Raw genomic sequence first — 72,089 nt, forward strand, 5'->3', positions numbered from 1 at the left:
TTTTACTAACCAAAGCAGAAGTCGAGTTAGGTATAAATATGCACTGACGAAGTTTACAAAAACAAGCTAAATATAGAAAACGATCCAAAAACAGATTTAAATAATAAAATATGGTACAATGAACCCAAACCAGAATGCACGAGAACTACCTACGAAAGCAACTAAAATTAGTGTATAAATGTATTAACCCACAGACGCGATTCATCTCATCACGCACAAATGGTTGCAGAGGAAAGGGCGACAAACCGTTACACAACCGTTGTGCACTTTCTAGCCGAATTTTTCCTCGTATTTTCCTGCAAATTTTAAGGTTGAGGTCATCGAGGAGCGGTGCGTGATGGATTTCAGCTCCATTGACACGGATAATGCGGCAAGCGAGTGTTTTTCTGGAGCTTCTTCTGCATTGTGTCTGAATCGGCGAGGATTGAAAGTGGACGCTCGAGAAAATGTAGGTCGATAAGAAGATCGAACCTTGTGCTAAAAACCGGCGCTGGTTTACCTCTTAGGACGGATTTGGTGAGCGATTAGCGTGTTCGTGTGTTTTACGAGGTGATAATTCGAAGAGCAAAATGGGAAAATTAGAGGTGTGTGGGGAGTGATGATGTAGGAAACCGTTAATAAAAAATACACAAAAGGAGTTGGACGATATTTTAACTCGTGGGTCAAAAGTTCCAAATTGATGTAATTTAAGTGTTCATTAGAAAAAAAAAAACTCCAATTTTACATTCAAATTGTCTTTCTCCTAATAAACAGTATATTGGTTCTGTTTGTTAATTAGACTCGACAAATTGCAAAATAATGTAACACACTTTTGTATTCCCACTTTTCATCTTCTCTTATGATGTTCATTGCTGCACCATAGGACACACTTTTTATTCAGGTAATATTTATTTCCGCGTTTTGAATAAAAGAACGTCCTCAATTTTTCAGATAGGAAAATAAATCGTTTTTGTGAAAAAAACTAAACACCTACTATTTTAAAATATTAGTCACTAAAAACTTCAAGCGGTAAGAACTGGTTATTCTTATTATTCGACATACAACGTGCTAAATATTGCGTTTATTTGCTGTTCTGATTAACATTTTACCTCATTTACGGAAAACCAAATTTCAAAATAGTTGATTCCTTAATTTGGAACACAGAATGTATAAACGGAAATAAAAAATTATATCGAAGAATGTTTTTCACTTTACTCTTACTACTACTTATTTATATTTTATGTTTACATTTTAAACCCATTATTTATAGAAACGTGCTTATTTGTCGACTTAATTAATTTATACCAAACAATGCAATTTTGATTGGATCACTAGATAGACATTATTCATATTAAATTGGTTTCCAAATAAAACTCGATTTATCTAGTGCATTCATAGTATAATAAAGAGATCAAGATCTCTAATGCAATACTGATTAACTCATTCACATTTTATCAGCTTGCTCTTATCTAGTGCAGGAATCAACGTATCCAGAGTTGCGACATTATGTTTACAAACACTATTACTCCATCTTTTTTTATTATTTATGTAGCTTTGTCATACCTGCTGTTTTATTTTCGTTGTTATTTTTTTTTTCGCTAAGCAATATCTCCACAGTTCTCTATATCTTTTTTTCAAAATGTTTAAATATTTTATCTTGTATATTTTTATCATCGTTGAAGTGTCTACAGACAGATTCTTTTGTATTATTAATGATATCACTAGTGAACCAAATTAGAGATTTGGAAGAGCTGACAAAGGCTTTTGGCACCTTGTACAACTTATGACAAAAGTCCACAGCTTGACTGGCTAATTTGGCACATTTTGTTATTTTTGTTTTCTTGTAAACAATTTGATTTAGCCGCAAGATTTTATTTTAGCCTGTAGCTGATGGCAGGAAATAAAACCCGAGTTATTGTAAGAAATTTCCGCCGATTCAGTCAACCATCTCTCCTTTCATTTATTCTCTAAAAGGTTACAATAGAATTCATGGGCTTTGGAAAATTTAGACCACCGGTATTTTGATAAAATGCATTATAGAATTAACTCTATAAATATTGATTTCATGCGGTTTTTCATTTTCAAAATGCTATTTCATAATATTTTGCTATTCCATTTAGGTATTTAAATTTAATATCGTGTTCACCATAATTTTTTCTCGACTTACATTTTTTCTAAGTTCTTGAATTGACGTTTTCCCGTTAAATATATACAAATAACTTTTTTGTCAGTTTTGACTTTTCGGAATACACTACGGACTTCTTTAAGAGTTCAAAGAATTGCTCGAACAAGTCTTTTTTATTATTATTGTCCAATTCGATAATATTCGACGTTCAATGATTCGTTTACTCCAGTTGGAAAAATTTGTGTCTTCTGTTTGTGTTAATCCAGACATCTTAAAAGCTATCAAGTTTGAGGACGATTCTCAAATTTTCCGAACAATTAAGTATTCTTCGTTATCACAGAGTTTTCCGTTACCTTTAACTGTTACAGATTCTGGTTGAGTTTTGTTTACTGGTATTTGTTAAAAGTTGTAATTTTTCTACTGACTGATCCTGAACTTTAAATTTTATTCAAGACTGACAACAGTCCAACGTATTGCAAACACGTTTGTTTATAGACTGGTAAATACTTAGTTTCGGCGATTTCTATTTTGATGTTTTTTGTATATTCCTTAACTGTATGCATGCCCTTCATTCTTCTAAACCAATAAAATTATCTATATTGAATTGAACTTATTTAATACTTTCTGTCCAATAGTAATAATAATTGTATCATACATGACTCCTTCTTTTCACATTTTATTATAAATTAATCGTTTCCATTGAAAATAAAAGTGGATCTTTTTTGTTAAGTGGAGATACTAAACTGAAACAGTTTAATTATTATTTATGGAATCATACTTCGAAAATATTAATCTTCTCAACAAAGAGCAAAGAGTTGGTACTTTTTAAAAGACACAGATTAGCTTGTTTTAAAATCCACAACTTGCCAATTAATGTTGCTAAGGCACCTAACAATTTAATCTCTCGCTCAGTTGTCATGTTATGGAGGCGTATAAAAACAAGGCTAAACACATACAATGTTGAATAAACAATAAAATTTGCTGTATCATCTTTGAATCTTCATTATAACAGAACACGACGAAATACATTACAACTTTGAACTTTAGCCGGTTCTGAAAGAAACAAAATCTAATTTGCCCCTCGCTTCAATGAAAATTCTACAGTTTTATCAGGTTTACTTTCCAGGTAAACAGCAGTGTTGGAGAACTTGTAAATCTGTAGCTGTATCTGGCATTTGTTAGATCTATTGCTTAAAATCGATTGTCATTATAAGTTTGTGAAAAGTGATAACCTTCCGACTTTCTCTTCCAAATTTTGTATGCAAGAATAACTGAAATGACTTAGTTTTCATCCTTACGTGTGCATAATTGTATAGTTTTTTCTTTAAAGTGAAATTTTTCCATTATTCAAACTTATTCCCAAGTCGTTTTTGAGGGTTTCTCTTTTACTTTAAAATACGTTTTCATTTCTTTTTTCAGACCTTCAGTTTACCTTCTTTTCGTTTTTTGCATGCTTTATACATTGAATTAGATTCTCACAACTTCACAGCGCTGGTTCACACAACTGAAGTTTAGACCTTGAACCCTCGCAACATCTCTGCTCGACAGCCGTTATAATAAATAGCACTGCTAACTTCATTTCCAACATGAATGAAACGGAATCCTGAGTGGATTTGAAATGCTTTGCTGTATTTTTGTTCCTTTTATAATACTACTCGTCTTGTAATGGTTGTAATGTTCGCAGAGATTAGATTGGAATTTTGATTGGAGAGAAGAGCGAGCGTGTGAGGTCTACAAGCATTTGCACGTGAGAAATATACATGGTGGTCTATACACTCGTTCCATTGTTCCGTTGAAAGTAAGTTCACTTTTACAACCAACAACCCTTAAACAAACATCCCTCAGTTTATACTCTTTATTGCGATTATATACATGTCTATGTCGACTATAATATATACACACTAATTAAAAATATACAAACAAACAACAAAAAAAGATCAGTACTATAGGGCTTTTCAGACAACCTGCACCGTCGTGTAGGCGCTAAAAGTAACCTTTTTCTCATTTTTCTTCCTCCCTTCTTCTTTTTTAATCACGCTCTTCAAATTTCCCTCCTTGTAGCTCAAATCCCCACCACTGTTCCACCGACACTCCCTCCCCTCCCCGAAATCCTTCAGCTTTGAGGAGAGCCCAAATAGTCGCTCTCCCATTGGCGAATACGAGGGTGCCGTGTCTATATACCGATACGCCATTGGCGTAAAACACCTAGTCTCGCTCCTACTCCTATGTTTCTTGAGTAGCCGTGGCACAGAATTCGTCCATGCCTCCGATTTCACCGGCTTGGGGATAAACAGCGTTGCCAAATTCGCCTTGGGCTTCTTCTCCTTCAACTGACTCTTCGCAATAAAATCCTTATTGATAGCATCCGTGTTAACATTCACTCGCACGTACTCTCCTCGCATCACGTCAGCCGAAGGCGGCGACCCAGGCGGAGCTTGTTGCGGAGGAGGCGGAGCCTTCCCCTTCACTTTCTTCTTTCGATCCGGCCGTTTCGGCGTCGCCAGCAGATCATCAGCCGATGACCACACCTTCCGTAGCGGCGATTGGTTCCTGACTAGCACGGGCGGAGCCAATTTCGCCAGCTCTGGCTCCCTCGTAATCTCTATGTGCGTCACCCCGTTGTTGTCCGTCCTCTGTAACAAATTGAATTTCCCGCCACTTTTGTTGTACGCCTTCTGATTGGTCACCGCTTTCAGCGCCGTGAAGTTCAAATAGAAGTTCTTCAAGTTGTTCAACTCGTCGAATCTGAAGACGAGAGCTTCGCCCTTTATGACGAATAAGAGGACGTCTGGGTAAGTAACGTCGTTATAGCAGACGCAGTCGACTAGATTGTACGATTCAGCGACAGTTCGGGCGGGTTCGGGCGTCTCCGTGTCGCTGTCGGAACTCGCCGAGCCGTTGGCGCTGTCAGTTTCGGCCGTTTTCGTTTCGTAGCTGCCATTAGAGACGATGGAGAGGCTGTCGATGTCGGATTCGAAGCCCTCATCGGGGGTTTCCGGCTTTAGCGGCGTGAATGAAAAGTGGGTGGGGCTTAACTGCAGGTCGTAGGACGGGTGGGGCGGAGGGAGGTGCTGCGAACGCGAGACGAGGGTGGCGAGCGACGAGGGCGTGGCTTCACGGAGGAGTAGGGCGGCGAGGGGCATCTTGCGATGGCATTATCTGAAATAAGAAGAAAAAACTCACTATTGTATGTAATTAACGTAATAATACATCTAATAATATTATTATATATTCTTGTATTGAACATCTTGACAATAATCATAACGTATGAGTAAACTTTTTTTTTTGGTTCTGTAGTTTTGAACACCATCTATTTGATACACTTTCACAAAAAATGTACAATTAGACATATGTACATCAAAATTTTGTTTTGAGTTAGTCTCCTTAGGTCCTTAGGTATCGTTCAGGAAACTAAATCTGGGAAAAACACACAGGTGGGTGATTACTCTGTCATCGCAAAAATTCCAACCCGCTAATCACGCACCTCGTAAAAGCGAAAGCCTTAATTCAATTAGTTCAAGCTGACTTAACTCCCTGATTATGCAAATAATCCGAGCCAATTATCCAAATAATTGCACCGGAAGACTTGCACATATCAAAGTCAATGCTTGCATGTTCACTTCCCTACGACTAGCGAAACTATTAAATAACGCCGCACAAAGCACGCGAAGATTGTTCTTCAGCGGAAGTGTTCGCGAGATTAACATTCAAAGCGCGCTTTCATTCATCTTTTCGTTCGCGACAAGACCGTCGAACAACCAGAGGAAGAGAATGCGGTCGCACGGATCGGCACATCGCCCTGGCGCAAAAATTATGTGCTGTATACAACATAAAACTTGCATTTTTTAGGAAAAAATTGTAGTTGTTGCAGTGAAAATCATACAAGCCGCCGGAGGAGACGAGTATTTTCCAAAATCAACTGCTGTGAGTTGGGTGTTCAAAAAGTTAGTTCGCAAGTGATTTTTGGCTTAACAACCTAACCAAAGGATTGTTTTTGATTTTTGTAACCATGAACTCTGAAAAAATTTGGGAGTACCAAAATCCGAAAAGGAAGATAATATTTATAGAATTGCTCCAGAGAGTTCTTTATTTTCGAAATTAGAAATTTAACAGCTCATTATTTATTAACATTATCGTAAATGACACATTTTCACGATTGTTAAAGGATTCCTTCCTTCAGGTTCTGTCCTTTCTAACCATTTTTACTGTTTTTTAAGTTTGTTATTTATGCAAGTTTTGTCTGTCGTCATAAAGGTCAAGTTCATATACATATATTAATTTCTTATATTTCATGGAAAATACAGTGTTTTCTTTTGATGATGTCGAGAAGAATAGTTTATACGTTTCTGTAAAAGTTGCCATTTTTGCTTCGGTACTTTGTTTACACTTCAAGTGAGATTCTCCTCTCCATTGATGTGCAATTTATTGTACTAGTTCAATGCCATTTTTCGTAGGCGTTCGTAAAAAGTAGATAGGCTAATACACGTACACCTGTTGTTTTAACATTAAGAAATTTTGTCAGTGAAAAACTCAAGTGGTACTTGAAAATGCGCGATTTGATTAGCTTTTTGAGTTATACTCTTTCGTCCTTGTGAGTAATTTCCTTTAAACGGATAACCGATGGTCCCAATACATGCACTAATTTACAAAACTGCATTCTTTAAACCAGCTTTGCATTTCCAATTTTTTTCTTTGATTGCAGTTGTACACACAATAATATTATTTCCAGTGTCTTGTAGTGTTTTTTCTGTCTATTGAAAAAATCTGTTCACCTTGATTTCTAATCGCCAAACTATACTATAGCTGGGTCTACTCATATTAACGAACTTGGCCTGGAATTTACACCACATCGCAACAATTAGGAAAGAGTCCTTATGGTATTCAATTTATTCTGAGACTTATGGTATTCAATTTATTCTGAGACTTAATCTTCTAAATCCATTGTTATGCATCTTCATAACGTACGCACTCATCACGCGTAGAACTTAAATCTGTGATAAAAAACCCATCCACTCTTTTGATCTCTGTTTTGGTTCTTTCATCTGATTGACAATATGCTCTTCCATCCTCGGTATCATAATCATCAATTAATTTATTCTGTCCACGTGTGTTTCAGTATGGACTTTAGACGGGATAAAACGTTTCAGATGCTCTTAAAAAATCTCTTGTAATGTAAGGTTCCGAACAATCATGTACACTCTCCCATTTTCAATTACTAACAGAAATTTTCTATAAATCTTCTGTTTCTTCGACAAAATACTAAAGGTCGTAGTTGAAGATCCCTCTGACAGTATCCGTTCCTCTAGATGTTAACTCACTTTAGTCAAGTTTTTTGCGTTGTCTTTCCATCAAATTTGTGTACAGATCACAGTAACATATTTGTCAAATATAATGTTTCAGAACTTTCTAGATAATTCAGAACTGGTTATTCCTATTACCACTTCTTTAATGTTTTAATATTTTTTCTCAAATATACAGTTTCAAGTATTCTTATACTAACTCTTCTATCGACTAAACACTATCCCTTATATCTGTGATCGTTCTCAAATAGTCATTTTCAATTCTTCGAATGTTCTATAATTTTATAAGATTCCATCTTGTCAACCCTGTCTTGATAATAATCAGTCGGTTTGCTCCGAATGAAATACATATACTAAAGCTTTACCTAAACTTTATGGATTTTTTTTAACATTTCCTTATTAAAGCCAAAATTTGTTCTGAAACTGTAATCATTCCAAACTCATATTTACAAATTTTATCATCAAATTTGGTTGTGATAACGAGTCCCATAGATATTATATGCCCCTTATATTAGTGAAGCTATATTTAAACAAGAATTGTAAGTTTTGTCGGGATTTAAAACAAAAATTTATTTTGATTTTCACAAATTCCTTCAGGTTCCAAAATCACATTAACAAATTGTGTCGTCAAGCTAGGCAATGGTTTTACGTCATGTAGATATTATGTCCCCACTAATGAAACTATATTTAAAAAGGTATCATCGTCAGTATTTTTAAAATAACAAAATTTTACATTGCTTTTCAAAAAACGGTTTTTTCGACAAATCTTAAAGCATGTATACTAATTAGATAAAATCGTCAAAAAGAACTTCAACACGCTAAGGTAAATATTAAAGCAACAATTGACCATAAAACAGATAATCTGAACTTCTAAGATAAAACCAAAAAAAGTTACTGAAAAATGTGCACCACAATTACAATAACATGACATAATGTCTAAAAAACAGATTTCCTGAGAAGATGTTTCTTTATGTTATAGATACTCGTATGAACTGCAGTATTCACTTTCGATTCACAGCAAACTTTCGTGGCTGTGAATTTTAAGTAGTGTTTTATGTTCCTTATATAATGTACTATTATTTCCTATGAAAAGTGGCAAACAATTATAATTTTAATATTCACAGGCAGAGGAATGAAAAACTTTATATAAAAAAAGTAGTTGTGATGACAGTGCATTTTAGTGCAACCAAAATGTTTGCTTTTAAATTTATTTAAAATAGCACTCAAGTACAGAGAAGTTTAAGGCGTCAAAATTTAGAAACCAATATATTAATTTATAGCAAAAATAGTACATTAATTTAAATATAATAACTACAAATGTTTTAACTAAAATTACTAATGGATTAAACTGTTAAGTATGTTAAACAATTTTGAATCAATGTATATTATGTTTTGCAAAACAAAGTAAATGTCAATATCGACGTTAATGAAGTCATTTTTAAAAATGAAAAATCTAACCTAATCTAATGTAATCTTGGATTAGATAGTATGGTATCCCCTGAAATTGTAGTGTTACATAAAGCATAGCGAATATGTTTTTTTGTACTAATCTAATTATTATCCCCGCGACACCGCAAGAGTACTTTTGTGGGGATTAAGATCGGCAGCAGGCTTGGAGCTTATTAAAGACAAATAACATGATTGTATAAGGTGATTAGCTCTGTTCCAAATATTTCTAGAAATACTATAGCCTCACAAACATATACGTTTATCACGGGGATTACATAACGGACTTTTCAGAACCTTGACGCTGATTTAAAAATTAGTCTAAATTTATTTATTCCCTACTTTCTAGTTGTGCCTTGATGTTTTTTGTCTAGAATGCTCACCGAGACACCTAAAAAAATCTGGCAACACAACAATTTGTATACATAAGTAACTCTAACGAGTAAAAAATGATGACGTCATCTTAAAAACTTCTCATTATGCCTTCTTTCACATACATATTCTATACATGCCACTCTGCACGCGGAAATATTGACACGGTAAATGCAAGGTTAAATTCGGTATAGATAACTCCACTGATTATTTTATGTAACATGCTTCAGATTCAAGAGAGTTCGATAATATTTAAAATCCTTGAAAACTGTAAGAATACAGTTTGTCTGTATTTTAGTTTTCATTTTTTACAAAAGTATTTATCACTGATTGGGGTACATCGTTAAAATTTTCTTCTACGTCGCTTGATTTTAGTTCATACAATAAAAATATTTACCAATAGTAATAGTTTTAGGTAAATTCACAAAAATAAAAGAATAAAAAAAAATTACTGTTTTTTAAATTTTGTTCTTTTTTTTTTAATCTGCACATTACACCCATTTTCAGAAAATTTTTTGATGCCGAAACAAACGACGACGCTTGTGGGTCACATGGCATCGTGGGTATCTGGATGTCATCTAATAATATGATAGCAGCCACTGTGTCGGAGCCGCTCCGGTAAACCCGACCAGGAAGTAGGCTGAGACAATGCACAGCCGACTTTTACGCGGTTTGGAAAAAGAGCGGTTTTTGCGTGGCGCTGGTGCGCGAAAACGACGAATTTTGGGTTTCCAAGAGGTCCCAAACTCGACCAGAAATTGGAAATTGTGATCACGGATCAGAACAAAAAATCTTTGTTTCGGTGGAGTTTTCAGTTTTAACGTTGTCTAAGCAGTTTCTACGACAAAAAATGTTGTAATTAAATGCCCAAGACATGTGAGCGCAATTTTTGCCGACAATTTGGCAGAACTATGAACATCAGGATTTTGGTGGGACTTGAATTTGTCGGTTACTACTTTCACAATAACTTCGAAGAAATAGCGAGAAGAGCACTCTAGAAAAGAGGAAGAAAAGAAACAGGAACATTCTAGAAGGAGCAATTTTTTCAAAGGAGGTTACAGTTATTTAGACATTATCATACTCGTGTTATTGCAGAACTCGGTTAAGGTCTTGTGATGAACACATTTCACAGTCGTTTGGTAATATTTTTATCTCACTTTTAGCATAAATTTTATTAGACTATCGAAAAGTACGTAACAGTTTACATGATTTTATATTCTGTGTCCTACTTATAGATTCCTTTTTTCCATCACACTTAGTTTTTTTATCATTCAGTTTACTATTTAAAATTTTACATTTTTTCTGAGGAATAAAAATCGAACATTACATTTATACAAAAACAACAAATAACAATATTTGGACTGCATAACATTAGGTATCTTCAGCTGTGCAGACCACTGATTCTGAACAGTAAATACAAAAAATTTTTTCTAATAGCGGAACGCCGTATATATTGTTATAAATTCTGGTTATTTCTTCTTAGCCTTTACCACATATTTCATTTTTCAAATTCTATGCGAGATGTCGCTAAGTTATTTAAATTATCTTTAAATTTTTTAACAGTGAAAGCTTCACAAAAAACCAGTAAGGTTATTTTTGACATATGTGTTGCAGTATTCTACGGATTGATAAACAAAGAATTCGTTTTCTGCATTATTAATAAAACTGAACCTTGTTATAGAGAATGTTTGTAAAGCAATTCTAAAATACTTATTATAAATTTCAAATACTCATACCTATGTATAGGTATACATTTTTTCACATAGAACATCCTGTATTTGATTAGTGTATTTAATAGATATATGAAAATTTCCGGCCAAAAAAAATGCAGTAATGAGGTACAGAGTGATATATTTAAGAAAACTATTCCAAATTAACATATTTTAGAACATTTTATAACACTCTAATCCTGAATCATAAGATGTCAATAATAACCCTATTGGGATTTATTTCAACATTTGTTTTGTTAAATTCGAATCATTTGGCAAAATCGCACAGAATTTCAGATATAAAAAACTGGTCGAAGTTAAAATAAAGATACGTATATAATGCTAAAAAAGTATAAGTAAAGAAGACGTGTTTATTTCAACTGATTTTTACCATTACAAAATTTTACGATGAAATCATCAACATTTTTGCAAGGACACGTATATCAATTTGGATAAATGAATTGTACTAGAATAATAAAAGTACTGCATTCCCAAATTTTAGGAAGAGTGGGGTGAGTCATTCTTGATTTAATTAATAAAATAAATTACCCCATTCATTATTTTTTTTAGATCACCTGTATAAGTAATTCTAAAAGCTATGAGTGCAGTGTTAGCCAGTTTTAAGGTTTTTTCCAATGTCTAGTGCGACATTCAACATGAATTCATAGATCACAAGTGTCAGAGTATACTATTTTATAAAATAAAAAAATATATTTGAATGTAAATTTTGAAGATGACGAGAGGACATTATTCCTAAATAATATTCCCAATATACAACAAAATTTGACAACAATCGATGCAGTAGCTTCCGAGATTATTTATCTAATAAAAATTGATACAGACAACAGACAAACGGAAACGAAAGACCACTTTTTGCGTACTCGAGAGGTCATGAATGTGGAGAAAACATGTAAGTAGCAAGTCGCCCGATGGACTCGTTTACTGCACTTTATTAACTTACGCTCAGGAAGTCAAGATGTTGGTAAAACCCAAAAGGAAGGAAATTAGTAAGATACATGTAAAAATATATAGAATCTTCTACTTAAAAAAAATAAGTTGAGCTACAAAATAAAACACTTCTTAGAGATTAAATACAATTAGTTTATATTGCTTAGTCATACAACATTGGTTTTGTAACCATTTTAAATACGTTTGGTTATGAAAAGGAGAACGTATATTAAGAAAAAAAGGCAAAATATAAGCCCCGCCCACCCGCCCTATCTTAGTTGTGATGATTTTTTTATTCGTCGTGAGTCGTGGGGCGGAGTTAAAGGATTAAATTCCACCTATAACCATTCCGATCTCAATTGTGATGAATTTTGCGTCACCAGTATTGACAGATCTAAAAATTCGCTCTACAAATTTACGCCATTTGAGAGAATAAGAATATTCATTCCCTATTTTTTCTCAAAATAGTCTATTTTCTACAATACATCATGCCTCAAACATATGGACTTCGCAGTTAAGCTCTGGCCCCCGATCTCACAACGAATAAAAAATTAATCACGATTGAGATAGAAGCGGGTGGTTGGCGCTTAATTTTTGATTTATTTTCTTAACATGTGTAATTTTCTTTCAACAACACGATACTTAAAACATGCTCCACATGGTATATTTTTATAGAGAAATATGAACCGGGATTTAAGCTCTGCTCCCCGCCCTTATCACAACGAATAAAAAATTCATCACGATTGAGATCGGAGCAGGTGGGTGGGGCTTAATTTTTGGACTTGTTTTTCTTAACATGTGTAATTTTCTTTCAACAACACGATACTTAAAACATGCTCCACATGGTATATTTTTATAGAGAAATATGAACCGGGATTTAAGCTCCGCTCCCCGCCCTTATCACAACTGAGATAAGGCGGGTGGGCGGGGCTTATAATTTCCATTTTTTTTGGTTAATATACGTAGCTTTTTTTTCACAACAAGAATCATCAAACGTGTTTAAAATGGTAAATTTTGGTAAAAAAATATGGATTTTGCAATTAAACGACTCCGACCCTCTAGCTGACAACGAATTAAAAATTCATCACAACTGAGATCGGGGCGGGTGGGTGGTACTTAATTATTGGCTCTTTTTCTTAATGTATACCTATTTTCAGTATCACGATATTTAAAACATAATCCTAACCTCAAATTTACCATTATTGATATTTTAGTTATTTTTATTGTTGGAAGAAGTACTAAGAAAATGAAAGGATAAGCCCCACCCACCTGCCCCATCTCAATTGTGTTTAATCTTTTTATTCGTCGTGAGCCAAGAGGCGGAGCTTAATTGCAATCCTCACTTTTCTCTAAGAAATTATGTTCTAAGAATACTATATCATTAATTTTGATTTATTTTTCCGTGGAGGTGAGTATTACGTAAAAAGAAAGATGTTTTACATATAATTAATAAATAAAGAATAAAACCAAAGTTGAAGCCCACCCTAGACCCGCCCAGATCTCAAAATCGATATTTTTCTAGAAAAATTTACTCTTTTCAATACGTTTTGTTATGAAAAGAAGAACGTATATTACGAAAAAAAGTCAAAATATAAAAAATTAAGGATTTGGTAATTAATGACATTGAAGCCCGCGTCCATAAGTCTCATTAAATAAGTACATATATCCTAAAAGTTACCTAAATAATGATGTTTTTTTTTTTAATAATCTAAGGCAGAAATTGCTTTCACAAAAAAAGGTTTTTGATCAGCAATTTTCAACAATTACATAACTAGTATATGAAAATATTTAATTAATAATAACTGAACGGATGATTTAGCTCGGTTTCCTCATTTTTTTCAAAATCTCTTTTGTTTACAATATTTTCGACTTTTTTCTCCGGAAAAGCTTTCTGTTAATATCAGATTTATTGGAACTAATTCTAATAATTTTAAGGGTTTTTATTTAGTAGGATTAAGTCCGACAAATCTACTATTAGAGCTTACTTAGAAACAAGCTTAAAAATGTTATAAAACTATAAAACACAGCGTGTCTCATTTAAAGAACTGACAATTTGCAAATTTAATAACCAAGCGCAAAAATTATGTTGTTACACAGATATTAAATCAAGCTGACTAAAGTGTTTTGTGCAATATTTTTAAATGTAACGAAGCTGAAAATTTTGAAATGAGACGCTTTTTGCTTAAAATTCCGAATATGTGGAGAATATAAATCTTGCAAAATATATATGCTCCATAAAAAAAACAAATTTAATAAATGTACAACTGTTTTGACAATCTGTACGAAGACTGTACGTGATAACGTAACAATAAGATTCCTAAAAAAATATATTTATAAAAAATTTTGAAAAAAGAAAATTGTTTGTGATTCTACTCCATCCTATATATTTTGTCTGAACAAAGAAAAAATTATTCTATTTCTTTGGAACGGTTTATTCATTTTGACAGAAATCATGATATTGTCAGTGAACGTGATCTTATAACAAAAATTAATAAACCAAGAGTTGATAAACAACAATTTTGAAACAATTGTGTACCAAGTAAATCATATTTTCGAGGCCATATTTATCCATATTGTACTACTTAAGTATTAAGAAACACATTTTTACTTACAGTATACTTTGAGGTTTCTTTTTCTGAAGGAATCAGTTACATCAAAAAACTACTTTTTTTTCATTACTCCTGAGGGTAAGCTAACGAGTCCATCAGACGAATGGCCACTTTTACGTTTTCTCAACGTTTCATGACCCTGGAGTACGAAAAAATTAATCTCCTATCTGTCTGTGTGTTTCTCAGTCCGCCGTCTGTGTCGATTTTTATTAGACAAATAATCTCCGAAAGTACCAGACCACTTGTTGTTAAATTTTATGTGTGTATTATTAATATCATATAGATGGTAACACGCTAACCAAACTTTGTCTAATCATTTCCACTAACAATCTGATGATGTCACCTCAAAATTATGCATAGTAAGCGCGTATAAAAATGTATAAAATAACATATTCCTACACGTGTAGTTTATGAATCCATGTCGAGTTCTTACCCACGACGTCCAGATTTTTGGAAAAAAAAAAATAAAAAAAAAGCTATCGTAAGCATGGTAAATTTGTAATCAAAATATATTTGTTCATCCCCTTCAAAAATTTGAAGACGGTATTTCAAAATGTTGCAGATATTTCAAAGTTATGATAAGCATGACGAATTTTTAATCAAAATATATTTACTTATCCCCTCCAAAAAATTGATGATCAGCTCACAATTTTGCCGAATAATTTCATATCTAAATTGTATAACATATGATTAGTCTTTACTTGTGATTTAACACTGCATTCATATTTTTTAAAATTGCTTATACAGGGTGACTCAAAAAATTAATGAATTATGCCCAAAATTTTGGAAAATAAAAACTCATTTGAAACATACGCATAGCAACCTTCTTTACATCTACTTTAACATACCAAATGTACATATGTTTATTTCGACTTATAGGTGTTCTCATAATAAAAATAAACAATTTTTTTAATTTTTCGAAAATACTGAATATGTTTTATCGAACTTCAGAGGCGAGAGAACTTGTGTGTAAGCAACCTTCGACCATTTTTTTTACTTTGTGACTACAAGAAATCTAAAAGAGTAGTAGTATCTTCGTTATTTTGTATTCTAAACATGACAGTTAATTCTTCCATCTTTTTAGACCTTCCCCTGATTTTCCTCCTAGATATTTTTAGTACTTTTCGAAAATTCAAAAAGTAGAAAAGTTGAGATGAAATAATCTTAGTAGGGACACTTAGACTGTTACAACAGCCATATTCTCGGTATCATCGGCATTATTGGTTAAAGTTAAAGACAAATTTTCGAACATCACGTTTTGACACGTCGGTTACTGAGCTAGCCATTCTTCAGGTATTTACTTCCCAAGTTTCCAAATTTTATGAACCCACTGTTAAAATGTTTACCAACGTGATTCCCATCCATAGAAGTTTAACATCTGTTAAAAAAAAAAAGTATATACTTGGCGCAAACAAAGATCGCGATTGATAAACACAAATAACACCTTCCCAAAAGCTCCATCTAATTCAACACAGACAAAAAACCCAGCAAAAAACGAACACAAGAACACCGAAATAGAAAGCGACAATCGCCCCAAGCTACCATCAGTAGGTCGAATAATGGACGCAACGCTATTCTGGTCCAGCCAATGCAATTCCGACTGTCAAAAGTGATGGAATTCCCCTAAAGCCGACCATAATAACACCCATCTTCATGCACAGTCGTGAGAGTACTTTCTCCGGTGATTAGCCGGTGACTGGTAATTGGAGCGATCGAACAGAAAGAAACAATACCACAACGACCAATCCGAAAAAATACTACTCTCACATTTTCAATGTAAAGTGTGGGTCCCGAAGGCGCCCCTTGTGGGACCACTCCGAATTTTGGCTATGCGGGACGCGGAGGGCGGGGGCTGTGGCTTCAGGAAAAATCGATTTTCTTCTGTTAGAGTAACAGGCTTCGCCGCCTACATTCACTAGCGCCCGAGGGCATTAGAAACGCCAAATAACGGAGCCACTTTCGTCGAAGATGGCTGTGACTCCTACACGCCGCAGGAATTTGAGGAATCGGGAGTCGCCGCAGGATTTTGAACAGATGTTGCTTTGTGTGCGGTTTGCAAAGCTGGGTTTTGGGTGGAGGTAATGACATTAAAAGCGTGCCAGGCTGGAATTATAATGCGGTTTTGCAATGAGTTGCGTTAAAGTAGTTTCCGGCGCTGAATGGTTCGATTTTAGTAATTATGCGAGCAATTTTGCAACGCTGGCTTCTCGGAATTATTTTCAAAAATAACGAGTTGAGGAATGAGGTTACGCAGATTTTGAATATTTGGTGTTGGTCGGAATAGCAGTATTACAATGTTGTCAAACAGGTAATTATGACAAAATTTGATAAAAAAAAATAGTATGGAATGGTGTTAATCACCAAAATATCTCCACATGTCTGGAATGAGTTTGTCTGTTGAGAATAACTACTCTTCCGCCTGTCTGTCTTTCGGTCATCTGTTATTGTCCGAAACTATCAAATCGATTACCTTCATTTTTTATTATTTTAGAAAAACCGTGAAGATGATAACACATTAATATCTTTACCTGTTATTTTATAATCGACACCTATTTTCAACTTTATATATACGGATTGAACTTTATTTCAAAGACTGCATAGTAAACTTTTTCTAAATTTTGGTAATCTAAACACATTTAATTCATCCCTTTCAAAATTTGATAATAAAATTCTGGTATACAATATATGTAACCTATGCTCCAATAATATGGTTTGATTATTAAAATTAAAAGTATATGTAGTTTAAAAAATATGTATTGTTAATTTATTTATCATGTTTAGAATACAAAAAATTGCTAAATGAACTCGGAAAATATATCTTGCCTTCCATGTGGTATAGGATGCTTCAAAAGAAACATCATTTGTTTTTTTTCCAAACAAGAATAGTTTGCATTTCCATTACAATAAGCATTTTGTATAGTAATTTGTTCACATACTTTTCTTAAATCTTTTTTGGTAAGAAATGATCATTTCTTGAATCTTGACTTGCGATAGTTACCCTGGAAATGACAAATTTACTTGTTCTGTCGACATCAATTCACTCTGAACACCGATGTATGACATTTCATGATGGTTTAAAGTGATAGTATCATCAGACTTTTACACAAAACTGCTTTCAATACTAAATGATCCAACCTGTTAAATTTAAGCAATCAGTGACACGAACACTTCAAACACGCATATAATATATTTGTTTGATATTTTCTTTAAACTTTACCTGATCTCTGTCATAAAAATTCGTACAAAATTGCTTAACTGCCAGGTTTAGACTGTAATCACTTGTGTCATTCCAGAGACTCGCCTTTACTTTTCAATCCACTTTTGTAAAAGTGATCTGACAACGAAGTTAGCACACTTGAACTATTTCAGATGAATGCAATATTATAATCGTATAATTAAGATTAACGTAACATTAATTATCATATTATAAATTTCCAATCCTGCAACTGTTCCAATTAAATAAATGCTGAAGAAGCAGATTTGAGAATTAGTAGTCGAGCGATTAGCCAACTATTTGTAAAAAATCCTTGCTTTCGCCTTAAGCTATATAATGCTTAAATTATTCTGTAATTTGCCCAGTTGTCGTCCCTCTTTTAAAACATCATTAATCTCACGGATAAATTAAGTAAGTGGCTTGAGACTGCAAAACTAGCAGTTTTTAAATTGTAAATTTTAAATCACCGAAATTTGTAATTTGCGAAGAAATGTCAAATAATTATGTCAAGTGGATTGAGAACTATGACATTGATGATTTAAATAAAACACAATCATTATCCAATTTTGAAATTAACTATTTACTGAATTAGAGTTAATTTTATCAGCATTATACCCGTGATATTTGAACGACAGTAAAACCATTTATAATTCAAAAAATATTAATTACTTTTAATTAATTTAACGTAATAACAAGACACAACTCACTTATAACTTATCTTATAACATTATAGTTTCTGTTAAATTTACCAATAATTTGTCAGTTACAGGGAAAATCGTGTGGTGTCTACCAGTATTATTAATTATTATTAGCAAACATTAAAAAGACTCACACAAAATTCAAATAGTTATTAAGAAATCGTTGAATAATCGAAAAGTACGGTGTAAACTTAAAATAAAAAGAACTTACGGATACATTTTCTGATTTGCTTGTTTTCCATTTTTTTAAAACCTTCAACCTATCCATATTAATGAATTGGAAAAAATAGTCGCTTCTGCAAAAAAAAATAACTCAGAAAACAATAAAAATCTTAAAACTGGATCGTCATCTTACTAAATAAATATAGCACCTTTTTTAATCATAAATCTTGTTTACCTGGCAGATCTTCAGTATTTAAATTCATTTTGTCAACAACAGAGAACTTGTTTACTTCTTGAAACGAATAACACTAAAGGTGGACACATTCCTTTTATACGAAATTCGGATTTTATGCAAAGGAGAAACTGATGAAAGGATCCTCTTATAACGGACGTGAGTTAAATTGTCTTTTTATTTGCCAAAATATTGTCGCACCAACTAGCAACGAAACTCGATGAATATATAAGATAAAACACTTTCCTAACAGCAATTCTAAAAAACTGTAGGAATGAATCCTAGCGAATCTGGTAAGATTACCTACACACAAAATAATATAAAATATTGAGTGTCCCATTTGAAAGTAAGAAAAATTCAACCTTTCATCTGTAATAATGGCCAAAGTTAAAGTGTGCATTTCCAAATATAAAAATCATTAAAATATACATATCTTGGTAACTGTTGATCAAAAACTGTATGTGTCCGTCTTTGATAAAAAATCAAATACAAAAAGATAAAGGCTATTCCATTAAAAAACAAAAAAACTTTGGTACGTATACACTGTGTATATTTGAAATTAATTAAGTTAATTTTCATTCATTTTTGTCCCATTTTTGATAGGATTATGCGTCAAAATTTTGAGATGACGTCATTCAATTTTCTGGAGGGGATAAACAGATATATTTTGATTACAAATTTACATGTTTACGATAACTTTAGAACGTCTACAAGATTTCAAAGCATTCGGTTTTGCACTTCCTGAATAATTAATAAATAAAATAAACTGACACATTGATTAATTTTTTTGAGTCACCCTATATAACCAATTCTAAAAAATATTAATGGAATGATAAATCACAATTATTAATTTATTTGACAAAATTTTGAAATGACGACAGCAATTTTTGGGAGAGGCTAAAATAATAAATTTTGATTAACGATTTACCATCATTACGATAATATTAAAACCTCTGGAAAATTTCAGAGAATTTCATTTTGCAGTTTCAAAGTTAAATTGCAAAATGGTGTTATAAAATTTTTATTTTTTTTTTTTCAAAAAGACGTCATCCCATTGGTGGTGGGGATGATTATCCAAAATTTGGTGAACGTTTTACCATTTACATGATACTTGTAATGTACATACACAATTTGACAACAATCGGTCCAGTAGTTTCGGAGATTAACTGTCTAATAAATCCAGACAGACGGCAGCCAGACAGACGGATGGAAACCGAAGACTTATTTCTTCGTACTCTAGGGGTCATTTAATATTACCTCTTCATTCATTTGATTAAAAGGATACTTAATATTGATGTTTTTTAAAAACAGGCGATAATTTTAGCAGATGGTAATATTGAATTCAGCTGTTATTAAATCTTAATTATGAATAATTGAATATATTTGGGGAATAATATTCAAACTGACCTTTTTGTCAAATATAATTTAATGTTAAAAATGGAAATGCACGTCCATTTAAATCAACTAATTAATAAAATAATGTTTTTATAATTATTCGAGTCATAAATATAACATCAATGACAAGCAAATATATTTTTTTCAACGATACTTTCCCTATTCTGAAATTAATATATATCTACAGCAACTTTTATAACATGCAAGTCTGATAACTCGGAGGGAGCACTTAACCTGTAAAGTTATAAATTGCAGAACTATGTCTGATGGTTAGGGGTCCTCAAACGTCGAACAGGGACGTATCGACTCCACTCAGTGATCAGTCTAACTGCCGTGTCTGTAAGGATCCTGCGCAATGCTAGAACATGAACTTGTTGTTTATGTTTGTATATAAATTTCTCGTAGACCTTCAATATTGTAAAATATTTTGTCGCGTGTGAATCCCCCAAAAACAACTATTTTCCTTAACACAACCCTGAGATTTACGTAAATTTCTAAACGGCACACCTGCTTTCTTCGCAGATTAATGAGGATCTTTACTAAAGAGGTTGCTCGAGCATTGTTGGCCTAATTTCTCAAAATCGTCAACATGTCAACAAATAACATTCCCGTTTATCTGAAAAGAGCAACTTTTAACTCAAAGCGACACGAGAACGCAAAAAGTGACACATTAATATTTCGCAAAATTTGTTTTACGATCCGCCGAGTTCATAATTTACAAAATAAATGGCATTTTTAAAATATATATTTGATTGTCAAAACCACATCTCCTTCCCATTAATCCACCGATTTCACCAAATTTATGGTCAAACTCCACTCGAAAACATTCCAACACACCTCACAAACATCCAAACTCGCCAAACATGTGACATTTCATCGATGCGCTTCTGTTAATTAATTCAAATCATTCGACCATCGCCAACCTTGATCTTACCCAAATGCGGACCCGTCGAATCCATAAATAAATTTCTATTTTCGGTAATCTTTCCCGATCCTATTTGTTTATTAATCAAGCGCGCACACCCAAAAACAAATAAATTTCAATGCAATTAACCTGCGAGCCACTAAAATAGCAAAGTTGATGGTCAAAGGTTTCTAGCGAGAGAAACTCAATTGTTTGACGATTTTTCCAGCCAATCGCCGACTTTCTTAATAAATATTTGCGTTGGGTATTGAGACAAGACCGCGTGATCACAATTCTAGAATAAGCGACGAACCCACAAGTAACAGAATCACGGCCCGGATTACGCAAATTTGGCCCGATTCGAGGCACGTATGGACTGTTACACAGCAAAAGAGGTTTTGTGAAAATTAACAAAACCGCTAGGTGTTTGGAGTTGTAATACGTGCGACACATTATTTCAACTATTTGTGTGAAAAATTTTCGCCGACGTAGTTAAATTGTTGTTAGTGGAATTAACACTTTATGGTGTTAAACAGGTAACAAATTAGCATTATTTTTATGGTATCTTAGTGAATATGCAAAGCAAATCAGTAAGATTACGATAAATTTACGTAAAACTGGCAAATGTAAAAACATTAATAAAACGTATCTTACTATGAACTATCGGTGCTATTTTTTTTTGAGAGATGAGTAATACGCAACATTAAAAGTAACGGTTGAAAACAAATAAAGTGGCGTTTAAAAATATGCATTTTAAATAAATTTTAGTGGCTAACTTTTTCAAATTAGTCATGGATGGCAAAAAATGTGTTTACTTTGTTCCCAAACTTCGGTCTTCCAGTATCAAAAAAGTGAGACCGCTTTCAATAATAATAATTCATAATTAGATGAAGTATTCCGTACGACAGAAAACAATTCGAGAATAATTAATAAATAAATTTCTTAATAACAACAACTTAAGTCGTTAACATCATAAATAAATCGATGGACGTGTCTAAAATCATATTTTGGTTTCTCAAGGATGACTTCTGAACCACATTTGTTTTTTTTTCGTAACACAGATAATTAAAACACAAACCAATAGGTACTCTTTCACATTCTTTCTTAAAATCTTGTTTATTTTATAATTTAGAAAACAAATATGGAAAATGTCTAGGTGTTACTTGCGCTGGTACCTATTATGGCGTCATCGTGTCGATCATGTTATTGCTGAAATCGTTACGTAATCATCTTTCATTAAATATTTTTCTATCAACATATTGCGTATATGTTGACATAAAACTGATGAACGCCGCGTTAGTATAAAGCCTGCTAAAGGGTTGCTCTAAATTCAGTATCGCGTTGTTAGAATTTTTGCAATCTTCAATTTTCTGAAGATTGTAAGTATATTTTTCCAAATTACTCTTTATTTCACAAAAATATAGAATACTAGAAGAGGGAAAATTCTGCCCCCATTTTAAAAATTGTGTTGAAAATTTTTGAAAAAATTGCAGCAGTTATTGATAATTTTAAAAATTGTCTATTACGTCCACTTTTATCTAATTCTATCCGATCTTAGAAAAAAAAAGGGTACTAAAAATATCCCTCGCTATCTCTCCTTAGTTAATTTTATCTCAACGAGTTTTGATTATAAATGAAACGTAAATTACCAACAATAAAATAAAAAGTAACTGAGTATTTTTCAGAAAAATTAATCCTGTACAAATATACCTATACTCAAAATAGTGTTTTCTCTCATATTAGTAGAAGTAGATGTACAGGGTGAGTCAGCCAAAATGGAGAATAATAGTCCGCATGCATACGTAATTTCACTCCTTTAAACAGAGCAACAGAAAAAAGTATATTGCAGAAATACCATTCATTTTTTTTTTTATTTTTCATAGTTTGAATTTTTTTTATTTCAAAAAAATGTAAAAAAAATAGCTTTATTATCTTCACTATTTAATATTCGTAAATTATTGCAGTTTTATTAAACAAAATAGTAAAAATTTTATTAATATGTACCTAATTACATTTTAGGGTTATACGTAGCATAGATATTTCATTACAAACAAACATTTTTTTAGGTAATAGTTATTTGCAATAAATGTGTTCCATATTTTCTAAAAAGTCTGTAGTTGCATATATTTGTGCTAAAATTTATAAAAAAATATTATCGTTGAACGATGTTTATTTAAACAAAAATAAAAAGTCACGCACTTGCGACCATGTTCTTAAAAAGAAAAAGTGTCAAATCTAGCATTAAATTGTAAAATCTTGTAACCACATTAAATATCTGATAATAACCATTAACTCCGAAATCTCCATCTCGATAATCTCTTCACATATTTACATATCCAACCTGATGAGAGAAACCCAATCCAACTTTCTTCACCAATATTTAACTACTTTTACCTCGAATTCACGATTAGAAGGTAAACAAAAAGTATGACTCACAAATTAAAGGTGCAATGACCGTGATGCCTAATTGGTAGAAAAACTGGGCTAACTAAATTTTTATACTTATTTAATTCAGCGACATTTTTCTACAACTGCCGAAAATCTAGATCAGAGTGCATCATTCCACAAAAATTTTCACTTTTTCCTTCTATCTCGAAAAATTACCATAAACATCTCCAGCAAGTCACTATTTCGCAATGACAATAATTGTTCTCTTGCACGGAAGCCAACTTCCGTAATAATCAACAATTATAAAAATTCCTTGACCATTCAAGATGTTCATCGTGATTCATTGTTTTGTAATAGGCGAGATCCGGAGATACGCGTCTCGCAAAGTCCTGTCTTTACACAGGTATATATTTAAATTTTTACCGTCTCTTTTCTAAATTTTACATTTTTGAAACGTAGCCACCCGATTTTAACCTAAAGCTATATATCAGAAAGATATGGTGTCTTTTCAAAAAATAGAAAGTCTTAATATTGGCACCAATAACAAGTTTTTGAATTTGTTAATATATGCTATCTCGCTAATCGTTGTCATTATTACTTTCTTTCGATACGTAAATGTAAAAAAGCCATTAACAGCATGCTATTATTATTAGAGGAAGCAAAAGCCCTGCAAGGGCTCCAATTCTAAACATTCTAGTTATTATCGTAGGAGTATTATACTTTTGATTGTTTAAAATTAATTTGAGGCTTGAGAACTTTAGCTTTAATGTACCCAAAATTGACGTCAAGTTATTAAAATCCTAAAAATTCATAATTGCATCCCGACTCCTTGTAAATGTATTAATTGTGCTCATAATATTACAATTTTACAAATATGTACCTACACATATTTCTAAGTAATACTAATTATTATACTGTTATTACATACACACTTTAATTTTGCCATAGAAACTTTTTAATAATTTATTAGAGTAGTTAAGAATAAAATGATCAAATGATGTACCTCCACTTCAAAATTTTGGAAAAATCAATTCTACATTACTATGAATAAAATCTTTTTTTTATAATTTCAGTCGTTCGAATCATTTTTTTAATTATTATAGTTTATAAAATATTTTATACAATTTCGAATAAATTTGACGTTTCCTAGTCAAAAATCTATATGTACATATGAAAACTTTTAAAGTATTTTTGAAGTAACCAATGCTTCAACAAACCGAAAAATTTGGTAGTAGTGTGTGATGTGTGACGTGTCTTGTAACACTTCAAAGAGATTTTAAACTTTTTGTTGGCAAAATTTCAAAAAGGCTGCGAACTGTACTCAATTTTAAGTAATATTTTAAAATTTTCGAAAATTTCGATTCCTATTTATTTTTAAAGTGCGTGTTATGACATCTTCAACAGCCAAAAGTTGTTCTATTTTTTTTATTTTGTAGAGTTGCTATTTAATAAAAATCGATAACGTCATAATTCTCAAAAATGCGAGTTTAAAGTTTTTTTTTGTTATATTTTTATTATAACTTGTAAAGTGCTTATAATATATTTTATTAGATGGTTGAAAGAAGAATATTTTTTAAACTTTTATTTATTAATTTATTTATTTATTTATTTATTTATTTATTTATTTATGTTTTGGTGTTCCTGTATCTTCAAGCTGCCAGGATAGGATATAAAAAGCTATTGTAATAATAAGATAACAAGAATAAAATTATTACAAATATAACTCTAATCATAAGAATGATGAAATCTATAATTAATACACTACTGCAATTTAGAAAATGCCTTAAATACTTTTTTTATCAAATTTTCTTAATTGGAACAACGTAAAAAAATATTATCTGTCACTTGATATTAAGTGCTTTGAGCTAATTCAAAAAATAGTAATAACCAAAAATCTAGCTCAGTTAGCTGCGCAAAAAAAAACTATTATGATGATTTTTCATCAAGCGTTTATAAAATAATTCACTCAAGTCAAATACTAATTGCTGGAAGAAATGGAATCCAACTAAATATAAATATAACGATAGTTGTTTATGTAATAACCAATAAAATATTCAAATTGTAGAAACAAGTAAAATGTACAGCTGTCTGTTCTAATTAACGAGAATAAGAAAACTATTTCAAACATTGAATTCGTTGTTAGAAAAATATATTTAGTGGAACCCATTTGGATTTCAAAATTATTTCACAATTTTTTACAATTGTATACAACCATAAAATTTAACAAAATAAAAAACTAACAAATGATTTAAAAATACAATGTGAAGGGTGGCTCTAGAATTTCTTTTATTAATTATTTTGTTGCCTTGTTGTCAGAGTGAAGTACATTTTTTTGACATTTCAAAGTCACCCTTGATACCAGACTTATTTATAAGAACATTGGATAATTTAATTAATAATGACCTTATAATTTGATTGATAATCTATATTTGACATACAAATTCAACCATAAATAATATCTTACCTTATAATACTTTTTCAATTTTAACGTCACACGAAAAAAAAAACATGCCAAATCTCTGAATATAAAAACCTAGTTTTAAAATTGCCTATAGCTTTGGAAAATGTCAGTATTTCTCAGAGTATAATATTACTTCAAAGCAAAAACTTCAATTCCAATGCCTACTTTTTTTTAAGTTTAAGAATATATTAGGGGCAATCCTGTAAGAATTTGTTAAATTTAAAGGGAAATCTGATTGGTTGTTTATTTTTTAACAACCTTTAAATTTTAACAGGTCTGATTCAAAATTGCCCCTACTGCCACCCATTTCCATTTTTTTTAAGTCGAAAATCCAGTTTACTTTAAAAATAGTCCAACGAGAGCCTTAACAAAAATATCAAAATCTTCCAAAAACTGTTAAGTCACGTCAAAACTCACCTCAAACTTATCCAACCCAGCAAACATAATCCATAACGTCACACACACCACCCTCACATCACGCCTTCACCCTCCGTCACTACCATGTACCATGTACCAACAGAAAAACAAGGTGGAATCGCAAGCAACGGTCACACGGAGCGCACTGTCGCGTACCAAATCGATCAAAACACCTGTTGCTACTAAAAGTGGGAACCAACAAGTAGGCTGTGCACCACCACGAGGCAGGTGAATGGTAGGTAGTACCCGGACGTGATGGTAGTGTCGGGCAGTCTCGCATCGCCCGTGGATCCATACGCACGTATGTGGCATGTGGATGGATATGGGTCTGCAGGGGCAAGGTCAAGGTTCGATTTCGGGCTGGAAGAACCTTGGTGGTTGTTGATGGTTGCTGGATATGTCATGGTCGACGGGAGGCGATGGGCATCATGGTCGGACGGCTTGTTAACGGCTGATGACTCAATTCGGAGGAAAGGTTGAGGAAGAAGGTTGAATAATGAATGAATGCCGGGAAAATGTCGAGATTTGTGATTTTTGTCACGTTTGGAGTTCTTGGGTCAATTTAAATTAGATGTAACCTCGATGGAACTAAAAAGGCGTTAACTGCAGTGTGATGATGCGACTAGGCAGTGAACTCATTAAATTTGGCTTCTTTTGAGAGATGTTTTTGCTGACATATTTAGTATCGTCTTTGGAAGGTTAATTCTTTTTTTAATATTGCTTTCAAGGGCACCTTGTGCTTAAAAGGTTTCATTTCTTGTGTAATATTTGATTGAGATGAGTATGATGGATAATTGCTTTCATTAATCAGGTTATGATGGACAACAGCTATAGACCTTTGAGACGATAAGTTTAACACTACTGCCGGAACATTGCCTCAAAGTCAACATTACTACCATGTTGTCGTAAAAATCGACTCGTATTTCCAAGCAAGCCAGGCCAACTGACAGTATATAGGGTTATTCAAATTATTATAGGTTATGATATGATATATGAGAATTTTTTATATTTTGAATTTAAAAACAGTTTTAAAATAGTGACGGACAAAATTTTGTATGACATTCGTGAAGAAGAAATGTTTGTCCATTCCGGGAAATAGTGGAGATGGCAAGATGCTTCGTGGGTAGAATTTAAAATCTTAAGTTTTAATATTAAACATAAACATAATTAGCATTTTATACGTTTTTACTTCTTTAAATTAATTTTTCTTTGGGTTAATTTTAAATAGAATATATAAAAGGGATTTCAACAAGAGAAACCAACCATACGACGAATTCTAAAACACTTTTCAGTTATATCCTTAAAATACTAATTCATTTAATAATGTGTAATGTCTTTTTCATTAACGTGTATTTAATAAAAAACTACTTATTTCATCAAATGACTTAACTCTTGCAATTTGACTTTCTCTACTTATATTTTCTCCTGATAATTCTTTTAACAACATATAACAATATTAGGAGGCATATTTCGCATGTTACGAGCTTAATAAAAAAAGTCGTTATTTATAACTGGTAAAATGTCCAATTTCTTTTTTTTTTCTGTTTAGTGGGATGGATATAGATTATTTTTATTTTTATCATTTTTTTGAAAGAAAAACCAAATTTGTAGCTACATTTAAAAAAAAACCAAAGGAAGAAATAAAGTCAGTCCTCTAATATTTTATTATCTATTAACACATTTTTTTTAATTATTATTATTAATTCAACACCTCAATCTAATTTTAAAATTAATTTTATTTACATCTATTTATCATCCTGACACATACGAAACATAAAATTCATAACGTGGTACATTGAAAAAAAAAAAGATATTGAACTTATTAATACAAACTTCATTTTTTCTAATGAAATTAGTTATGTTTGCTAGATTCTTTAGAAAAACTACAGATGCAGATATATTCCGAAACGTTACTTGATGGCAACTCTCAAACATTTAATTATTTAACTTATTTATACAGGATGATGAATTCAATGCTATCAGTGGTCGCCTGAGAACTTGTTTGATCTACAGACCAGAGCGCACTCAGGCCAATATCGACTCTAAGCGATTTATCTATTAGTAGGCTTCTGTTAGAGCTGATCTGATACACATCCACTACAAAGAACTAACCTTTTTCGACCATCTGGTCGGACTTGACGACAAATAAGTCAATAAAATTCTTGAAAATGTTAACGATTTAATACATAATGTTCTCGAATGACAAAATTTACATTTCAAATTGTATTATCAAATGGTAAAACGCTCACCAAAATTTGTCACCAACAATGAAATAACGTAATCTCCAAATTTTACAATAGTAGTTGTAATTTAATTTTATATCCTCCGTTTACGGTTTATGAATCCGAATTGAGTTTTTACTTTAGACGTCAAGATTTTTGGAAAAAAAATTCAACAACATTTTCCAATTTTTACGTACTATTATTGGAAGCATGTTAAATTGTTAGTCAAGATTTATCCGTTGATGCCCCCCCAGAGTATATGTTGTCATCTTACAATTTTGTCGAATAAATGTTACTTAAATGTTAAAAAGTAACAGTCCTAAACTTGTGGTTTATAATAAATACTATACTCGATTGAGATTTTTCGGCTTTTCACTTTGTCGATTTTTCAACTTTTAATATTTCAATTTTTCAATATTTCAATTTTGGACTTTTTCAATTTTTCCATTCTTAAAATTTTCGATTCCTCGATTTTTTCATTTTTCGATTTCTCAATTTTCCGATATTTCAAGATACGACTTCTCAATTTTTGTCCTCTTCAATTTTACGATATCTAAATACATATTTCGATTTTCCAGTTTTTCAAATTTTGAAGTTTTTAAAATTTCAACTTTCCGATTTCTGAAGTAACCTTTTTTTTTATTTTCTTATTTCTCGACATCCTAGAGTTTCGATTTTTCACTTCTTCAATTCTTCAAGTTTCCAATTTTTTAATTTCTCAATTTTTTTGGATATTTCGCCAGTTGTGGAATTTTTGAATAATTCGTTTTTCCAACTTTTCGATTTTTGGTCTCTTGGATTTTTTTATTTCTCGATTTTTTGCTTTCTGGGTTTTCAGTTTTTGGTTAAACTTTAGAATTTTCAATTTTTCGACTATTTTATACTGCGATTTCTGAATTTTTCTACTTTTCGATGTTTTACTTTTTCAATTTTTAAAATTCTAGATTTTTCGATTTCTCGAGTTTTCAGTTCTTCTATATTTCACTTTTTCACTTTTCCGAATTTTTAAATTTCCGATTTTCCAATTTTTTGATTTCTCGATTTATCAAATCCAGATGTTTCGATGTTTTGATTATTCAATTTCTCGATTCATCAATTTTTCAATTATTAACTTTTCTTTCGATTTTTCAATTTTTCAGTTTTTTAAATTCTGAAGTTTCAGTTTCTCAATTTATCGATTTTTTAGTTTTTCGATTTTTAAATTTTAGATTTTCGAATTTTTATTTTTTGATTTTTTGATGTTTGGATTTCTCGATTTTTCAATTTTGCGATATTTTAATTGTTTAATGTTTTAAATTTTAGATTTTTCGATTTCTGGATTTTTTGATTGTTCAGTTTTTTAGTAGTTCTGATTTTCAATTTTTAAAATTTTGAAGTTGCTAAATTTTCAGTTTTCCGATTTCTCAATTAATCTATTCTTGATTTTCATATTCCTCGACTAGTCCAAGTTTCGATTTTTCAGTTCTTCAATTCTTCGATTTTTCGACTTTGTTTTTTTGGTTTTTCGATTTCTCAATTTTTCAGTTTTTTAATTTCTTAATTTTTGGAAATTTCTTTTAGTTTTTTTTTTCAATATTTCGTTTCTTCGACTTTTCGATCTTTCGACTTCTGGATTTTTCAATTTCGTTTTTTAAATTTTAGATTTTTCGATTTATCGAGTTTTCAGTTCTTCTATATTTTAATTTTTCGATTTTTCAATTTTTTGAGATCTCGATTTAGCGATATTCGCATGTTTCGTTGTTTTGATTATTCAATCTCTCGATTTATAAATTTTTCCATTTTTAACTTTTCGATTTTGGCCTATTTCGGTTCCTCAATTTTTCAATCTTTCGACTTCTCGACTTTTCAATTCCTCGATTTCTCGTTCTTTTGATTTTTTGATTTCTCGATATCTCAGTTTTTCGATTTTTTACTTTCCGGCTTTTCGATTTTTAAATTATCCCACTTATCAATTTTCTAATTTTTTTAATTGTCGAGTTTTGATTTCCCGATGTGTTGATTTTTCAGTTTTTGTATTTTAAAACTTTAGATTTTGGGATTCTTTCTGATTTTTATATTTTAGAATATTTCAATGTTTTCAATTTTAGGTTTTTCGACTTTTCGATTTTCAAATTCTTCAATATTTTTTAGTTTTTCAAATTTTGACGTTTCTGAATTTTCAGTTTTCCGAATTCTCAATAATTAATCATTTTTTTAATTTTCCCATTTCTCGACTTCCCAAAGTTTCGATCTTTCAGTTCTTCAATTTTTCGATTTTTCGGGGTTTAGATTTTTCAATTTCTCGACTTTTTAAGTTTGCGATTTTTCCTTTTTGTCATAAAGAATTTATATTTGTAGAAATACATAGATTGTTCTATTTAAAAAAAATACAACTTTAGTACACAATCTCGTCTAATAAAAAATTATTGTAAATTGTAGCCCTAAATGCAATCTATCAAACTTCTTCAAAAAAGTTTTTCATTGAGCCTTGACAAATGCCTAATCTTTCTTCACCGAACTATTAGAACATGCTGCACACATATTTTAAACATAAAATACATATATAAAAGATTTTCACCCGATGTTATCCGTTGTTTGAAGGCTGTAAATACTACGACACTACACTTTTTACTATACTTTAATCTGAGCCATAAGGTCGAGAAGTGATTATAACAAGATAAATTTTGATTAATATTTGAGTCTGAGCCACAAGACGCAATGAAAATTCTTTCACTGTGTCTTGTGGTAAGCCGTTTTCGAAATAATTCCTATTAATAAAATAGATTGTCCAAACAGTTTTAGAAAACAGGCGTTATGAAGAAACTATATGTATAGAAACGTCAATTCTGAGCATTGCAAATAAGTTTGACTTTACAAAATTTTCAGACGGCCTAATCAAATTTTTGGACGCGATGAACACAGAAATCCTACAATTTGTCAGCTGTTTCTAAATTCAATAATTTTTATGTGTACCATAATTAGAGATTAGAGCGTAACATAATCGTGTTTCCAAAATTTCAAGAGATTGGAGAGTCATAGCAGCTCGTATTTTTCAGTAAAAATGTATTTATTACTTTTTAAGGCAATTCATCAACTGTCTAGAGGTAAAGAAACCTGGTTTGGTTAATGTTAGGGCGTTGCCAAAATTTCTGAAAAATCTGTTATCTAATTTCTCAAATTATTTCTCTATATAAAATTTTACAACGTAAGTAGCGATACATGCTTTGGGACACATTTAAAGTCGTATTTATTCAATAATACATATTTTCTGCTGACGTGGTCAAGTTTTCGAAAGGAATGAACAAATGAATCCTGAACTCAAAATGTAGTTAATTCCACTATTTTAGAGAAATAATATGTCTAGTTATTAAATTTATTTTACTTATTTGGGGCGCCGAACCTACATTATTGCCACTTCTAGAAAACAAATACAGATCCCCCACACATAAATAAACAAGTCGTCTAACCAACAAAACCCGTCATTGAAGTCACCACATCATAAAAAGCCTAATTAAATCCATAATTACTCGCTCAATTAAAACCTCACGGTCACAAATCACTCCAAAGAAGCAAAAAGTCCAAACCTCTTTTTTCTCCACAATTTCCATCATTTCTAGACCGGATCAAAGTCACCACATCCTTGCAGTTTCTCCACATAGTAGCGTCAAAAATGTCAATTACCTATTATTATTGGTTATTTGCTTACAGAAATTGAAAACCGAATGATTTTGTTGCACTTTCTCTGGCATTTTTCTCCGTCGTAAGCGGCCATCACCGATGCGGGATACTTGGATATAATATAACGTGGGATGAATGATTGTAATTATCGGACATGCGGAGAGAATGTGGTTGGCTTTTGATCTGCAGTCGGGGCCTCGAGGAAAAGAAATTATGGAGGCTAGTTCTTGGAGATGGATGGAATAGGGACAGGGGCGGATTACCGGTTACGCACAATCAGGGGTCAGCACGGATAACTTAGGATTCTAGTGGAACTGTGTACTTTAAAATTAAAACAATTAGTAGCGTGACCTGTAACTCCGCTTTTACTACATGTGAGGATGTTCAGCAAGTTTGGATCATGGGGACCATGGGCAACAGCGTTCTAGAAGTGGAAATCCTCAAGAAGATAAAGTCATGTTTGACGAATAAATAGGTAGTAGAAGTAAACAGTAAACCGTGAATTATTATTGACGATGTAACAATTAGTAACATATAATATACGTCTATTATTACAAATTTACCACCTGTTGTTGTGTGTTGGTAACATAAAATTTCACATATAGAAACATCTAATAGGTACAGTGGCAATAGCAGAACTACCAACTGTTAATGACACCTCTGACAAGTCAAAATAGAATTTTGCCCATACGTCAAAAAATTCAAAATTTAAACATCCCTTGCAAAAAAATGGCTTTCTATCAAAACCTTGATTAATAAAAGTCTTCCAACCTCACATTTTGAAATAAGAAAGCCAAAAGGTCAGATGTCATAAAACAAGTAACTCAAATTTAAAATTTTACTAGAATAAATTAATTATTTAGCTCTGTGATGCGAAGAAACTGGAACCGAAAAAGGCTGACAAATAATACACGTATGATGTATGTAAAACCAAGCTTCTAAAAACTTTTGTCCTAATTAATTAAGTCCATCGGAAAGTACGTTTTTCTTTTTTTTTTTTTTTAATTATTAAAAAGTACATGTACAAGGAATTGGAAAATAGTTATTTTTGATTCTAGATTGCGAAATGCTACATTTGCATTCGAGAATGCAAACTAATGAATTTCGCAATCGAGTATCAGACAACGTTTTTTCGAAAACTGCACAGCTCCACATTAGCGGAAACTCAAAAAAGGATTACGAGAATCCAATAAAATCAAAGCAAGGAAATCAAATCAAGTAAATTTTTTAATCAAGACTATCCATAGCAACGTAGCAAACAATGAAAATCAGTTGTTTCAAAAACTCGTTTTGGAGCTGTAATTTTATATAGTGTTTTATTAAAAAATAAGTTCTGAACGAGGTTTTGAAAGTAAAAATGAGTTACCACAAGAAGTTTTCGAAACGGCACAAAGTGCGGTGTCGCAATTGATACTACAATAGCTATTAAGACAACTAGTGTTTTATAGACAGTTTAAAAATCAAGATCGTAGTTAAGAAAAATTTGGTGCTGTTATTTCGTATATAAAAAAATTAAATGTTGGTTATCGTGGCAAAAAATCCAACGTTCTGACACGAGAAGAAATCAAAACTTTCTTGCAAGAAGCTGATGACGGAGAATATTTATTCGAGAAGGTAAGAATTACTTAATAAGAAGTATTTTTTATACATATGAAATCGTGTAGGTTGCTTTAATCTTTGGAATTGCCGGAGCTTGCAGAAAGGCCGAATTGTGTGCTATGAGATTTGACAATATACAAGATTGTGGTAATGTTCTGAATATTGTTATACCTGACAGTAAAACCCACAAAGAAAGAAGATTCAGTGTAGTTAATGAAGGCTTTGGTGTTAATACCATTGATTTGTATCGACGTTATGTTTCTTTACGATCCACAAATTCACCATTGAGGTTTTTTTTTACACTATTATAAAGGTAAATGTACTCGCCAAAATGTAGGAATTAACACCTTTGGAAAAATTCCCAGAAAAATTGCAACTTTCCTCAAACTGGAAAATCCAGCTAAATACACAGGTCATTCTTTTCGCCGCAGTTCGGCAACTCTCCTGGTTAACGCAGGTATTGTAATGATTACCTTTATTCTTCAAAGTAACTTTATATTCAATGCAGGCGGAGACATTGCTTCGTTGAAGAGGGATGGCGGGTGGGAATCGACCAAAGTGGCAGAATCTTACATACAAGAATCTTTTGGAGAAAGAGTGAAAATTGCTCAAAAAGTTTTTGGAAATGAAAAGCTGGTACCGAATGAATTAGTTGACAATGAAATCGTTATGGACAAGCCCACGAACCTAAGTTACAGTGAAGCGTGTGGCAGTTCCAGTTCTAGCTCTAGTACTAGCAAGAACACCGCTCAAAATGTTTATTTTAATAATTGTACTTTTAACTTTGGTGATAATTATTGTAAAGATTAAATAAAAAACTTGAAATTTGCGAAATCGTATTTTAAGAAGCTATAAGATACGTTGCCATTGACAGCGTACTTTAAAAGAACAACGTTATTTTAAATCAAAGTTAACATACGAGTTCTTATGAACCATAGAAACAGTATAAAATGTTAGTGTTTGAGAAAAATCTGTAAAACAATCCGAACTTGCCTATACGGAATTCAAAGAGTGGTGCAGTTCCAAGAAAATCCAAAAAGTGTCCGAATCTGTATTATTGGCATACTTCGAGCATAAAATAAAAATGGTAGCACCGCCAACTTTATGGTCGATATATTCAATATTAAAATGTACACTGAAGGTTAAAGAAAATGTAAATATAGCAAAATTTCCGAAACTGACACCATATTTGAAAAATATGTCAATTGGGTAGCGACCAAAAAAGTCGAAGATTCTAACAAAAGAAGAAATAGAGAAATTTTTACAAGAGGCATCTGATAATTGGTAATAAGGTAATCCAAATTGACATAATTTTGACCCATTTTTCAGGTCATCTTAATAATTGACTTTTGCGGAACTTGTAGAAGAGATGAACAGTTCAAAATGACGAAAATAAAGATTCAATCATCATTATAAGAATTCCCGACTCTAAAATTCATAGTCAGAGAACTTCTGTGATTTCACGTCAAGACCATATCTTGCGAAAATACCGTGATTTACGTCCGGCAGTTACTACCAGTGAAAGATTTTTGTGAAATATATCAGGGAAAAATGTGTTAATCAAGTGGTTGGCGTCAACAAAATAAAAAATGTACCAAAAAGAATAGCAACGTATCTCAAATTGCATCACCCGGAAAATTATACAGGGCACTGCTTCAGGCGTTCCTCCGCCACCCTGTTAGCCGACTGAGGAGCAAATATTACAACCATCTCATGGGGGTGGCGCTCTACTACGGTAGCAGAGACATATACAGAAAATTCTATACAAAATAAAATTTCGATAGCAAATAAAATGTTACAATTTTCAGCAGAGCTCACGGAAGTTACCAATAATACAACCTGCGGAGTAAACTTGAATAATTACAGCAGCAGCCTCATTGGACTTCCAGAAATAGAAGCTACGATAACTAGAGGAACTGGGTCATACATCAATTTAACCAACTGCAACATCGGGACTTTCAATTTACATGTAGAAAAATAAATGATAAATTGTATTAATAATTGTAATAATAATTGTATTGTTAATTGCTTTAATAAAGTACACTCAGTTAATAGAATTACCAATAAGTTCTCAAAAAATTACAAAGTTTTTGACATTTCGTTTACGTTCTAGAACGAAAAAGTGTTTCACGGTGATGTGACAAGAAAAGAATCACTTTGCCCACTAAAAATTTAACGAAAATATCAACATTTGATGACAGTTTTCAAAAAAATTAATTTGCAGTGCTAGACAAGCAAATATTTAGTAAGATATTTGAATTTGGCATTTGATTTGATTTATTTCCCTTATTTTGAGAATCTCCAAATTAAAATAGTATACAGGGTGTCTCAGAAATAAGTACATTAATTTTAATCAGTTATAGAGCTCATTGAACTCAACAACTTTTTTTAGTAGAGTTTTGTCAAGAACTTTTTAATTATCAAGTTAAAAATTGTTAAAGTTATATCCCAATTAAGGTTACCCGCCCATGGATCCTTAGTCACCCATGGACACTAATAATTATTATAATTAATAATGTATGGTCAAAAACAGTTACTAGGATACGTATTTTCCTAATCGTGTCAATGTGACAAACATTTAGAGAGAAATTGAAAATTTTGCTCCCTAATAGCGTACGGAATTTCATCGGCCCAAATGTGGGTGTTGAACACCTTACCTCGTGTAACCGACCTCATCAGTTGATGGTATAAGAGATACAAAATTTGCTTGTTCGTTTATTTTTCTATTAACCCACTTACAAAAGTTTTGCCTACGTGGTAAGTCTGTTAGTTTCAATAACTGAACTTTCTGGTCCTGAAAGGGGTACATTTGTTCTCTGAGTATCCTCCAAATACTACTCTCCGATACAGCACACTAGACAGTGATACGTGCTAGTGCCCGGTCCAGCTTCGACACTCTTCAAAACAGACTCTTCAATATTAGCAATTCTATTACTACGTAACTTACCCCGATCCTGAGGTGCAGGTTTACAAGATCCGTACTCTCGAAAATGCTGCAGCGTTCTTAAAACTGCGCACATTTGGCAGACGACGATTTGGGCGGTTTTCTGAAAAAATTCGTTGGGCGCGAGTGCCGTTTCCCCGAGCTTCACCGTACGTTAAAACGATATCGGTGCATTCCAGATTTGAAAACAAAGTCATTTCAACACATTTCGTCTATAAATTAGAAATCTCTGCCAAACAAACTTTAAAGAGACAACGTTTAATAAAAACATTGACATAAAAATGATTGTCAGTGTCAAAACGGTTGCTAGGGTACCTTCTTCATTGTTGTAGTGTTGTTATTATTTGAGTTATTATTTAAGGTGAACATAGACGGCTCGTGAATATATGGGTGGGAAAATTCGAAATTCGACTTGAGTTTTCGAAAAAATGCTAGATAAAAAAGTTGTTCCGTTTCACGAGTTCTGCTACTGGTTAAAATTAATGTACTTATTTCTGAGACACCCTGTATAACTGAAAAAAAAAATAGAATTCTTTTAATCCCGATTTATTATTATTATTATTGATCACTCCAAAATTCTTTTTGTAGCAGTTTCTGAAATCGTTCTATATTTTTACTTCCTGAGCGTAAGCAAAGGAAGTATTGTAATCGAGTCCGTCGGCCGACTCTTTACTTTTACGTTTTCTCGACCTTTCGTAATCCCTAGAGTACGAAGAAATAGAGATGAGCCATTTCAAAAAATGCAAAATTTCAGTGAATTTCAATATTACATTTACAAAGGAGAGAAATCAATGAATTCCTCCAATGAAAAGAAAAATGACTTAAAATGCATGTTTTTCGAAGACATGGGTGGCACATTATAAAACTTCACTCTAGCTTTCTCAATTTACTGAGTCTTAGAAAATCACTGCGATAAAGATTTAATATCTAATAGGATACACACGATAATCAGGTAAATTCTTGTACATGTAAAGCAAACATTATGAGATGTATACCTACCTACACATGACACACTTATGATTTTTAGATTAATAAATGCAAATTTATAATAATCTTTCCTAAGAATGGCATAAGTGATATTGCTATGTAATATTACTGTGTACATTGTAAATATGCAGAAAAATTTTAATGCTAACCTCATTATTCAATTGTCTAAGTAAATATTTAAACTTAGCTTTTTTTTCAAATATAATCTAAATGTGATTCTCAAAATGCTTGGAGTCTAATAATTGCTTAAAATTTTGACAGGTTCGTTGAGATCCTTAGATTACCTTACGATAAACAGCATACTTTGAATTTTATTCTGATTTAAACAAAACCTTACAAAAGTTGTTTCTTCAACCAGTTGTTAGTCCAGAGCTAATTATAGAAGACTATTATTTGATAGTGAAATGGTACCATCAGCAAATAAAATGAAAGTTACAACTCGATCCAAAAAGGGTAATCATTTATATACAGGTTGCTCATAAAATGGTATACCAACTCAACGGTAGGTACATATTAAGTTCACAAGTCTAAATTCGAAAAAAAATATTAAAAAATTGTTTACGTCAATCTGATGTTCATTTACAAGAACAAAACATCGATTTAGAAATACCGATCGAAAAACCTGAAAAATTAACCGCCACTGCCAGATTCACCGTAAATAATTTTTAAGTTTTTTGTTACATTATAAAATGTATTGTTTGAGCACCTGTAGGTATAGATAATAAATAACAACGGTCGCAAAACAGATCCTTAGGGAACACCGGAAGTAACTGATATAAGATGAACAGGACTGATGAACCAATTGTTTCCTATAGGTACTATTATTGCGAAAGTAGTGAGAAGTGCACAGTAGTAGAAGCGTAATTTCTAAAACCGTAGTGTTGCCTAGAAATAGATTATTACTATCAAATAATGTTTAAATTTGTTGTTTTAACAACATTGCGAAAACTTTTTGATATTGTGATAACTGATATTGTTTATGTCCTTTCTCATTTCTTTCTTAAACATTACAATATCTTTCGAAAATTTCGGAAACTGGAAAGGTATTATATTTTTTACATCTAATAAAGAGTTGAGTTAATGGAACTAAAATTAAGTTCAGCAAAATTGCAATTATTATAGAGTTATTGTTGCTGACGTCAATACATCTAGAACTGTTTAGACCTGTAATTCCCGTTCTGACATCACTGAACGGAAATTCATGAAACTAAATGGTAAATTACGTACACCGAGACTTGTTTTGGTTCTCCTTCTCCATTCTGAGGAGCTGATTTTAATAAATTTTCCTCAATTGTTATTAAATTCGTCAGCATGTAATGTTTCATGTATCATTGTAACTCCTTTATTTATGTTAGGTATTATTTAAAATGTTCCAAATTGCTTTGTGTTTGTTGTGTGAGCTCGAAACATAATGTGATTTAAATTGTTTTTTTAGAATTCATTAACTGCTGCCTGTATATTTTCCTGAAGACAATAAATACATGCTTATCAATTCTCCCTCCCTTGTGTAGCAGATAAAGTGGAAATAGACTATTACGCAAACGTTTAAGTTCGAAATTAAACTATTTTATCTCATCAGATACTTTATGATTAGTTCTTAAGTGGAAAATATTCCAAGTCTCTTTCATTAAGGTAACTGTTATGTTTACATTAGGATCATTCACAAAATACCAATTAAATGCAACGATATAGATTAAAAAGACCTTCTTCGGTAATAGGCCGATAAAAAGTATCTGAAACTGTAATATCAGACTTACACTGGTGTCATACAACTATCCCTGTGGTCAGAACTAGTAGGTTATGTACAGCTACCAAAAATTCATTGAAAAAATATTAGTACATCCACTATCCAATCAATGATTTAGATGAGTAGATTCAAAATTAGTGCAAAATAACCCACTGTCATTAACGTTAACTTGACATTAAAGTCCGCTGTCACAATTATACTGTGTTTAATTACATTCTTACTTAATAACATTATCATTTTTTTTTGCAAACATGTCAAAGTTTCCTGCAGTAGATCTTTACAAACTGTAATTACCACAAAACATTAAAAGTTGTCATATAGGGTTGTCCATAATTAAAGTGACCTGTGAATAAATATTGCAACGCTACCACGAACCCGTAAACTTCTGCAATAAAGTACTCCGAAAATAGAGTTATCTAAGTGAATTGCCTCATAAGAGCCAATGTTCGTTTACAAATAAAATTTCAACTGAATTTTCTCTGTGCAAAAAGGTTACAATTACATGGATCTTGATGCCAATAGACTGAATATTGAAAGGAAAACATTAATCGTTATTATTACGGGTGAATTGGAAGTATATTTTTTTGCTTAAACTCTTATGACTTCAGGTGACTCTGATTCCCCTAAGCGAAAATATTAAAATCGTTTAATAAGGCCATATTTCACTGTTTGGAATAAATCGAAATCACCGCTAATTCTAAAAGACACACTTTTAGCTTCTTTCCGTTACGGAAACTTGACAACACAAAGATTTCGGTTCGAAAAAAGCGACTGCAAATATTTCTCGATGGCTTAAGTTGTGGTATCTAGCGAAAATTTCCAGCGTAGACATGAACTCTTTTAGGAGCTGCACTAAGACCACCTGCAGCTTTCCCACTGCTACGGATAACACTTTCATTTTTGTTTTTACGCCTATTAGGAACTTACTTCCATTCTTCATCAGCCTTTGTATCTTGTGTGGAAACTAACGATTCATCTACACAATGGCCTTTTCTTTTGAATGTTTTTTTACAGGAGCCGTTTTTCCTGCTTATGGAGGCTTGGTTGTTTATTGATGACGTTGTCCCGGCTGGTGAAAATGCATCTGCAGGATTTCTTGAAATTCGAACCGGTGATTGTTGTTTCGGGCATAAACTGCTGTTGCCTGTAAGCATCGTGATTAGATCGATGTTGCTGGCTTTCAAATTTGCATATTTAAATCCTTGATCTCATCTCGGAGAACCATAATGTTCTCTTCAACAATTTCTGTTATCATATTCTTGAATGTTGGGTTCTTCAAGAAATTTAGTAGATCGACGTTATCGACTTCCGTTTTTTCGCTGTTGCAACACTCCATGATACAAATCCGTTTTTTTGCGTAAGAGGTTTTCGAGGTTTGCTTCAGTTGTTTCATTTGATACACAAGCCACTGCTTTCAGAGATCTTCTGTTACAGCATATCCTGGCGGAGGTAGCAATAGCATAGGTTTGAAGCATTGCGAAGAAATCACCTTAATTTCATACTATGACGTACAATCAATGGTTGTTAATATACGGGTCATCATAAAATATTGTAGTCAAGGAAGGCCATGACTTTGTTGACATTATGTGCCGCCTTTCACAGTTTTGTGGAAATGATTACACTAATATTGGTATTTTTATTTTTAACAAAACTTCAGATCATTGTGAAATAATCTCAGGTAATGAACACAAAGGAATGACTATGGTCAGTGCTACAAATAACTTTTTCAGGTTAGGATGGGTTATTCTTTGGAGCAAAACATATTCATCATGTCCTATTATCGTAATGGGGTGTTAAATGAGGATGGAGACTGGGTGTACTCTGTAGATGCGTGTAAAGACGAGTATCTGGTGAAATATCCTGTTGTCATCAAGGAAGAATCTTTGAAGACGCACATACGGCGAATTGTGGCCAGATTTAACGACACTGGTAGCGTCTCTAAGGGAAAACCGACGGGGAAACCTCAAGTTAGTGAAGACGTGGTTGAGGATTTAAAGACGAGAATGGAACAAAGTCCGAATGTCACTCTTTGTGGTGCGCTGATTTGTCTCGGCTGTCCACCATGGGTCGAATTCTTGTTAACGACCTCTCAAAAGTCACATCTTCCGGACCTTCCCAGAAAATCCCAACAAACATATATTTCCTTTTGTCCCATCACGCTATATCCCGTCCACTTCCCATAAGTTTAAGAGCCAATGCAGAGAGCCCCCCCCCCATCTCCTAACTTGACCCACTTGATCTTTCAATATTTGGATGGATGGAGGATAGCGTTTATAAAAGTAGAGTCCACACATTGGAAGAGTTAATAGATAAAATTAGACGTTTTTGTAATGAAAATCTTAATGAAGAAGTGTTGCAAGACACGCCCATCCATCAAGAATTTTATTAAATACATTTTCAAACTAAATCTAAATCAGCAAAATTACACTTGATTCATAGGATTTTCAGGCGACTTTTGCCATTCTTTGAACACCATCTCCCTGACCTGCGACAGCTTCAGCTCCGGATTCTCATTCCTCACCTCCTTGATTCTTCTCTTTTCAAAATTGGCAAACGCAGTTTTCCTCCTCTTTTCAGGATGTTTATCCTTTGCTTCTTTATCCTTAAGAACGCTAATCGCCTCATCCACACTCCTCGCCGCCATTTCTTCACCTTTAGCCCTATTCACATTCTCCTGAAGAGATGGGATAGGCTTCACACTCTTAGTCACCGGCCCTAAAGTCGTCCTGATTTGAGCCCTGGTGAATTTCTGTGAAGACATCTTCCCCGCTTTCAAAAGATCTGTTTCTTCTTCCAGCAGCTTCTTAGTTTCTGCTTTCCGCGCCAGTTGCATTTCGCGCTTTTTGTTTTGTTCCTCTTTTCGTTGTTGCTTCTTTTTAATAATTTTGTCTCTTTCTTCCCAGGACGACGACGACGAGGAATCGTTTTCGGTTTCTTTTTGCAACGCCTTTTTGCGTTCAGATGGTGTGAACTTTTTTGGCATTTTGACGTTGCGGGGGAATTTGTCAAAATGAAAGAGGAAGGCTAGATTGTCGGGTTTGTGAATAAACGATTTTTATTTTTTCCCAGTTGCTGTCTTCCCACAGAGATGGTCGTTTAGATCAGCACGCATCTTCAGGAGCAATTAAGCCGGTGGCAATTAATAAAAACGAGCATTTCTCGTAATTATGAGGGGGCAAACGCTCAATTGGTGCTTCTGGTGAACAATGACAATGAGAAATGAAGTGCATTGTCTGGAGCTATTAAGAGAAACCTTGGGAACGGCCAAGTTCAACAGAACGGACCCACTTATTCGAAAATGACAAGTTTGGGAGGAATTGTCGAGTTAGAAGAAGATTACCGAATTAACACAAAAAGAAGGAAATTATGCAAAAAACGCTTACGGTACTTGACAAAAATTGCAGTTTCATTGTGCAGTAAGTTTGTTAAACACCGAATTCATTGAGCAATTTAAAAACATTAAAATGCAAAAATTATTAATATATTTGTGGAACCACCACCACAAAGTTTTTTTCCAAAATTTCGTGTTTCAAAAACTTCTGAAACGAAAGAGTAATATATGTGTAGATTTACTAAAAAATTTAGGAATCCAGATTTGGTACATCTTTTCACTCAAATTTACCAAATTTGCATGTACCTATGCAGAATTAATATTTTTAAATTTATCTAGGACTAGAAGTTAAAACTGGAATCTCAGATGTGTACTATGTTACAAAATGCTTGTTGTAATTCTGTAAACACGTGAACTGAAATTTAAACAAATTTAAAAATCCAATTTTGCCAAAAATAAACAACATCAAATTGATTGCAATTCTCAATATTTCCAATACGTCAAGATAAACAAAAAGTTAGTGATAAACATTTAATAATTTCGAACAGTTTTTTATAAATTTGTCAAAACTCAAAAAAATAATTTTCGTATATTATTTAAATTATAATACAAATACTTATTATTTAAACTTTAAAAGATAAAAATGCACTTGAGAAAACTCTAAAAACTTGCCAAGACATGAACAATAATTGTACAGTTTATATTAAATTTCAAGTAACACAAAATCGCCAACATTTCTCTTAATAGCAAATGGTCATTAATTTGAATATCTCTTTAAAAGGTGCATACAAAGTAAACAAAGCGTTAGCAAAAAAAGACACTCTTATTCGCGAAAGAGAGAAAATGCATGTTTCTAATTAAATTAAATTTCTCCTCATAAAGCGATTAAAGGAAAAGTTGGTTAAAACAAGAATTAATCTATTCATTCCCATTAATAATGCATTCAGCAATTACATTACTTGCTGTACTCGTATTATAAAACTGAAAAAAAATGGGCTCAGCCGGGATTTGAACCCGGGACCTCTCGCACCCAAAGCGAGAATCATACCCCTAGACCACTGAGCCTCATACCATCGATTCCTCCCGTTACGTATTTAAACTAAAGCGTGATATACATTTCTGTAAATCTACAATTCTTCGCAATTTCTTCACAACGAACACTCATCCACCTCCTAATCGATTTTCGCGCGACTCCGACTCCTCTTATCAGGTTATAAAAACGAAAGGTCAAAGGATTCTCATGAACCGAAGTAAACTTTCACACTCTTCTTCATAGATTGAAGATGAAGAAAGTCTAATTTTTCGTTACCTGTGTCGTAGAAGAAGATTTTGATGGTGAAAGGACGGACATTTTCGCGAGTAATTAACTTGATGGGTGATAAAATAGAAGGTGTAAAGATGGTGATGGTTATCGATGGGTTTATGGGTGATTTAGTAGTTGCGACATTAATGACTGTGCGAAGAAAATCGCCAAGTAAAATGAATCGTTACTTCAAAAATAAAAAAGTAAAGTTATATGCAGATATTTTCTCCTATTAATGTTTAAGACGACAACAGTGGCATTAGCACAGCTATATGTATAAATCAAAAGTGGTAGCTGGGAATATAAATCATGAAGTTTATAAGCAAATAACATTTATAAATTTATATTGAACTCATCAATTTTTATTAAGCACGAGTATCGTATTTCTTTGAAAAAACAAAATTAAAGAATAAAGATTAATGAAAGAATCTAGGTACGTTCTCAAAAAACAAATAGGACAAGGAACCAAAATAATAATTACAAGAAAAAAAGGTATTTAGATAGAACTTACTTCGCCCCTTAAGCACAACGAGACAAATCCCGTTTCTTGTTAACAATAATAAAGGTACATTTGTGTTGTGTACATAAATATCTATGTTTGCATACGTCATTCAAAGAATAATACTAATTATGATCTACGCAATTATTATCATTTTAGAATGCCATATAATAACAGTAGATATATTTAACACTTTTTAGTAACAAGGAACTGCCTACGTGGTAAATGCGATTAAATAAAGTGATTTTATGGAAGGTTTGCTATAGAATTTAAGGCCGCAACAGGTGATACTATATAGTGGCTGTTCTTGATCTCTGAAAGTAATACTAAGCACATTTCCCTTCATGTACCTAGCATAATTTTCGTCATAATATTTAACACGTAAGTATATACCTACTAAAAAAATTAAATATAAAAGGAAAATAATGAATCCAAACACAGATCCTTGCGGTACCCCGTAATTAACTGCGAGATAACTAGAAGCGGTACATTATTAAGTTTTGTGAAATTATGAAATTAATTTTTCTTTAAGGATATGAAATGACGTACAACCAAAGCTTTAGAAACATCACAAAAAAAGCTTTGTGGTAACAATTTTTTCGAAAATTTATTAATCTATACTTATATAATAAAGCTGAAGCTTTTGTTTATTTGATCACGCTAATCTTAGAAACTACTGGTTCAAATTCAAAAAATCTTTTTGTGTTGGATAGTCCATGTATCATATCTACATATAGGCTACATAACATCACGCTACGATCATTAGGAGCGAAGTAGCAATGAAAAATTCGGAAAAACGGGAAAATTATTCCTTCTTTGACAGCTTCCGTTGCTTACGCTGCTTAAACGGTTAAAGTTACGTAAAAATCATGTATGACGAAATTGTTCCCCTCTAAAAGTTCTAAAGAAAAGTCCGCGACAGCATATGTCTATCTTTTAAGGTCGAGTCAGTATAACCTTTTTTATGGTAATGAAATTTGTTCTAAAATAATAATGCATCTATCTATATTAACAAAAATGAATCGCCGAAATGTATGTACGCTCATAACTTCAGAACGGCTGCACCGAATTGGACGATTCTTTTTTTACGTGTTCCTTATTGTCAGGACAAGGTTTATATGTAAGAAAATTTATAAAAAATAAGACGGCCAAAAGATTAAAAAAAAATTGGTCTAAAGAGTTTAGACAGTACTTCCCTCGCTGTCGGAAACTTGACGACTGCATGCCTATTGTGTTTTTTTTCTCATTACATTTTTGTAGTGGGAATTTAAAAAAAAATTGCGATGACGTCATCAACATTTTTGCAAGGACACGTATATCAGTTGGGATAGATGTAGTGTAATACTAAGAATAAAATTATTATATTCTCAAATTTTCGGGAAAATGAATTGGGTCGTTTGAATATTGATTTGTAATAATCAATAAAATAACGAAACAATTTACTCACGTATACCTACGTATCAGAGGCAACTGAAAATCGTGTATGTATAAACATTCTTAATTTAAGATGACAGGCGTAACAGCATACGTGAGAGCCAAACAGAGAAACTGTAAACAAAACGACCGTCGGTTTTACTGCTTCGATTTCCGCTTATTATATAAAACATTGGGTTTTATTTTAATTCTTGACGGTGAAATTCACAATTGGTTGATTATAAACATGTCTATTTCACATTCGCGGAATCAAGTGAACGCATAAAACAAATGCAGGTCTGTAATGTTAAAGTCGATGTAAATAAGCGTGCTACCCTTATGTTTCAACCGAGTTTTTCCTTTAACAAATTTTGTGTCTACCAAATTGGGTTGGTTGGGGTGTAATACTAATAATAAGTGTTGCCTTTAATTCAATCAATAAAATAAATTGACTTCATTAATTTTTTTGAACCACCTCTTAAGAAAATCTAAAAAATATGAATGGAATGATAAATCACAAGTACAAACTCATCATATTTTTTGCATTTTAGATAGGATTTATTCAGCAAAATTTAAGGGTGACGTCATCAATTTTTTTAGGAGGGATGAACAAATACATTTTGAACAAAAGTTTACCATGCTTATAATAACTTTAAAATATTCCCAAGATTTCAAAGCATTCGGTTTTGTAATTCCTGATTAAATCGATAAAATAAATTCACGCCTTCATTAATTTTTTTGAGTCACCCTGCATATGCAAATTCAAAAATATGAATGGAATCATAAATCACAAGTACAGACTCATCATATTTTGTACATTTTAGATACGATTTATTCGGCAAACTTTTGAGCTGACGTCATCAGTTTTTTGTAGAAGATAACCAAATATATTTTGACTAAAAATTTATTATGCTCTTTATAACCTTCAAACATCTGCAAGATTTCAAAGCATTCGATTTTGTAGTTCCTGATTAAATCAATAAAATAAATTTACGCATTCATTAATTTTTTTGAGTCACCCTGTATATGCAAATCGAAAAAATTTGAATGGAATGATAAATCACAAGAAGAGACTCACCATATTTTGTACATTTTAGATAGGATTTTTTCAGCAAAATTTTGTGGTGACATCATAATTTTTTTAGGGGGGACGACCAAATACGTTTTGATCAAAAATTTACCATGCTTATGATAATTTTAAAATGTCTTCAAGATTTCGAAGCATTCGGTTTTGTAGTTCCTGAGTAAATCAGTAAAATAAATTTACGCTTTCATTTATTTTCTTGAATCACCCTGTATATGCAAATCCAAAAAATATGAATGGAGTGATAGATCACAAGTACAGACTGATCATATTTTGTACATTTTAGATATGATTTATTCGGCAAATTTTCGAGCTGACGTCATCAAGTTTTTGGAGGGGATAAGCAAATATATTTTGACTAAACATTTATTATGCCCTTTATAACCTTAAAACATCTGCAAGATGTCAGAACATTCCGTTTTGTAGTTCCTGATTAAATCAATAAAATATATTTACGCATTCATTAATTTTTTTGAGTCACTCTGTATATGCAAATCCAAAAAATATGAATGGAGTGATAAATGACAAGTACAGGCTCATCATATTTTGTACATCTTAGATATGATTTATTCGGCAAACTTTCGAGCTGACGTCATCAAGTTTTTGGAGGGGATAAGCAAATATATTTTGACTAAACATTTATTATGCTCTTTATGACCTTAAAACATCTGCAAGATGTCAGAGCATTCCGTTTTGTAGTTCCTGATTAAATCAATAAAATATATTTACGCATTCATTAATTTTTTTGAGTCACTCTGTATATGCGAATCCAAAAAATATGAATGGAGTGATAAATGACAAGTACAGGCTCATCATATTTTGTACATTTTAGATATGATTTATTCCACAAACTTTTGAGCTGACGTCATCAAGTTTTTGGAGGGGATAAGCAAATATTTTTTGACTAAAGATTTATGATGCTCTTTATAGCCTTAAAACATCTGCAACATTTCAAAGCATTCTGGTTAGCAGATTAAAAATTAAATTTCAAAATGTTGTTTTATAATTTTGATTTTTTTTCCAAAAATCTGGACGTTTCGGGTGAAAAGTCGATTCAGAGTTGTAAACTACATGTGTAGGACTATGTTATTTTATACAATTGAAAACCCATTTACTATGTACAATTTTGAAGTGACGTCATCGCATTAGTGGTGGGGATGATTAGACTAATTTTGGTTAGCGTTTTACCATCTACATGATATTCTTAATATAAGTACAAAATTTCACAACAATCGGTCCAGTACTTTCGGAGATTCTCTGTCTAATAAATATCCGGGACAACAGACGGACAGACGGACAGACAGACGGACAGACGGACGGACAGACAGACGGAAATGGGAGACCTATTTCTTCGTCTTCTAGGGGTCATGAAAGATCGAGAAAACGTAAAAGTAGAGAGTCGGCCGACGGACTAGATTACAATACTTCCTTTGCTTACGCTCGGGAAGTAAAAATAAAAATTTTGCGTCGAATGAATTTGAATAGTTGGCGTTTCTGACAAACCTGTCGCCTAACTAACGTGTCATACAAAACTATTTCTTCCGTGCGATTGTGAAAAGTATTACACGTTTTGTGAGCATTTAATCTAAAAATGAGCATCGGTGTGGCAAATGATTATTTATCCTTGTAAATAATAAATTAAATGTAATATATTTTTGTTTCCTTAAGAATACAAAGTTAACAAAGTTAGTTGAGTTACAAAAGTCTCTTTTGCTCCACGTTGGCCACCAACGAGCGATTTTCAAGATTTTTGTGAAACTTTGCTGGTTTTGAATTTGAACTTTCTGTCCTCGATAGTTGATGCTTAGCAAGAACCACGGGAAGGTCTGAAGCAGCTCTCGCTAGGAAAGGAGAGGGCTAGGATTTGTTAATGAGGGATAGAACGTTATACAGTACAATACAATGGAAATACAATACAGGTACCTACAATCTAACTACAATACAGAATACACTTCAGATACAGATACAATTCAGATACAATACAAATGCAAAGTTAGTAGCCAATACACCACCGGAAGAAATTGCACCAAAAATTGAGAATGTTGCAAAATGAAAACCCAAGCAAGCACACCCATGGAACTCGGAACGAAATCTATTGGTCGCAGAGCTCACACGCCCAAGGGAGAACGCAGCCGCATAAATCCAAGGCCGACTGACCTCATCCTTATAGGAGATGCGACCCAGCGTCTAAGGGCCAACAGAACCCCCCCAGGCCAAAGCGTCTGACGACATGGAGAATTCAGACTCTGAACCAAAGAATGCACTGTTGCAAAATGAAAACCCAAGCAAGCACACCGATGGAACTCGGAACGAAATCTATAGGTCGCAGCGCTCACACGCCCAAGGGAGAAAGCAGCCGCATAGATACAGGGCCGACTGACCTCATCCTTTTAGGATGATGAACCTCATCCGTTTAGGATGATGACCCAGCGTCTAAGGGCCAACAGAACCCCCCCAGGCCAGAGCGTCTGACGACATGGAGAATTCAGTCCCGCAACCAAAGAATGCACTGTTGCAAAATTAAAACCCAAGCAAATGCACCATGAAAACAAAGCATTTGCACCACTGGAGCTAAATTGGCAAGACCCAAGTTAAGTTAGTAACACATACAATATACAGTACAAAATGCTTCAATTACAAAAGTTACAATATACAAATTTCTCCACGTTTGCCACCAAAGAGCGATGACTTTGCTCGCTCGTTGCTGTTGCCCAGCAAGAACCAAACAATACGAGGAGGTCTGGAGTGCGTCTTGCCATTAAAAGAGAGGACTAAGGTTTGATAGCATGGGTGAAGGACACCGTATTTTGTAAATTTGGACGCCGTACTTTAAAAATGATGAATACGGTATTTTGTGAATTATGAACGCAGTACTTTGTATATTCTAAAGGCGTACTTTATCAGTCCCGAATGCATGTTATTAACAACATATTTAAAAAAGAATCGGGCATTTTTGGAAAAATATCCACTTTCCTTCGTGTTCACAGCACTTAACACAAAACATTTTCGCTAATATTTATTAACAATAAATTAGAAATTCGCGAACACGTGCTATTTTTAACCCAAAACGAAGCTCCAATGTTGCTGCTACCAAACCGGAATCAAAACTGAACAGAAAGAATCGAAAATGTGACCTTTTATCAGGTAGCTCACGTGACAGTGACATCATCGTACGTCACGATGAGATTGCAATAGTTATTTTTAGACGACTTGTCTTGAAAGTGACACATATCAATATTGTAGCCTACTTTAGAAAGTTGAAAATTGCAGAGACCGATGCGGATATGAAATTTATCATGCACGGTGCATGATAAGAGTTAGTAGGGTTATGTTTCCAAAATGATTTTGATGGGAGCAACAGCAAAGTATTCTCACTGGCCGCTTCAACTACTGATTACTGATGGAGGTGTGAGTTGTAAAACATCGTCATCGTTATCGCTATCCATCTGCGTCTGCATTAATTCTTCTAAGAAATTCACTTAAAATTCATTTGTGCAATACTAGTTGGACAAAATGACAAAACTGGCGAAACAATTAAATTTTCAAAACAGTAAAGAATCCATAGCAACTTGCTCGTGGCCGACACGAATTAAATTAAAAAATGGTGTCGCTTGTTTTTAAACATTTTATGGAGACAAAGATAATGCTTATTTTCTTGTTCAAGTCGTCTAAAAAATAGTGTTCACAACTCGTGTTGAAAGTGACTATCATGCTCGTGCTTCTTTATCCGAACTCGGCTTCGCCTCGTTCGTCTAACTGCACTCGCATGATATCTTTCACTTTCGACACTCGTTATGAAATATACTATTATGTTACAAGTGTTGAAAACGGTCCATTGCATTACGAACGGGAATACGGCGCGAGACGCAGTCGAGCGCTGTATGTAAGTGAGTAATGCAATGGAGTTTTCACACGAGTATCATACAATATTTTTTGCGCTGCCTTTTTGAAAAAATAACATTTTTCAATCGCTAAAAGAATAAATATTACTGAACCGAAATTATGTTGGTATTGAATTTATTACCAAAAACGTCAAATACCAATCTGTCAATTTGTCGGGGCTAGATTTTGAATTTCAAAGTTGAAATGGAAAATCGTGCACGTATTCAGAAAATTGCAGATAAAGCAACTGCAAATTTGTTGCCTGCAAAATCCGCAGGTCCATATGAAGCCGAATATCAAAAATTCATCAAGTGGTGCGAAGAAAATAAAATACGCGAATTTTCTGAAAATACGCTCGTGGTTTATTTCCAAATTAAGTCGGAAATTATGAAAGCCTCCACACTGTGGACAATATATTCCGTTCTGAAAAGTCCTCTTGGCATCAAACATAACATAAATCATTCGAAATTTTATAAATTAACAGCGTTTTTAAAGCGGCAGAATGACACAAGCCCAAGAAGTCTGAAATACTTACCAGTGAAAACATTTTTATTTGCGGCTCCAGATCAGAGAGAATCTTGTGATTATGATTCAGCGTGAGGTTGCGAATAACGTCAAGTTTAAACGGTTTTTTTAATTAACAAGAACTACTAACAAATAGTAATAACATAATAATTGTCAACAACATAAACCAAACCATCGAATAGTGTCAACTGTCAAATTACTACAAATCCAAATTTTGATCAACAAATTCCCCTATTTAAGATTACAACTTAAATTGCACTTTTTTAAAATTTCGAGCCACTTTTTGTTATAATAACTTTAGATACATGATTATCAATTAGTAGTAATTACTTTGTGATAATCAATTTATTTTTTCAAAGCTTAAATTCCTCGTTTGTATTTTGCAGCACTAGATCCTTTTTCATTGCCATTGCGACACGCCACATGTCAACGTAAAATGTCAATTACAACTATGGCAGCGCAAAAAAATTATTTTTTCTGCTACCGATAGCGTAAATGAATCTTATTGCTCCAGTGACACTGATGTAAGCGTAAGTGAAGTAAATAGGGCAACCTCGTTGCTAGCTCCGTAAGTAGGTTACTAAGGGCGTAAGTGTTACTTACGCTGCCAGGACAAAAAAGTAATGAAAGTAGTAGAATGTCAGAGAAATGTCAATAATTTCATTTTACAGCAATAGTTTCTTTTATAATTATTTATTAATATTAACTGTAACACTACACTCAGTAATATTTATTAAAGGATTATTATTTGAAGTTATTTCAAAATTAGTAACTGTCACATTTTCATCAACTGCATGAGCTTCCAACATTTTCTTATATAATTGAGGTAACAAACAGAAGAACTGACACGACGTTAATTTCAGCATTGAATATTCACACCATAAACTGCTAGGAGACTTGCGGGCTTCGGATCTTTCCTTAAAATAACCAAACATTACGGTTTCATTAACATCTTGAATGTTTCGTGATGTATACCAAATTGAAAATGCGTTGTAAGTTTCATTATAACGGAATTTCGATTTTTCAGGGGTGGGATTTTGTTTCTACCGATACGATACGAAGCGATAAATGACAAGGACGAAAATATAAATTTCAAATGCGAAAGAAAAAGACGACCACATTTTATAGATACCGATATTTTATCGTTATAGAAACAAAATCCCACCCCAGGTAACAGACATGCGCAAGCAATATTGGCAGCTTCTTCTATTGCCTGTAAATGACTTGAATCACTCATTTTTCACTTTGAACAACTACTTTTTATTAGAAAACTTCACTTGTAAACAAATTTTTTTATCTTGTTGCTACGGAAATGAATACGTTCAATGAGTTCCTGATAATTTCTTAAATATTTTTTAGTTACTAGAATTATTACTTTTTGGTGTTACTGGTGTCGGTAGCAGAAAAAACGTAATACAATACACGCTGCGTAACTCCTTTCTTAAGTCTCGGAGGTTTGCCGGGCCTCGGCGTTGCCTCGGCCCGTCAAATCCACCTCGACAAAAAAGTTTCCTTACGCAGCTTGTAATGTAAATAACTATTTCATATTTTAGATCAGAAATTGTACATTTTCGGGGTTAATTTAACAACGTTTAAACAAACTAATTTGTTTTTACTAACCCCGTGTTCTTAGGAAAACGGATTTCGGTTTAATTATCATATATTGATAGTTATCATATTTGAACATTATGAATTCTATTAATTATGTTTAAATTTTATTTAATTATATCGCGAAAATGTATAGCTTTGACCCACCAACTTCAATCGTTTCGAAAATTTATCCAAAATGTAAACATTGTCGACCAAACGAATCACGGAATCCGATAAATTAAAACTGAAGTCGTACTTACCCTGTTTTCGGTCCTTTTCGGAAAAATTTCCATTTTCGTTCGTGTTCACAGCACTAACACAATATATTTTCCGTAATATGTATTAATAATAAACTAGAAATTCGCTAAAACGCTCCACTTTTACGCCGAAATGAAGCGACGATCTTGCCGCCATCAAACAAAAATTAAAACTGAACACAAAGGACCGAAACACGTGACCTTTATACAAGTAGCTCAGGTGACATTGACGTCATCGTACGTCACGATGAGATTGCAAAATTTATTTTTCATATTTTGGCCGGGAAAATGCACATTTTCGGGGATAATTTAACATTGTTTAAACAAATTGATTTGTTTTTAATAATTTCGGGCTTGTAGGACAACGGATTTCGGTTTAATTATCATACATTGATGCTTATCATATTTAAACATTATAAATGATATTAATTATGTTTAAAATTTATTTATTTATGTCGTGAAAATGTATAGATTTGATCAACCGATTTCAATCGTTTCGAAAATTTTCCCAAAATTTAAATATTGTCGAGTGAACGAATCACGGAATCCGATAAATTAAAACTGAACTCGAACTTACCCTGTTTTCGATCCTTTTCGAAAAAATATCCATTTTCGTTCGTGTTCACAGTACTAATACAACACATTTTCACTAGTATTTAATTATATAAATTAGAAATTCGTGAAAAGAGCCCTACTTTTAAGCCAAAACGGACTCTGATGTTGCTGCCACCAAACCGAAATCAAAACTAAACGCAGAGGACCGAAAAATGTGACCTTTTATCAGGTGGCTCACGTGACAGTGGCGTCATCGTACGTCACGATGAGATTGCAAAAATTATTTTTCATATTTTCGCTCAGAAATTGTACATGTTCGGGGTTATTTTAACAATGTTTAAACAAACCAATTTGTTTTTGCTAACCTCGTGTTCTTAGGAAAATGGTTTTCGTTTTAATTATCACATTTTAATAGTTATCATATTTAAACATTATGAATTATATTAATTATGTCATTTCTGTAACTCTTGAGTTATTTTCTAAAATAAATTGACTGATCCATACATTTTTTGTCACTGTAAAAGCAAATCATAAAAAATATGAATGCAATGATAAATTTACGAAAATATACTGATGATATTTTGCACATTTTAGATAGGATTTATTCGGCAAAATCTTGAGATGACGTCATCAAGTTTTTGGGCTTGATAAACAGATATATTTTGATTAAAAACGTACCATGTCAAACAGTAACTTCAAAACGTCTGCAATAAATCTAAAAATTTAGCTTTGCAATTCTTGATTCAATCAATAAAATAAACTGACTCAGTGATTAATTTTTTTTGAGACACCCCCTATAAGCAAAACTAAAAAATTGGTCTAAAGAGTTTAGACAGTACTTCCCTCGCTGTCGGAAACTTGACGACTACATGGCTATTGTGTTTTTTTCTCATTACATTTTTGTAGTGGGAATTTAAAAAAAATTGCGATGACGTCATCAACATTTTTGCAAGGACACGTATATCAGTTGGGATAGATGTAGTGTAATACTAAGAATAAAATTATTGTATTCCCAAATTTTCGGGAAAATGAATTGGGTCGTTTTGAATATTGATTTTTTATAATCAATAAAATAACGAAACAATTTACTCACGTATACGGCAACTGAAAATCGTTTATGTATAAACATTCTTAATTTAAGATGACAAGCGTAACAGCATACGTGAGAGTCAAACAGAGAAACTGTAAACAAAACGACCATTGGTTTTATTGCTTCGACTTCCGCTTATTATATAAAACATTGGGTTTTATTTTAATTCTTGACGGTGAAATTCACAATTGGTTGATTATAAACATGTCTATTTCACATTCGCGGAACCAAATGAGCGCATAAAACAAATGCACGTCTGTAATGTTAAAGTCGATGTAAATAAGCGTGCTACCCTTATGTTTCAACCGAGTTTTTCCTTTAACAAATTTTGTGTCTACCAAATTGGGTTGGTTGGGGTGTAATACTAATAATAAGTGTTGCCTTTAATTTAATCAATAAAATAAATTGACTTCATTAATTTTTTTGAACCACCTCTTAAGAAAATCTAAAAAATATGAATGGAATGATAAACCACAAGTACAAACTCATCATATTTTTTGCATTTTAGATAGGATTTATTCAGCAAAATTTAAGGGTGACGTCATCAATTTTTTTAGGAGGGATGAACAAATGCATTTTGAACAAAAGTTTACCATGCTTATAATAACTTTAAAATATTCCCAAGATTTCAAAGCATTCGGTTTTGTAATTCCTGATTAAATCGATAAAATAAATTCACGCCTTCATTAATTTTTTTGAGTCACCCTGCATATGCAAATCCAAAAATATGAATGAAATGATAAATCACAAGTACAGACTCATCATATTTTGTACATTTTAGATACGATTTATTCGGCAAACTTTTGAGCTGACGTCATCAGTTTTTTGTAGAAGATAACCAAATATATTTTGACTAAAAATTTATTATGCTCTTTATCACCTTAAAACATCTGCAAGATTTCAAAGCATTCGGTTTTGTAGTTCCTGATTAAATCAATAAAATAAATTTACGCATTCATTAATTTTTTTGAGTCACCCTGTATATGCAAATCGAAAAAATTTGAATGGAATGATAAATCACAAGAAGAGACTCACCATATTTTGTACATTTTAGATAGGATTTATTCAGCAAAATTTTGTGGTGACGTCATAAATTTTTTAGGGGGGACGACCAAATACATTTTGATCAAAAATTTACCATGCTTATGATAATTTTAAAATATCTTCAAGATTTCGAAGCATTCGGTTTTGTAGTTCCTGAGTAAATCAGTAAAATAAATTTACGCTTTCATTTATTTTCTTGAATCACCCTGTATATGCAAATCCAAAAAATATGAATGGAGTGATAGATCACAAGTACAGACTGATCATATTTTGTACATTTTAGATATGATTTATTCGGCAAACTTTCGATCTGACGTCATCAAGTTTTTGGAGGGGATAAGCAAATATATTTTGACTAAACATTTATTATGCTCTTTATGACCTTAAAACATCTGCAGGATGTCAGAGCATTCCGTTTTGTAGTTCCTGATTAAATCAATAAAATATATTTACGCATTCATTAATTTTTTTGAGTCACTCTGTATATGCAAATCCAAAAAATATGAATGGAGTGATAAATGACAAGTACAGACTCATCATATTTTGTACATTTTAGATATGATTTATTCGGCAAACTTTCGAGCTGACGTCATCAAGTTTTTGGAGGGGATAAGCTAATATATTTTGACTAAACATTTATTATGCTCTTTATGACCTTAAAACATCTGGAAGATTTCAGAGCATTCGGTTTTGTAGTTCCTGATTAAATCAATAAAATATATTTACGCATTCATTAATTTTTTTGAGTCACCCTGTATATGCAAATCCAAAAAATATGAATGGAGTCATAGATCACAAGTACAGACTCATCATATTTTGTACATCTTAGATATGATTTATTCCACAAACTTTTGAGCTGACGTCATCAAGTTTTTGGAGGGGATAAGCAAATATTTTTTGACTAAAGATTTATGATGCTCTTTATAGCCTTAAAACATCTGCAACATTTCAAAGCATTCTGGTTAGCAGATTAAAAATTAAATTTCAAAATGTTGTTTTATAATTTTGATTTTTTTTCCAAAAATCTGGACGTTTCGGGTGAAAAGTCGATTCGGAGTTGTAAACTACATGTGTAGGACTATGTTATTTTATACAATTGAAAACCCATTTACTATGTACAATTTTGAAGTGACGTCATCGCATTAGTGGTGGGGATGATTAGACAAATTTTGGTTAGCGTTTTACCATCTACATGATATTCTTAATATAAGTACAAAATTTCACAACAATCGGTCGAGTACCTTCGGAGATTATCTGTCTAATAAAAATCCGGGACGGCAGACGGACAGACGGACAGACGGACGGACAGACGGACAGACGGACGGACAGACGGACGGACAGACGGACAGACGGACAGACGGACAGACGGACAGACGGACAGACAGACGGAAATGGGAGACCTATTTCTTCGTCTTCTAGGGGTCATGAAAGATCGAGAAAACGTAAAAGTAGAGAGTCGGCCGACGGACTCGATTACAATACTTCCTTTGCTTACGCTCGGGAAGTAAAAATATGAATGGAATGATAAATCACAAGTATAGTCTCATCCTATTTTGGATATTTTAAAAAGGATTCATTTGGCAAAATTTTGGGCTGACGTCATCAATTTTTTGGAGGAAGTAAGTATTATTTTGAATAAAAATGTATTATGCTTATCAGATGTTTAAAACATCTGCAAGATTTCAAAGCATTCGGTTTGCAGAATCAAAATTAAGTTGTAGGTGAAACGAAGTTCACGGGGTCAGCTAGTGTTTAATATAGTTTGTACCATGAGATCTTGATTTATTCTTTCGAAAACCAAATTGTGCAGATGTATCTATAGGGGTTATTTATTTCAAGGTAATGCTTAGGCTGATATTGCAGTCCCTTTTCGAGGATTTTGCTTAGTACTGATTGAAATAACTTTATTGTTAATGACCTTAGAAGCGCTACTTTTAAAGATTTCTGACGTATGAGTTGTTATAATATTTTAAAAACTTTTGATTTATGAAAATCCCTACAAGTTTTAATATGAATCCTAACATCTTTACAGACCTTTTAAATATTTATATCTTCTTAAAATACATTGAACAAGAGGTTGCTATCAAAATATGCACCCAAATCCTTGACTACATTTTTTCAAATAACCCGAGATTCGTTAATATTATATAGGGGGGTATTTTTTTTTAAATGTACAAAGTAACTCTCATAGGTATTAACAATTATTTTGTTAATCAATCTTTATTCAGTAAGACGGTCCTAATCGGACTGTAATTTTTCAGTCTATAACCAAAAGAGTTTTTAGATCCGCCGTAAATACTTAATATAAATAGTAAATAAACAATTTATTTTTCATTTTACAAATAATGTTAAAGACTTCATTTACCAACAACAATTTTAACAAAATAATTATAAGGCATATTGGTATAAGTATCTGTGACTTTATTCGGAACACTGGTTTGACTATATACTAAAAGATATATAAAAAAGTTGAATAAACTCATTTACAATAGACTGTGCATCATTATATTATAACTTACATTACATAGTTGATGCTGGTTGGTATTGTCACATCAGACTTTTGGCCATCCTGTCATTAATAAAATTCGATGCTCCTCCCCTCTGAAAATTGCTTGGTCACGAGTTCCGGTGGGAATTCGGGGAAACATAATGCTGAGCTTGCGATACGCTAAGTAACTACGGTTTTGGAGCTTAGCATTATGGAATCTACGTGAGTTCGTACCGATTTGCACGGGGAGTCGTGAAATAACCCCCAGCCACGCAACATTGTAGGTTTTTAATGTTTTCCTTTTGTGCAAATTCTGTCCGGTTTTGGTTCCGGTAAATTGAAGAAAATGTCAGTTGCTTTTTTTATCTTGAAGTTTTAAAACTATAGTTTTGAATTTTTCAAAAGTTTTAAAATTGGCAACTTGAGACATTCATTCATGTTTTCTCGACGATTCATGACCCCTGGAATATGGAAAAAAGTGGTCGCCTGTTTTTGTTTATCTATCTGTCGTCTGTCTGTCTATCATCTGTGTCAATTTTTATTAAAGAGATAATCTCCAAAACTACCGGAACGATCTTTGTCACATATTATATGGCTTGTAGATAGTAGATGGTAAAACGACAACCAAAATTTAGCTAATCATCTCCACCAACGTTGATGGCGTCAAGAATTCTATTTTTAAATGATTTCAATGTTATACAACTATATAGTCCTCTACTTGTGGTGTAGGAATCCGCTTTCAGTTTTTTCCGGAAACGCCAAATTTTCGCAAAAAAAATAATGCAATATGAAAACATTTTAGCACTAAATCAGAATATATCCGCCCGTAAATTTGTGGCTTAGGTGTCGGCACACGGACCAGAGATCGCACGTTCGATGTCAAACTAGGCCATTTCTTTTTTTTTTTTTTTCTCTCTCTCTTGTCTGGTGACTAGTATTATCCAAGTTAATGACGTCATCACAAATTTTTTATTGATCAAATTAAGAACGAGTCACCCCATTTTCTCGAAAATATGAGATTACGCACGTCTTTATTTAATAATGACAACATAAAAATAATAATAATACTCAAAACATTTTATTCGATTGAGGCTTAATTAATAATTTTAGTCCTTTGTTTTGAGGAGACGAACTCATTCAAATCATACAACTTTCTACGTGACAGCCTCTGGATGTATTAACAAAAACACTGCGAGGATATTTTTCTGTTGTTTATGTATTTTAAATATATTTTACATTGTACGTACTTATACGGCGTCGTTTTGAAACTTGCGACCCCACAGAGACCCGTGAGTGTTATTTATGTCGATGGTTTTATTTTATAGAGCCTATCATAAAATAAAAACCGCAAAGACAAATTTTCTAATTTTTCAAAAAATCGAGAATTGTTGTATGTACTTGTTTAGGTTGTTAAACTTCGACCAAAATAAAAATAATAGCGTTTAACTATCATATACGTATATTGTAGGTTTAATGTTTAAATTATTATCAACAATGGTAGATGATGAATGTACCGCTTTAGACAGGTAAATTATTCAATTCGACAACATGATCAAACGAGAAATTTGTTGGTGTAAGATTTTAAAGTCTATATTATTATCGTTATAACAGTGGTTTACTTGTTCTAAGTTACTAAAATTAATAAAACGCAGTAGGGACACACAAAATATGTAATATTGTTGGAAATTAAATAAAAAATTAGTACTCAAGAAATCAAAAACCTGTTAATTAAAGTCAAGTGACATACTGTGTTACATGTTATTGATACGAAATAAACCCATACGCCGCCCCGGTACACCGCCTATGGGTTCTAATATGTACGTCGCCGATGACTAATTGTCCATAACGGCGGCTGGAGAAGAGCCTGGAAGCGGAAGTCGCGAATTAGTGCTCCAGAAAAGTCTAGACGCGGTGACGTAGGCGTTTCGAGAAGGACCGCGTGCTGTTTAAATGGGAACCACCGTCGGAAGCAGTGAAGTAGTCCAGGCAACAAGAGTTGAATTCAGTTATCAAGTCCAGTCCAACGAGTATCGGGAGAACCCAGTGAATACATGATGGTTTTCCGGGTTGGGACCGTATTAATTAAGTTTTTGGGCTCGACGTTTCGCACACTTTCGTAAGTGGCATCTTCAAAACCAGGTTTAAGAAATTAGGAATAAAGCAAAAGAGCACGGTAACTCAGTATGTCAACCATACCAGAGGCGAAACTCTTTTGAAGATGCCACTTACGAAAGTGTGCGAAACGTTGAGCCCAAAAAATCAATTAACACAGTCTCACCCCGGAAAACGATCATGTATTAACTCCGACCGTGGAGCCTCCGAAATTAAACCCAGTGAAGTTGCGCCAGATTTATGTTGTACATAATCGCTGTCAGCCGGTATATAGATCAGAAAAAATTAATGAAGTTATTTCAAAATTATTTTTGCGGCAACGGCATTACGAATCATTGAATAACACAAGACAAGTAAGTCTGAACATCCAATATCTGCATGTAACCACGTTGCAGTTAGGGTAAGATTTCTTGGTCACAGACTGCCAAAGAAATTCCGAAAACTTAGTCCTTAATCCACGAACGTTTTGACATAGTATTAGGTGGAGAGGCGATCACTATGCCTATTTCTGATAAGCTGGGATTTCCAGGAAAGGTAGTATGCTTATATGTTGTGACAATACACAAGTACTAGGGTTGGCTTTCGACATTTTGATGGGGGAAACCTTTTTGGAGGCAAATTACTTAGCTTGTGATATGGAAACATCTAATTGGCACCAAATTTTAGAGCAGTATGTGGATATATGTATAGAAGAAATCTTGGATTTGGTATCTAAGCAACCCGTGCAATAAAAATAAACTTACGTTAAAAGCTAACGTCCGAACTAATGATATACTAATTTTACCTAGATGCACCGTCGTATCGCTTTGCGTGCGATGAATTGATCTCAACCAGCTTACACACCGCTAATAGGTGCAACGGAGAGCGAGAGAATGATACCACGTGACCTAGGGCATCTTTACGTTGGCTCTTATGGAGCTTCGCCTTATTTTTTAGGAAAACATTGTTTTGGAACAAAAATATCAAGTTGAAATACATACATTTATTGTACAGTTAATAGAATAATACAATATACAATAAAAAAACAATTTATTTCTGTACAAAATACAAGAAAAATTAATTTTTATTTTATGGCAAGAATAAATTGACATTTTTCAACTGATCAGGGGGTCGATTCTCGAACTCGTTCGCAAAGATGCGAGTACGAATAGATGCGCATGCCAAGATGCTATTCGAAACGAAAATCCGTCTTCTTGAATGAGATTCAATGCGAATAGCAACTCGATGCGCATACGAAGGCCTCTGTTCGAGTGAGGATATGGCAACAGGGGCAAAATACAGAGGATATTTAAATGCGATGGTTGGCAGAACTCACGCGGGGTGAGTTTGAATCCAAGAAGGACTATTTTAATCTGTTACCTTAAAATTTATTAAGCAGCAAAACACGTATTAGCAGGATTGGCTCGATTTAAATTATTGCTTTAAAGTATTATTGTTTTTTTTAAGTTTTCTTTACAGTTTGGAATATGCAATGCATATTACGGCCCTTTTAATGCAAATTTATATCAAAATAAGTTGAACTTCAACTAGAATACAATATTTCCAACAAAATAGAACGATAATTCTTTTAAATTGTATTTTAAAGATTATAGGAGTAAATATTATAAATAACACTATCAATTCCTTTTCTGCAATGTAAATTACAATAAATTCTCTTTATTGTTCAAAACTAAGAAATACAACTCAAGGATGACATTAAGTCGGATACTTACTATTTTAATCAGGATTTTAATCCCAAATAATTGACAGACTAAAAAAACATAAAAATATCGCGATTAAAAAAAAATGTTGATTTTATGATTTTATGCAACCCTACGTATTTAATACAAATTCTTGTGATTTTTTTACAATGATGCAGATACAAACTTAATAATGTTTATTTTTGAGTGGGACCACCGCAGCCAGCAGGTATTTGCATATTAATACCTTTATTTTTGCTAGTACTCTCCTAGTTTATAGAAAATTCTTAGCGTTTGGTTACCCGATATTTATTCAGGTATATTTATGCATACCATTACAACCGTTTTGTACAGTAAATGCTCTTTAAGAATTCATTTTAGTTTTTATTTTTGAAACAACTGCACGTATATTTGAAATGTTCGCAGTGGCTAGCCAGAGTCACCTAAAAATTATTGTTACAACCATAATAATAACGTGTTAATGTATTATTAGAAATTACCCAAAATATCGCAATAGTCCGTTGTTTCTTCATACATATGTAGCTATTATGTGTACTACACAGAAATCGGCTGTTTCAATTTAAAATTTTTAAATTTGCATCACAAATGTCAAAATTGTAAATGAAATTATAAAATTCCCACAATCAAATTGATACATTACAATTTGTGTATTTTTGGAATGGTAACCGTTTCTATTAATGTATTGTTACGAAATACACCCTTACGCCGCCCCAGTACGACGCCTATGGCGGTCGAGAGCCTTCTGGACGTACGTGGGTGAATCATCGCTGTTGTCGACGGCCGAGAGGCGGGCGCATAAAGACAGGTCTGGAGCGTCTCGAAGCGGCGTCCAGGGGAGTCTCGAAGCGGAGTCGCGATGGATGTTCGTGAAGGATCTCGATCAGAGACTATGGGTTTAAATAGAGGCGACCGTAGGTAATGGAGGCATTCATCCAGTGAAGACAGTCGAGAGCGCCGGAATAATTTCTGTACATATTCGTCGCAATAGATAGTGTTGTAATTCGACCTGAAGAAATAAATTTTTTGAGTTTTACCAACACCCGATTTATTATTCGTCCGTCAATCGTAACACTGGTGTCAGGAGTGGGATTAATTGTGAAATAAATCGGGATTCGAATTTGGTTGGTGCTACTAGGGGAGACCGGAACAAAGTGAACTTTCGAGAAAATTCTCTCCCGCGGTAAGAGTGGAATAACGGAATTAGACTTTCATCACCTGACATTGGCTTCGAGAATTGATATCTGTCAAGGCTCTAGAAGTTTCTAGAAGAAAATTTTATGCCGACTACCACAAGAGCGCAAACAGCCAACATGGAGGAACAACTGACAAAAATGATGAAAATGTTGAGCGAAAATCGAAGAATAATGGAAGAAAGTAGAAAAGAAGATCGAAGAATAATGGAAGAAAATAGAAAAGAAGATCGCAGAATAATGGAAGAAAATCAAAGAATAATGGAAGAAAATTTAAAAGCTATGCAAACTACACTTTTGAACAGCCGAAGCGAAATCCTCCAAGTCGTGCGAAATGAAGTGGACGAGGTGAGAAATGAAATGGAAAACAAGATCAAGGAGCTCGAAGAAAGGTTGCAAACACCACGACCTACAATTGCGACCCCTGCAGAATTCAGTCCGGTGAGAGTTCAACCCCCTATTTTCGATGGGCAGACGTCGTGGACTACTTATAAGAAGCAATTTGAAGTTGCGGCCTTGTCGAATGGCTGGAATGACCAACACAAAGCGACCGCTTTGGTAGTAGCACTACGAGGTGCGGCCCTGGAGATTCTACAGACATTATCAGAAGAGAACCAGAGGGACTATACCGCCTTGACGACCGCCCTCGAATTGAGATTTGGAGATGAACACCTCCGGCAAGTTTTCGTAGCGCAGCTTAAATCTAGGATTCAGAAGAGTAGTGAATCTCTTCAGGAGTTTGCGGCTGATGTTAAACGTTTGGTACACCTCGCCTATCCTGAAGCTCCGCAAGACTTTCAAGACAGACTGGCAGCGGAAACCTTCGTAAACGGCGTAAGAGATAGTGAGGTAAGAAGAGTCCTGCAAATCTCCGGGTTTAAGAAACCATCCGAGGCGCTGATTCGAGCGTTAGAAGTGGACGCCGCATACAACAGTTCACCTCGTTCCAATGTTAAGATACGAGGCATTGGGGTTGAGGGCGAAGTAAACCCTATTCAAGAGAGTCTCGACAAAATGAGCGAGAACTTTGAGAAATTCGCCCGCGAAATAATTGCCGAAATCAAGACGGACAGTTCTAGACAACATGGAGGGCGCCTAGAATGTTACAGGTGTGGGCGTCAAGGGCATGTTAGGAGGGATTGCCGTGTTAGATCGCCAGGGCCGATGAGGAGATCGCAGCCGCGACCTCGTCTACATCAGGAGCAGGAAAACTAAAGGCAGTCGGTACCTCGGGGCGCGTACTGGCTGCTAAAAGAGAAGCCCCAACAACTGTAATGGTTAGAAGTATCGCGGGGAGCGTCGATAGTCCGACAATCAGCGGAAAAATCAATGGACGGGAATCGAAGATCATCATCGACACAGGAGCCGAAGTGTCCCTTGCACGCAGATCCAGGTTACAAAATTGCCAAATTAAATCAGTACGTACCGCCACGAATGTGAAGACGGTCACGGGAGAAACAACACCGGTTCTGGGTACAGCGGTGGTGAATGTAGAGCTCGGTCGACTCCGAATAAAGCATGAAGTTCTGGTGGCGGAAATCGCTGACGATTTCATTCTGGGTATGGACCTAATCAGCCGGTATGGTTTAATGATCGACCCAGAACAGAAAATTCTGCGTTTCGGAGCCGAAGAATTTGTGTTGGGACGTCCGAATGTGGAAGCTGCAACAGTCAGACTAGTGGTCTGTCAGACAACGAAGGTAGATGGTAATGCAGAAGTCATCGTCCCCGCCAGAGTAGAGACGAACCCCGGATACAGTTTGGGGATGGTGCAGCCGGCACATGACGCGACCCACAAGCTCCTGATAGCGAGCACCCTAGTCAAAACCGATCGTGACATACCCTTACGTGTGGCAAACGTGTTTCCCAATGCAGTCAATATTAGAAAAGGGGAGATTATCGGAATGTGTGAGCCAGTCGCCCGAGTATTGAACTGCGAGGAAGAAGACGTTGAGAATGAGTCTAAGGAAGGGGATACCAAAGGCTTGGAGGTCAACTGGGACCAGCTGTCTGCTCGTGAGAGAAAACTGGCCAAAGGACTCATTCGTAGGCACCGTAATGTCTTCGCCTCAGAGGAGGAACCATTCGGGAAGACCAACATCGTAGAACACCGAATAAACACTGGTGACACGCAACCGATCCGTCAGGCTCCTCGAAGACTACCCCTAGCCAAACAAGAAGAAGCTACAAGACTCGTGGACAACATGTTGAGAGATGGGGTAATTGAAGAATCCAACAGCGCGTGGTCATCTCCAGTAGTCTTGGTTACCAAGAAGGACGGGACTACCCGATTTTGCGTCGATTACAGGAAACTGAACGACGTCACGAAGAAAGACAGTTACCCCCTTCCTCGAATAGACGATACCTTGACGACCTTATCCGGCTCGGCGTGGTTTTCGACCTTGGACTTGAAGAGTGGCTACTGGCAAGTAGGTTTGCACCCGGACGACAAAGAAAAGACTGCGTTCTCCACCGGAAGTGGCCTCTATCACTTCACCGTTATGCCCTTCGGATTATGTAATGCGCCAGCAACATTCGAGCGGCTGATGGAGATGGTGCTGAAAGGATTGACATGGAAGACCTGTCTGGTATACCTCGACGACGTCATGATTATGGGCAAAACGTTTGACGACCATCTGAAGAATCTCGAGGAGGTGCTAGAACGAATGGAGAAGGCTCGTTTGAAACTAAATCCCAAGAAATGCTCGCTCTTCCAGAAAAGAGTCGAATTCCTGGGCCATATCGTGTCGGAGAAAGGAATAGAAACCAACCCGACGAAAGTTCTTGCTATCCGGGATTGGCCCATACCAAGAGACAAGCATGAACTACGAAGCTTCTTGGGACTCTGCACATATTACCGACGATTTGTAGAAGGGTATGCCGACATCGCAGCACCGTTACACCAACTGACGGAGCAGAAGGCGACTTTCAAGTGGAGCAGTACATGTGAGATGGCCTTTAAGAGACTGAAGACGGCTTTGTGCACCAGCCCCATTTTGGCTTACCCCAGGGACAAAGGAATGTTCGTCCTCGATACCGATGCGAGTAACTCGGGAATTGGGGCCGTATTGTCGCAGATACAAGATGGGGAGGAAAGGGTTATCGAATATTTTAGCAAATTACATTCCAAACCAGAGAGAAATTACTGTGCCACAAGGAAGGAACTGCTAGCCATTGTCAAAGCCGTCAACCACTTCCACAAGTATCTATACGGACAGGAGTTTCTGATCAGGACCGACCACGCTGCCCTCTCGTGGCTACTGCGTATAAAGAATCCCGAGGGCCAAGTAGCGCGTTGGCTGGAAAGACTACAGCAGTACCACTTTAGGATCAAACACCGAGCGGGTCGACTTCACAACAACGCTGACGCTTTGTCAAGACGTCCGTGTGGAGAGTGCAAACACTGCGACAGGATCGACGCGGAAGGAGGGAACCTGCCCGTTCGTCGGACGATTTTTGAGCAAGATGAAGAATGGACAACGGCGCGGTTAAAGCGTGAGCAAGAAGCAGACGACATAATCGGACCAATACTAAAGTGGAAGGAGGAAGGAGTCGAACGACCCGGCTGGGCAGAATTGTCCGACCAATCCCCCAGTTTAAAAGCATTATGGGCCCAATGGGATTCCTTGGTCATGGAAAATGGGCTCTTGAAGCGAAAGTGGGAGAGTCCTGATGGGCGTACCTCTAAGACGATGCTGGTCCTCCCCAAGGTAAAGGTTTCCAAGGTCTTAGAGGAAGTTCATGCCGGAACATCTGGAGCCCACTTCGGAGTGAACAAAACTTTGTCGAAAATCCGGGAGAGGTTTTATTGGGTAGGTCATCGTGACGATGTCGAAAGTTGGTGTCGCAAGTGTACGACGTGTGCGGCCAGCCAAGGTCCTCATACCAGGGCGAGGGGAAAGATGAAGAAATATAATGTTGGGGCACCTTTCGAAAGAATCGCCATCGATGTGGCCGGTCCGTTCCCTGTAACAAACGACGGCAACAAGTTTATCCTGGTGGCTAGCGACTACTTCAGCAAGTGGCCAGATGCCTATGCCATTCCAAATCAGGAAGCCGTCACGGTCGCGAAAGTACTGGTTGACAATTGGATCAGTAGGTTTGGCGTCCCCTTGGAACTTCACTCAGACCAGGGACGCAATTTCGAATCCAACGTCTTCCAAAGAGTGATGCAGCTACTGGGAATACGTAAGACAAGGACAACGCCACTACATCCACAGTCCGACGGCATGGTGGAAAGGTTCAATCGGACTATGGAGCAACACCTTTCGAAAGTGGTAGAAGAGCACCAAAGGGATTGGGACCAGCACCTTCCACTATTCCTGCTGGCCTACCGCGCAGCTATCCACGACACCACGGGCCAAACACCTGCTCACGTTGTATTTGGGAAGGAACTGCGGCTGCCTTGTGACCTAGTCTTTGGATTGCCATCCGAAGAACCAATGGAAGTACGTGACTACGTGGACGAACTGAAAGAGAAGTTGGTCAACGTGCATGAACTAGTGAGGGGCCGGATCAAGATTGCCAGTGACCGAATGAAGACCCGTTATGATGTGAAGGCCAACTGTGGCGGATTCCAGGAAGATGACTTAGTGTGGCTGTATAACCCCCGACGGAAGAAGGGACGTTGCCCAAAACTGGCTCCTGACTGGGAAGGTCCATACACTATCGTCACTAGAATAAATGACGTAGTTTATCGGATCCAACGTGGACCAAAGACGAAGATGAAGATCGTTCATCTCGATCGACTAAAACGGTACGAAGGAAACAACGAAGACGCTTCCGATCGGGACGATCGGATTTGAAGAGGGGGGCAGTGTTACGAAATACACCCTTACGCCGCCCCAGTACGACGCCTATGGCGGTCGAGAGCCTTCTGGACGTACGTGGGTGAATCATCGCTGTTGTCGACGGCCGAGAGGCGGGCGCATAAAGACAGGTCTGGAGCGTCTCGAAGCGGCGTCCAGGGGAGTCTCGAAGCGGAGTCGCGATGGATGTTCGTGAAGGATCTCGATCAGAGACTATGGGTTTAAATAGAGGCGACCGTAGGTAATGGAGGCATTCATCCAGTGAAGACAGTCGAGAGCGCCGGAATAATTTCTGTACATATTCGTCGCAATAGATAGTGTTGTAATTCGACCTGAAGAAATAAATTTTTTGAGTTTTACCAACACCCGATTTATTATTCGTCCGTCAATCGTAACAGTATATTAACAGATACAGCATATTAAAGATATTATATTGACGTTACAACAGAACGACCAAAACCAAACAGAGTTTTAGGTTAGCTTTCACCACTCGCAAACCAAAATGCGATCGCATCTACCCACTCGTAACTTGACGTTCGTATACGCTCGAACATTTGCGTATACCAACGTGTGCGCGCGCTTCGAGAATACCGAATCTTCAAAACCGTTCGGAAATTGGCCACTTGCGTATGCGGAACTTATTCGAACGAGTTCGAGAATCGACCCCCTGAGCGCTCAAAATGCAAAATTAACAATAAAAAATGAGTAAAATAAAACCAAATCTAAAGCGAATTTTTTAGTTTTTTACTAGACTTCTGATATAAATTAAAATAAAATATTGCACACGATTTCGTGAATAATAATCCTCACGTGATTATAGTCATTCGAAAAATATTTGACTTGATGATGCCTCTGTATTATCTTGTATCCCTGTACCTAATAATGTAATGATATTATATATAAATAAATACATATTTAATGTGTAACAATATTATTCTGAAAATCTATTGATGTTGGAATAAAATTAATTTTGAATATTTGTGCCTGATACGTTTTTTAACCTCATTGATTTGCATATTTTTGTGATGAATTCTGATTGTGAAATAATATTTTAGTATCAAATTTAATAATTGTAATATATGATTGTTAAGAGGATCTTGATCTAAAATATGTGAATTTAAAGCTGAAAAATAATTATTAATATTGATATGTTTCTTTGTTAAATAAATAAGTTTTAAAAGAATATTTCCACCAACATATTTGGTACTTTTGAAAACCTTTTCTGCAACTTTGCAGATTTGTACAACACACGAAGATGGTTTTATTAGACCTCCTCTCTTTTTTCTGTTTATAAATTTAGAAAAAGAAATTTCGGTTTCTAACTGGGAAGAACATTCTGGACAATTAATTTTATTTTTATCACGCTTTTATTAGCTTGGGTTGTATGTATGTATGTAACGGAATCTTTGAGCTTAATTTTCATCGGTTTCTAAAAGTCTGATCATCTTGAAACTTTGCACACGTCTCAAGGATCGATGACAATGCAATAATTTGATAACAGTTTCCCATTATCCTTATTAGGACCGCCAGGATTTATAAATTCTTTTATGGATCCTGTGTAGTGGAGTAAAAGAGATAAAGCTAGCGCGCGATCTGCGCATGCTAATTAATTCCCCAATTTATGAATTTGTCGCAGACTAAAAAATGAAAAATAAATAATAGTTTAAAAAAACTAAAAAAACACGCTTTTATTGCTAATCGAACTAAAAACTAGATAATAATTTTTAATGACAGAGTTTAATATTACAGTAGTAGAAGATCAAACAATCAATCATAATAAATCACCTCAAATTAAAATTATAATAAAATTTAAGTTATTAACAGAATAATTCAATTCAGAGTAAAAAGCGTGGGGTGCATTTTACTGCGGTTCATAACTATCCTCTCATAGATAGTTGCCAATAGAATGATTGTAATATTTAAAATATCAAGCACCCCACGCTTTTTACTCTGAATTGAATTATTCTGTTAATAACTTAAATTTTATTATAATTTTAATTTGAGGTGATTTATTATGATTGATTGTTTGATCTTCTACTACTGTAATATTAAACTCTGTCATTAAAAATTATTATCTAGTTTTTAGTTCGATTAGCAATAAAAGCGTGTTTTTTTAGTTTTTTTAAACTATTATTTATTTATTTTCCTAACTATAAAACCACAAATATAACTAATCACATCGTCGGTATATTGCGAAGATAGTTTGCTAACAAAAAGTTCTTCAAAATCAACGTCTTCTGTTAAAACTAAACTGTCAACGTTATTAACGTTAGAAATTTTCTTTTTCAAATCTGATGATGTAATATTTAACATGTATGTGTCATCTTGTGGGAGACAATTGGCTGTTGTTTTTGAAGAAATTTCAGCGTGAATTAAAAGACGTTTGTAAGCAGCTTCAAATTGTGAAGCTGTTGGGTTATTGTTAAAGCCCCCTTTTGACCTGATTGCACAGAAAAAAGTTTCAATGTGATCTTGACTTAGTTTGTATGTAAGTAGATAAGAAAAATATATTTTTTTAATTATATATTTTTCCACAATTGATTCTATTGAAAACATATTAACTATCAAACCCATAAAGCCTGTTTTTCTCTTTCCAAATACTAGTTTTTCACCATTTAAATTTTTCAAATTTAGTATATAGTTTTTAGCATCAGTAAAAAAGTTTTTAATAAAAAAAATATTGGTTTCAGAAAGAGGTTTTCGAAAAGGATTTTTACTTAGTGAATTTCTTGTATTAAATATGTCAAATAATTTACCAATAATGAGACACAATTTAACTATTGCAGACGAATTTTGAAATGATGAGTGGTTTAAATCTGAATCGCAGTATTCTAAAGCATCTGCCACACTGGAGCTAAATACTTGCACCGCTAACTTGACTTTCATTTTTTCTGAATGATAATCAATATGTCTTCGTCGTATTTTCGTAGCTAAATGTAATTCTTCCTTTTCTTGTAGAGCGACCAAGTCTTTGAAATATTGCCATAAAATATTGTTATTTTCTTCATCACAAAATGCTCCCCAATCTCCTAGGGCACTCCGAACTAACTTTATAATATGACACAGGTCTAGGATAATGAAGATTTCTTCTTTTGTTTCTGGGTGTAAAAAAAAAGGTTTCATGTTTGGGAGTCTCAAATCTGCTCCTAAAATCTTCGTCATAGTCAGATTCGATGGAGCTCCATCAAATGTCAGAGATATTATTATAACACCAGTTTTATGTAATATTTTTAAACATCCGTTCACTAATTCTGCTTTTTGTTCAGCTGTTAAAGACTCTATTAAAAAATAAGCTACCGGTATTTTCCATCTACAATTTACACCAACAACTAAAAATACTAAGGATTCTTTAGCTAAAGGTATGCTATCGTTTTCAATGTGATGTCCAAAATTAACGTGACCAAGACTTCGTGTCCCATTCCAGTCAACATGCTGCCTGATGGACATTTCGTCCATTATCAAGGAACACACTAACTCTCTTCCTTCTTTCCTCAGTTCTTCAACTTTTCTTCGAACTGCATTAATTGATTCGGTAGTATAACCCGGCGACCCATCAACTGAGCAGTACCATTTTCTTAAAGTATTCGGATGTGGTAAACAATTGTTGAATGTATTTCGTACGTAATTATACGCAGAGCTGGAATAAAAATGTAGTGTGATAGCAAATGCTCTCAATTCAGGTGGAAATTTCCTATCAGTGGCC

At 33.9% G+C, this 72,089-nt stretch overlaps 2 protein-coding genes, 1 long non-coding RNA gene and 1 other non-coding gene across 6 annotated transcripts; all 4 read right to left on the reverse strand.

Moving 5' to 3' along the window:
* Positions 1-3,945: 3,945 nt before the first annotated feature.
* Positions 3,946-26,553, reverse strand: LOC135142007 (uncharacterized). Of its 3 annotated transcripts, none has more exons than XM_064073636.1 (2): positions 26,360-26,553; positions 3,946-5,263 (listed from the first exon to the last, which is right to left on the reverse strand). In XM_064073636.1, exon 2 carries the CDS (start codon positions 5,245-5,247, stop codon positions 4,060-4,062), a length of 1,188 nt encoding a protein of 395 aa, XP_063929706.1. In that variant the 5' UTR covers positions 5,248-5,263; positions 26,360-26,553; the 3' UTR covers positions 3,946-4,059. The 3 variants fall into 3 exon arrangements, with proteins under 3 accessions (XP_063929706.1, XP_063929709.1, XP_063929707.1); XM_064073639.1 differs by lacking the exon at positions 26,360-26,553 and adding an exon at positions 21,124-21,176; XM_064073637.1 differs by lacking the exon at positions 26,360-26,553 and adding an exon at positions 18,612-18,689.
* A 15,384-nt stretch (positions 26,554-41,937) lies between these two features.
* Positions 41,938-42,498, reverse strand: LOC135141946 (coiled-coil domain-containing protein 124-like). The gene has a single exon (XM_064073559.1). The coding sequence runs from the start codon at positions 42,496-42,498 to the stop codon at positions 41,938-41,940; it is 561 nt and encodes a 186-aa protein (XP_063929629.1).
* Positions 42,499-43,839: 1,341 nt separating this feature from the next.
* Trnap-ugg (transfer RNA proline (anticodon UGG)) lies at positions 43,840-43,911 on the reverse strand. Its single transcript has one exon. It is a non-coding gene; the product is annotated as a tRNA-Pro (tRNA).
* Positions 43,912-52,229: 8,318 nt separating this feature from the next.
* LOC135142409 (uncharacterized) lies at positions 52,230-52,579 on the reverse strand. Its single transcript, XR_010282520.1, has 2 exons — positions 52,528-52,579; positions 52,230-52,469 (listed from the first exon to the last, which is right to left on the reverse strand). It is a non-coding gene; the product is annotated as an uncharacterized LOC135142409 (long non-coding RNA).
* Positions 52,580-72,089: the final 19,510 nt, after the last annotated feature.

The sequence above is a fragment of the Zophobas morio genome, unplaced genomic scaffold (assembly GCF_036711695.1).
Source record: "Zophobas morio isolate AGI-343-1 ecotype UQ-CSIRO unplaced genomic scaffold, CSIRO_AGI_Zmor_V1 ptg000046l, whole genome shotgun sequence".
Classification (NCBI taxonomy): Eukaryota; Metazoa; Arthropoda; class Insecta; order Coleoptera; family Tenebrionidae; genus Zophobas; species Zophobas morio.

Bases quoted from the DNA above. Each gene is read 5' to 3' on its own strand.
- LOC135141946 (XM_064073559.1), bottom strand. From the start codon at position 42,498: ATGCCAAAAAAGTTCACACCATCTGAACGCAAAAAGGCGTTGCAAAAA.
- LOC135142007 (XM_064073636.1), bottom strand. From the start codon at position 5,247: ATGCCCCTCGCCGCCCTACTCCTCCGTGAAGCCACGCCCTCGTCGCTC.